Genomic DNA, 68,689 nt, shown 5'->3' with positions numbered 1-68,689 from the left:
TCGTTCAAATATAATGATATAAATAAATTGTTAAGACGAACAATTTTGCTTCAGTAATCTATAACAAAATGTTGATCATTAAAGATTATAGATTAAAGACTTTCGACCCGTCTTGGTCCCTATTTTGAGGGGCCAGCCCTATTTTCTTGCTATCTTCTTATAGCTCTCATGATTTTGAACACTTTTTGTTCAACAACTATTCTACATTTTTTTTCGTTTCCGAAATATCTGCAAAAGAAATAATAGGGGCCGGCCCTTCAACTCCTTAATGGGAACATTCAGCAAAAATTGAAAGGTAACATATTGTTCAGAACCTTATTGTGAACATCTTTTATTCAATATTGCTTATCAAGATATTTCCCACTTTCGAGATATAAAGCGTCAAAGATTTAGCATTCTGGCCCCTAATGTCCCTTTTTAACGTCAAAGATTTAGCATTCTGGCCCCTATTGTCCCCTTATAATGAAACATATGATGCCAACAACTTTATATAGTTAAGGAGTGTGAAGATGATCTATTCTGCCTTAGTAATGTATTACAAAATATTGATCTTTTAAGAGTTATTGATGAAAGACTTTCGGCCCCTATCAGCCCTTATTTTGAGGGGCAAGTCCCTTTTTCTTGATATCACCTTAAAGCTCTTATGATTTTGAACACTTTTTGTTCAACAACTATTCAGAAATTCTTTTTCGTTTCCGAGATATGTGCAAAAGAAGTATTTAGGGGCCGGCCCTTCAACTCCTTAATGGAGACGTTTAGCAAAAATTGAAAGGTTACATATTGTTCAGAACATTATTCTGAACATCTTTTATTTAATATTGCTTAGCAAAATATTTCCCACTTTCGAGATATAAAGCGTCAAAGATTTAGTATTTCTGCCCCTCATGACCCCTAATTATGTAACATGTGATTTGAATAACATAATATATAGTTGTAGTTTGCTCAGATAAACATTTTTGCTTCAGTAATATTTTACAAAATATTGATCGTTAAAGAGTTATTGATGAAAGACTTTCAGCCCCTCTCGGCCCCGATTTTGAGGGGCCAGCCCCTTTTTCTTGATTTCACCTTAAAGCTCTTATGATTTTGAACACATTTTGTTCAACAACTATTCAGAAATTCTTTTTCATTACTGAGATATATGCAAAAGAAATATTTAGGGGCCGGCCCTTCAACTCCTTAATGGGGATGTTTAGCAAATATTGAAAGGTTGCATATTGTTTAGAACATTATTTTAAACATCTTTTGTTCAATATTGCTTATCAAAATATTTCCCACTTTCGAAATATAAAGCATCAAAGATTTAGCATTCTGGCCCCTTATGGCCCCTAATTATGTAACATATGAGATTTTTATTATAATATATAGTTGTAGATTGTTCAGATAAACATTTTTGCTTCAGTAATGTATAACAAAATATTGATCGTTAAAGAGTTATTGATGAAAGACTTTTTGCCCTTTTTGGCCCCGATTTTGAGGGGCCAGCCCCTTTTTCTTGATTTCACCTTAAAGCTCTTATGATTTTGAACACATTTTGTTCAACAACTATTCAGAAATTCTTTTTCGTTACTGAGATATATGCAAAAGAAATATTTAGGGGCCGGCCCTTCAACTCCTTAATGGGGACGTTTAGCAAATATTGAAAGGTTGCATATTGTTTAGAACATTATTTTGAACATCTTTTATTCAATATTGCTTATCAAAATATTTCCCACTTTCCAGATATAAAGCGTCAAAGATTTAGCATTCTGGCCCCTTATGGCCCTTAATTATGTAACATATGAGGTTTTTATTATAATATATAGTTGTAGATTGTTCAGATAAACGTTTTTGCTTCAGTAATGTATAACAAAATATTGATCGTTAAAGAGTTATGGATTTAAGACTTTTTGCCCCTCTTGGCCCCTAATGTGATGAGTCAGCCCTTTTTTTCTGATATCATATAAAAGATCTAGTAATTCTGCACAATTTCTGTTCAATGTGTTTTAAGAAAATATTCATAGTTTTGAAGTTATGATAAAAAATGTCTCGAAAATTCACTCCTGATTCATGTCCTAAATTTTGACCCCTACCGAGCTTCCATACTAGGCACTTCCAGAAAATTTGAAAACTGAGGTGCACAACTAGAACATGTCCTCTATTATCACTGAAAATTTCAGCACTCTAGCTTTTGTCATTTTTGAGTTTTTGTGTAGACAAAATGGTCACTAAAAATTCGATTAAAGGGCGATAACTTCCGACCGGAAGTGAATATCCAAAAAATAAAAAAAATGAATAAGGTTTAGATCATGATACATCATCTCTGAAAATTTCAAGTGAATCCATCTTTTCATCTCTGAGAAATCTTCTGCACAAAATATGGACAGAAAAAAATAATAATAATAACTAGATGGTTCTCGTTGCGAGCAACGAGTGGGTCTTCCGTCTGATTCTGGATAAGATTAGTCAAGATCTTGACAGAGATATTCATCTGTAAAAAGTAAAAGGATGCATAATGTTTAAAACAGTATTCTGAGCATCTTTAGTTCAATATTGCTTATCAAAATATTTCCCCTTTTCGAGATATCAAGTCTCAAAGATTTTGCATTCTGGCCCCTTATTACGTAACATATGATCAAAATTTTATAATATATAGTTGCAGAATGTTTAGATGAACATTTTTGCTTCAGTAATTTAAAACAAAATATTCATCATTAAAAAGTTATAGATGAAAGACTTTTGGCCCTTCTAAGCCCCTAATTGGAGGGGTCAGCCCCTTTTTCTTGATATCAAATAAAAGGTCTTGTGATTTTGAAGATTTTTTGTTCAACAACTATTCAGAAATTTCCTTTCGTTTAAGAGATATATAGAATAACAATATTTAGGGGCCAGCCCTCCAACTCCTTAATGGGGATGTCTTGCAAAAATTAAAAGGGTGTATATAGTTTAGAACATTATTCTGAACATCTTTTGTTCAATATTGCTTATCAAAATATTTCCCCTTTTCGAGATATCAAGTCTCAAAGATTTAGCATTCTGGTCCCTTATGGCCCCTTATTACGTAACATATGATCCAAATTTTATAATATATAGCTGCAGAATGTTAAGATGAACATTTTTGCTTCAGTAATTTATAACAAAATATTCATCATTAAAAAGTTATAGATAAAAGACTTTTGGCCCTTCTGAGCCCCTAATTTGAGGGGTCAGCCCCTTTTTCTTGATATCAAATAAAAGGTCTTGTGATTTTGAAGATTTTTTGTTCAACAACTATTCAGAAATTTCCTTTCGTTTAAGAGATATATAGAATAACAATATTTAGGGGCCAGCCCTCCAAGTCCTTAATGGGGATGTCTTGCAAAAATTAAAAGGGTGTATATAGTTTAGAACATTATTCTGAACATCTTTTGTTCAATATTGCTTATCAAAATATTTCCCCTTTTCGAGATATCAAGCCTCAAAGATTTTGCATTCTGGTCCCTTATGGCCCATTATTACGTAACATATGATCCAAATTTTATAATATATAGCTGCAGAATGTTAAGATGAACATTTTTGCTTCAGTAATTTATAACAAAATATTCATCATTAAAAAGTTATAGATAAAAGACTTTTGGCCCTTCTGAGCCCCTAATTTGAGGGGTCAGCCCCTTTTTCTTGATATCAAATAAAAGGTCTTGTGATTTTGAAGATTTTTTGTTCAACAACTATTCAGAAATTTCCTTTCGTTTAAGAGATATATAGAATAACAATATTTAGGGGCCAGCCCTCCAAGTCCTTAATGGGGATGTCTTGCAAAAATTAAAAGGGTGTATATTGTTTAGAACATTATTCTGAACATCTTTTGTTCAATATTGCTTATCAAAATATTTCCCCTTTTCGAGATATAATGTGTCAAAGATTTTGCATTCTGGCCCCTTATGGCCCCTTATTACGTAACATATGATCCAAATTTTATAATATATAGTTGCAGAATGTTAAGATGAACATTTTTGCTTCAATAACTTATAACAAAATATTCATCATTTAAGAGTTATAGATGAAAGACTTTTGGCCCTTCTGAGCCCCTAATGTGAGGGGTCAGCCCCTTTTTCTTGATATCAAATGAAAGGTCTTGTGATTTTGAAGACTTTTTGTTCAACAACTATTCAAGAATTTCTTTTCGTTTAAGAGATATATAGAATAACAATATTTAGGGGCCAGCCCTCCAACTCCTTAATGGGGATGTCTTGCAAAAACTATAAGGGTGTATATTGTTTAAAACATCATTCTGAACATCTTTTGTTCAATATTGCTTATCAAAATATTTCCCCTTTTCGAGATATAATGTGTCAAAGATTTAGCATTCTGGCCCCTTGTGGCCCCTTATTACGTAACATATGATCAAAATTTTATAATATATAGTTGCAGAATGTTAAGATAAAGATTTTTGTTTCAGTAATTTATAACAAAATATTCATCATTAAAAAGTTATAGATGAAAGACTTTTGGCCCTTCTGAGCCCCTAATTTGAGGGGTCAGCCCTTTTTTACTTGATATCAAATAAAAGGTCTTGTGATTTTGAAGACTTTTTGTTCAATATGTTTTAACAAAATACTTCTATTTAAAATTTTATTATCAGAAATGTCTCTAAAATTCACTCATAAATCACGTCCTAAATTTTGACCCCTACCGAGCTTCCATACTTTACACTTCCGGAAAATATGAAATCCAAGGTGCACATCTAGAACATGTCCTCTATCACCACTGAAAGTTTCAACACTCTAGCGTTTGTCGTTCCTGAGTTTTTGTGCAGACACAAAGTCTATCTAAAAATCGATCAAAGGGCGATAACTTCTGACCGGAAGTGATTTTTCAAAAACTGACAGGGCGTTATAAACTTCAGATACCAACGCATTAACCCTGAAAATTTGAAGCAAATCGATCGAGCGATATCCGAGAAATCTTCTGCACAAAATCGGTAAGGAAAAAAAAAAGAATAATAATAATAATAATAATAAGAAAAGTGAAAAATCAACAATAGAATAATAGAAGGGTCTTCCGCAAAAGACGGAAGACCCTAATAATAATAGGGAAAAAGAAACCGAACGAAAACAATAAGGTCTTCCGTTGGAGACGGAAGACCTTAACTAGAAACTCATTACTAGTAATGAGAAGGTCTTCCGTTATACGACTTCCTGTTTGCATGAACAGGTCTTTTCCAGCGTCGGAATTAGCCTAAAACTTATGTAGAAACAAAATAACTTAAAATAAATTACTTTTTTGCTTCGATTCCTGTCACGACCGGAAGTAATGACGACACACGATATCTACACGATGCAAATGAACTGATTACTGACTATAAGTCCTGAAAGTTTAAGACTACAGTCTTTTACTGTTGCCGAACAATTGTGAGAACAAATTCTAATTTTGAGGACAGGAAAACACACGACCGGAAGTGAACTGAATAAAAATCTCTGAATTTTCTCTTGACTTTTGCAGTATCTACGGCATATGTAAAAAATATTTCAAATACTTATCTATAAGTGATATTTATGAGAAAGTTAAACCACGAAATAACGTCGTTTATCTCTTAAAACCGGAAGTTTAAAGTTTCTATTTCCAGTGCAATCTTACATATTTCAAAACAGCGGAAGAGAAGCAATAAAGTGATGAAAGTTTTAATTTTAAAAAGAAAAGTTGAAATTTTCGATTTCTTTGATCACTTCCTGTCACGACCGGAAGTGACAGCTGACGCTTTTAACCCTATGTGTTTTGCCTTCTCACCAAGTTGTATTACTCCTATAAGTTTGGTGTCTTAATATCATGCTGTTTCCGAGATCTCGCTGAAATAATTTTTCATATTGAGGACAAGAAAACACGCGACCGGAAGTGAATTTTACTAAGATTTTTCACGTCACTCTAGACATCTGAAGTCTCAATAACATATATATAAATCATTTCAAGAACTCTATCTATAGGGGAAATGTATGGGAAAATTAAAAACCCCTTTTATGTAGTTTTTCTCTTATAACCGGAAGTTGTCGTTTTTTGTTTCCGGTGGGACCAACACATATCGTAACTGTGAAAAGGATACAATTATATGATGTAAGTCTTATTCCAAAAGAGAAAAGTTGAATTTTTTGATTTCTTTGATCACTTCCTGTGACGACCGGAAGTGACGACTGACGCTCTTAACCCAAATGGTTTTGTCCACTTCTCAAGGTCTAATATTCCTATAAGTTTGGTGTCTAAATCTCTTACAGTTTCTGAGATCTTACTCGGACAAGTTTTCAATTTGGGGACATTTAAACGTGCGACCGGAAGTAAAATTTAACAAAGATATTTGACGTTACTCTAGACATTTGCAGTCTTGATAACATATTCAAAAATCAGTTCAAATACATTACCTATAAAAAATATTTATGGGAAAGTAAAATACTCAAATTATGCAGTTTTTCGCTTATAGCCGGAAGTTGACGTTTTTGTTTCCGGTGGGACTGACATATTTCGAAACTACAAATGAGATTTAATAATGTGATGCAAAAAAAGATTCAAAAAAGAAAAGTTGAAATTTTCGATTTCTATTATCACTTCCTGTGACGACCGGAAGTGACGGCTGACGCTCTTAACCCAAATGGTTTTGCCTACTCCTCAAGATCTATTAACCACATAAGTTTGGTGTCTTAATCTCTTACCGTTTCTGAGATATGACTGGGACAAAATATTTTTGAAAAAAACGGAAATCGGACATATCTGACGACCGGAAGTGAATTTTGAAAAAATGAAAAAAACGCCTGGGCGTATTTTTATTTTCTATCATCCCTGAAAATTTCAAGAAATTCCGTCCAGCCATCTCTGAGAAATCGCCCGGAAAAGAAAAGGGGAAAAAAAAAATAATAATAAAGAAGAAACAGTAGAATCACTATAAGGTCTTCCGTCTGAAACGGAAGACCTTAATAAGAATAGGGAAAAAGAAACCGAACGAAAACAATAAGGTCTTCCGTTGGAGACGGAAGACCTTAATAATAATAAAAAGAAACAATACAATCACTATAGGTCTTCCGTTGTGAACGGAAGACCTAATAATAAGAAACAGAGTAAAAACAATATGTTCCCAAACTTCGTTTGGGGAACATAATTACGCCTCCTCCCAAATGATAAGTGCATGAATTCTCGCGTTTAAGGAAGCTCTAAACACTAATGGATTTTTTTTTTAACTTTAGGTAAATGTCACACAAAGGTGAATATATTGAGTTTTCAAAGACAATAATGTATTTGTGAACTGAAATCAGCGTAGTCGTTTCCTTATGTTGGTGGAAAACCTGAAAATGATGTATTAATTCCTAAACTTGGTCTGATATAACGTAAAGAATACTTTCATTTTTCACAAAGGAGATGGGTGGACATGACGAGCGATAAGCCTATAGTGTGACAAACATGAAGATGAAAAATTAAATTTCTATTATATCAAAATTTTCCTTGATATTTCGTCTAACATTAAAATATACTTTATGTAAAATCTCTACAATTTGTAAAAATCCCTCAAAGATTGAAATTATTTGCCTGTGAACTATTAGACACACACTAAAGCGGGCAAAAAGAGTCATTTTCTCATACTATAACACTATTTTTCGATTTGAGTGGGTCTTCGCTCCACCTTTTTGAAAGTTAATCCTCAAAGTTTGCATAAAAATATACATTTTTTGGTTACCAAAAATATGGAGCAATGACCCACTATACCTTAAGAATATACTTTTATGACATAACATTCGCATCTTTTCGAGAAATACTTGAAGTCTAGTAAGTCAAGGGTCATATCACAAACATGATTTAAATGCCACTGTTCGTCAGGACTTGTGTGGTCTAGTGGTTAGCGTGCTAGTCTCGAAAGAAAATGATTCTCAGGATTTTTATTGCTAGGGTTCGAACCCCACGAATACCACATTAATTTTTTAATAAAAGAATAAATTTTGCCGAGAAAATTTTCCTCAGGAAAGTTTTGTTTATCACAATTACATAAATTTCAATAATGAGAACTTTACCCTAAATATTAAATTCACAAACTGAACATGATTTTTATATTTCTGAAGCTATAGGCTTTCTGCACGCTATGTTCGCCCATCTCCTTATGTTATCATTAAACGTAGGTTCCCCTTTTATTCCATCTAATTCAAACTGCATAAAATTCCCCTGTAATTAGAACTCTTTAGTGTACCGGGCTGTCTCTATCACTTTTGATTTGTCGCTAGTTAATAATACTGTCATATTCCTATACTACAAACCTTTGACAAACTTCATTATACAGTGTCCTTGAATTCCTCAAAGATGTCTGTATATTTCAGTTATTTGTAGATGTATTTTTAATACCTAATTTCTCTAGTTATTTCTTAATTGTCTTTTATAAGTCAAAATGAAAGCAATCTGGTTCGTTTTAATGAACTCATCGCAGTGTAATTAATATATCAATTAGTAGTCCTTTCCAGCTCAGATTACTTGCCCTAGGGAAATAAATTCTTTTGAAAATATTATGCAACATTATTTTTTGTAAAAATATCTCTGAAAGTCTAACTGGGGTCATCCAAGCAATATAGTATTCAAGGTTATATTTTGCGTCTCATGAATTATCGACAGACATGAAAAACAGCTCTCTGTTTGTTAAAGATTTATTGGAAACAGGTCCTTGATATAAAAATTCGATCTGATATGTTTAATGTGCCTATACAAATATACTTCTACAAACTAATGGAATGTAGCAGGAATTTATAATTATACATCTAATTAAAAGTATACAAATACACATCACGTTAATAATGTAAATATGGAATGATTTGTAGAGGTCCCTTAAAAAATTCAATGTCAATAAAATGCATCTCATTTCAACTCTTACAAAATACGATTTAAGCAACCATTTACACAATGAAACAATGATTATATATACACATAATGATTGGACAATGGCACTTATACTTCGTATAAAAATATTATTCGGGTGTAAAAAAAAAAAAAAAAGTCCATATATACAAAAATACACTAAAAGAAAATCTGACTTGTAATATATCTTCAACCTTGATTATGAAACATGTCCCTTGTAAATTTTTTCGGCATAAATATCAAAATATTTTGGTAAAGTCTTAATTATCCAATATACAACTTCTGTATAAAGTTTGTCTCGAACAAGTTGTAAACTTCAGCCAGGCTAAATGAATCTCCAGTTTTACGTGGCAAAAGTGGAAGCCTCAAATTCTCATTTATAATGAATGATTTCATTTTTACACAAAACTGGACGTTCCCGGCACGTGACCAGACCCGTTAGCACCGCTAGGTGGCGGTTTTGGGCGGGTGTTGATCGGGTTTCCGTCACGATCAAACTTGCCTGGTTCCCTGTACTGGTCATAGTCGACGTCATCAATGGGGCGTTTCTCGTAGCTTGGGGTGCGTTCGTAGGTGCGTTTTTGGTAAGGTTCATAATTTCTATCATCATCCGGGTAATAATGATCATCCCTATCGCTTGGTCGTCGGTCATTGTCCCTAAATCCGCCTTCGTCGTCATCATCATATCGCCTCCTGTCATCGCTATATCGATCATCATCATCGTATCCTCTCCTGTCGTCCTCATAACGATCATCGTGATAGCGATCGTCGTAATAATGATTGTTGTAAGCGTTGTCATCGTACCGAGAGTCATATCGTTCATCGTATGGCTGGTCGTCCTGATCGTAACCATCGCGATATCGGTCGTACCCTTCAGAATCGTCATAGTACGGCTTATCCAAGGAAGAGGCGCTTTTCTTGTGCATACTGCCCTCATAACTAAAATATTAAAGATTATACAATGATCATAAAAAATACAAATTAAACGATATCCAAGTTAAACAGACTAAAAACTATGTATTTTTTCAAGCTACCGAAATCTAGAAATATATCGTGTATATTGACATGGTTAATCACAGTTTCATTAATTATTGTAACGAGATGAAATTCCTTACAATCCATTCAGAGGAAATTACAATTCAAAAAACTGACCTACTGTGAAAACAAAATCTCTTTCCGTTTTATTATAAAAAACGTATTTATGACTTAAATCTAAACTAATTATAACTATTCTCATTATTAAAATGAACTAAAATTTGAAATTGTTTAATTCCACAAGCATAAATTTTCAGTATGAAGTCTATCAAAATTTGTCAGTATTTAAATTGAAGATTTAATAATTCTCTAGCTTCGCTACGTATTGCATGTTATTAAATAATTTGCAAATACTAAACTATATCAAGGCAAAATGTTTCCATTCAGTGACGTCAAGTAAATTTTGCATAATAGCAATATATATACAAATGATAGTAATCTGCATAGCACATACATATATATGCGCATTTGAATCATTTCAAAAATTCACACTCATACAAAAGTCATGCGCTTCACAACATTTTTGGTTAAGTTGTAAAAAAAAATCATGCTCTGGGAATTCCTGCTCGACTTGCTTAACAGAAAAAAATTACATGTATATTTCATGTAATACCATTGCCTGAGCATCACCGATGAATGCGATACAAAAGCATTGATCACGATACCGACACACGATACAACTCTGTATTGCATATAATAAGTATGATGTTATAATTTTAATTTTGTTTTTTGCAGAATGAAAAAAGCAACTTTCTGATTAAGAACTATTTATTGTGAAACCTTGATTACTAAACAAGTAACTACAGAAATAAATGAATTTATAATTTTGATAACTGTTTCTACTTTCTAAGTTTTATGGATGTCATTTTGTTTATCCAGTTTTTGTAAAGTTAAAAGACATGTACTTCCTGTATCAAGATTCTGGAATGAGGATAAGAATACGCGTATCATTTAGACACACGATCACAATTTATATTATTCGTTTGTAGCTAGAGCACTGAATAACTGTGTTTTTTATTCTTTATATTTCCTGCTGTCTTGCTTTGAAGGGAAAAAAATACCCCCCCCCCCCCCCCCAAACACTAGACCTGTAGCTGTTTACTAAACATATCTGTGCTTTGTACTTGTAACTTGTCAGGATCTTGCAAATAAAGTTCTTACAAGGAAAAAAAAATGTAAAAGAAGCCATCCCTATTTCCACTCGGTATGAAATAAATAAAGCAGAAATGTAATTCTTCATTAAAAACAAACAAAAAAGTTCCTAATTTATCATCCAGACCCAGACACCTTCTGTGTGATTAATTTGGAACAAGCGATCGGAAGAGCTCCTTTACCCCTGTTACATACCCCCAGGTAATAATTTTAATTCCGGAAGGATATTCAAAATGGAAGCAATGACTTCACTATCTGATCTACTGATTTGCATTTTTTCTGTACAAGCAGTATCCCTTGATAGAATTTAGACGTGAATGTTTATTCGATTTCAAAATTGTAAAATAACAGAAGTGATGGAACTCGTTGCTTTGGACATAATAACTAAACTTTTTTTTCAACATTTGTTTCAAGCAGGAATAAGGTTACAACATTGAACCTCATGCAGTTTAGCAGTTTTCCATCACAAATAAATAATATTAAAAAATTCATTAAAATATCAAGAGCAAAACCAAGGCACATTATTGAATGGAAACATAACTGCCTTGGTCTAGATGACACATTTTGGCTTTTAAAAAAAGTCTTCTTTTATTTTAAATTTTACAAAAAAAGCTACATTCATTTGTATCCTGGATATGTACAAATGACTATATATCATATGATATTTAATCTTAACTTCTGGCACAAGAAAGACATGATGAAGGATTGATCTAGCTTTACTTTATGAACTGAATACATTAAGCATGTGCAAGGGTCACACTTGAACATACAAATTTTTGATATTTTCTGTGTTCTAATATCTTTGGGCACATTGATCAAGTGAATGGCTTTGAAGTTTAAGGAATCACTAATTTTAAATATTAAATAATGTTTGAAATTTGCTACCTTAATGTGTCATCATCAAAATTAAAACAGCACACATTTGGATACATGCTTTGGAGATAAAGTATATAATAGGATAATATACCAATACAGATTGTCATGGTAACAGTTATTCAATTTACTGGGTACAAAGAGTCCAAACAGAGTTCCGTTACAAATACATGTAAATAAAATCACTTGCTTTAAAACGCACCTTTAAAAATATGTTAAGAAAACTAGAAAACATTGCAATGATGTTTCTATCTTCACTTAATGTACTTGTATAATTACAAATGTTTTTTGTTTAATTATTCCTTCATATTTTTGCACAACCCTGTAACCATGACAACCTGTGACTACCTGTGGCTAGGGCACGAAACATTTACCTTCCATACCTGTAATTGTATTCACCGTCCTGTCCAGACATGGCCGACACACTTCGAGTTGGAGCTATAGGTCAAAATCATTGTCATTATCCACATACAAGTCACAACTTTTTCTTAGCATTTACCTCAAGTAATCCCAAGACTAATATTTTACTCATTAATGAAATGGTCCCAATCAAAATTTAAACTGAATTTCTCCCGCTTCTTTCAATATTTATTTAAAACAACATTTCGTTAATTTTTGGTGTCTTTTACATGTAAATCTTTATACATAAACTATAAGTAAATATCCTGTTAAAACAAATTCTGCTGTAAAATTCAATTCAGTCTTCCTCTACAGTTCCCTTCCCTTCATATTCACATTGAAAATGCAAATGTTAAATACTCTGCAAATATTTTTTTGGGGTTAGATTTAAAATGTAAGATAACTCAAGAAATGGGGAAAAAAAGTCTGAGAATGTCAATGCTAGTTCCCTCCCCACATTCACTTTTGGCTGGTGCCCTGACTTACCGTTGAGTTTGGACTGGGGTGGTGGTTGGTGTTTAGTGACCTTGCGGCACATGATGATAAACACCACCACTGCGATGATGATCAGCAGAGACAGAATGAGACCAATAAACCACGCAAAGTTTGCACCAAGACTGTATGCCGCTGCTGTAGTGGAAAAAGAAATTCTCAATCTTAATATCTAACATTTTTCTTCTATTAGCAACTATGCCTATATGTACATGTACTTCTTTGGTTTGAAGAAAAAACACTGAAACATGCATGTTTATAACTTCATTCAAATTATAGTTAAATGTTACTTATAAATATTACTTATAAAATTTATTCAATACTGTACTCACCGACTCCAAGTGTTCTGACAGTCTGAATGGCACTAGTGGATGGAGACTTTCCATCGGTCAAGACAAGACGGACTTCATATGTAGTACCATCGTCCAGTTCAGTGATCGCTCTCCATTGTTTGGCCACCTCATCAGGAGTACGCTGGAATTCATACACACCTGAAACAAAAAATACCAACTTATATGTACATGTAAAAGTTCTCCAAATTTTAAAAAGGTTACCATCATGGAAAATTACAAAACACATTCTGTAAAAAACTTAGGTTATATCATCTTAAGCCAACAGAGTAAATTTGTGATCATTTCTTATCAAAAATTTACTTTACAATTTCAAAATTAGGCACCTCAAAAACTAGAATTGTATTTGTCTTATCCTCAGTATCAATTTCATTATAAAGTACTCAGATAGCCTTTTAATATTTGCAAATTACATAATACATGTCTGTGATCTTTTTATTTGTGTGTTGCTAAAAATACATGCTTACCTTCTTTTCTGTACTCAATGTAAATGACCGTGCCAGATTTGGGGTCCATTTTCAAATTCCAGGTCACATTAACAAAGGTCTGGTTTACATCCTTCATTGTAAATGATGGTGCATTTGACGCTGAAAAAAGAATTCTTACTCTGTCACAAAAGGTATGATTTATTGATTTCCCTCTATTATAATATTTATGTCATATATGTATTTTCCATTTCTTTTTTTTTTTAATTGAAGTTCTTTCAGGAGGAAAATTAATATACTTTTTTGAATCCTAGTTATTATTAAAAAATAGCATTCACTGGCATGTATGCACTAAATGAATATAGAAAATCTTTTGTTACAAAGATAAAATTCTACTAATATATGTACATGTAGATACAATAGTATTAAAATAACAATTTTGCTGGGACACAAGTCAAAATTTCTTAGTATCAAATGTAATTCAAGTACACAATTTCAAACAAATTGTCAATACTGCACTAAAAACTTCCTTTTTTATTTTCTTGTGCACAATATACAAAGTACATGACACTTACATGCAGGTCCTGAGGTTGAGGCCTCAATAAATGACACTTCCCCTCGACCTTTGGTATTCTTAGGCCACACATATAGCCTGTATTTGGTTTTATATACCAGTCCATTTACAAATGTATCATTAGTCCTTGGATCAGTGATGTCTGGGATCTTCTCTTGGAGATTTCCAAGGTCCAAACCACTCACTGCAGGAGAGACATTGTGCAAATAAATACATGTATTATACCCAAAAAAATTCAAACTAAATGAATTCAGGTATTTTTCCTTATCGATGCCAACAGCAGATTGTAACCAATACTGTGTGCCTAATTTCCTCTTCAAACACTAGTACATCTTGACCTTTTAACAGAATACACAAGAATTTCTTTCCCTTCTTCAAAAAATTCCAAAGTACATGTACATTGAAGAGAGAATTATACAAAAGATATTTAGCACAGAAAAGGCAAGCTGCTTTTCTGTATATGAATAGCTGACCTGTTTGGTATCCTATGTCATACCCAGATAACAGGTTGTACCAGTTACTACCAAAAGCTTGATCCACCACCTCGGGGGGTTCCCAGGCCAGCCTTATAAAGTTACTTCCTGACTGTGCCACACGGAGATTTCTCACTGGTCCAGTTACTACAATAGACAACAGTTATCCCCCTTTAAATTACTTCATATCAATGCTACATGTGCAATATTCAGTTTTGTACAGTAAACGAAAGTAGTACTAGAAAAAATTTCATTAGTTATCTTTTATTTTTAAATATTTTGGAACCTGACAAGAATATCATTATCTATTCTAAAACAAAATATAGTAAATAATTTTCGTCAAATTATGTTGAAAACACAAACCTCCCAGAGTTGTCCTGAATGACACAATAGCACTAGGTGGTCCTGCATAATACGTGTTCATTACTCTCATCTGTGCCTCATAATCCTGGTATCCAAGCAGCCCCTCCAATGTAAATTTATACGACTGGATGGCTCGCTTCTTTCGTCTTGCATATCGGAGAGTGAGCTCACTAACTGGAATCTCTGCTTCTTGGAATGTTTGTTCCTTCTGACCTCTGACCCAGTATTGAATCTAAATTATAAAAAAAAAAAATGCACTGAATGTATTGAGTCTGACATAAACCATAAAGAAAAGGCAGATTCAGATATTAATTTATTCTTATTTTTTTGTACTCTTATATTAATTATTATACATGTATCTACTCAGCTTAAATTAATTTTAGTCCAAACATTGTAATAAGGAGATAAGAAGTTAAACCATAAAATATCGTTTTTACAAGAAATACACTGCATAATAAAAACGTCTTTTATTAGCATGATTGAAAAGGGAGCAACTCAATTATCTTTTTCCACTTGAAAAAAAAAATTAGAAAATTGAGTTATTTCCCTTTGCAATCCAACCAACCAATGCGGCAGTGTTTGATCTGATGCGGTGGTGCCCGAGAAACTAAAGATTAATTCTTTTTGGCCTTAAGGCAAAATTTTATATTGGCGAATAGTGGCATGGTGAATCTTAAAGAATAGTTATATTTAAATTGTATCTGAATTACCCTTGGTAATACATCTTTTAAAATATTTTAAACTGAAGATATAAGACCTACCTTAAATCCCCTGAAGATTCCCTGGACTGGGGTGCCTGCCTGTGGGGTATTTAGATTCTCATCCCAGTCCCAGTAGAAGATGACGGAGGACTCTGTGACAGTGGAGTCTATGGTAAGCTCTGACACAGTGATAGTGGGGACTGAAAAATAAAATGTTACCCACAGATCTCATACAATGTGTGGCCTCTTCTTTATAGAGTAAGAATTGATAGAATTCTTTTCCCAGGAGATATTTAATTCCATGTTCAAAGAACTAAACGAAAATAAGCAACAATAAATATTTTTTCATAAAAGATGAGTTTTAATTATTTCAAAACAGTCTAATACATGTTTATACAAATACTGATAAAAATTCCCTACTTTAACACAAAATTTAGAGACAAACTGCATGACCGATATGTATTGGAAGTTCATGTTTTGATATGATACACTTGAGAATATTGATATATGCATTGATACAGTATATTGATATATTGACTCAGCCCTAGTGTGAACAAGAACCACTTACTTTCCTCGGCTGAGTAACCTTTGACCTCCTGGACTGGAGCAGTTGAGTCACCAGCTTCATTGTTTGCTTTGATTGTAATGATATATGGCACAAAGACATCGTTAGTCTGTTTCTCATAGCGGAACGTCCTCCACTCTGAGATGGTGACCGGTGAGATGTCATTGGTGCCTTGTCCCTCTCTCTGAATGGTCAGGATATATTTGAACTGCTGACCATTGTGCTCAATGGGGGGCATAGGCTAAGAAAGTAAAATGAAAATGAAATATTATGTACTAAAATGAAAGTAAAAGCATGTATATGTATGGTAAAGGAAAACATCATGATTAAGAAATTGGACAGGTCAAAAAGGTTTGATAAGAATATTCATATTATGCAATTTAATGTGTGATTATATGTATATTGTAATAATGTTATCATTTTATTCAAAGATGTAATATTTCCTGGATTTTCTCAACTGAACCCTAACAAAATACAACTATGTATAACTTTTTCACACTGTACAGCAATCATATCATTATTACAGAAAATCGAAAGGGTGTTTTAAATTATGAAATTTTTCAATCTATAATACTGTATAAATGGTTGCTAATCTTCAATATACAGAGTCATGTACATTTCATGTCAATATCATAGAATTACATTTCAGATCTACATGACATGCAATTATCCTAATGAAATATTTCAAAGCTTTATCCAGTAATTTTTTAAATTCAGCTTTTCTTGTTTAAATTTAACATGATGACAAGGTCTTAATGCAACATACCGTCCATTCAATTATCAGATAGTTTCTCTTGTCTCCAATGGTACGGACATTTTCTGGATTTTTAGATGGTCTGGCTGCGTTAGTCTTACAGATCTGTTCTGTGTGATAGCTAGGTTCACTGGCGCCGATTTTATTCGTAGCCAGAACTCGGAAGCTGTACTCCACCCATGGCGTAAGTTTGACAAACCCATTGTTCTGGGTTGCCAAGACATTATTGGCTCCAATAAACCACTCGTCAGGACTAAAGGATGTGTTGTACTGAATTATAAAATACTGAATTGGAGCATTGTTAGATGCACCTTTGGTCCAACCTATTTCTGCCTGTGTTTCACTGCAGGTAATTAATGTCACTCCTATCGGTGGGTCTGGTTTATCTGTAGTAAGAGAAGTATGAAAATCACTTTTAACATGTATACATTATGCTGCTTGCTGAATAATAGTATATATTAATTACTAGAGATGTAAAATCTGTGTTGCTCAACATGTCATTTTTTTTTTTACATTTCCCATATCAAAGCACATCTGGTTATTTAAACTATAACTAAAATTTGAATCAGTTTTTAAAGGACTTTGTAAATCGCAAAATCTTCAATTAATTGCCTAGTTTGTAAAAATTAACAATTATTTTGGGAAATTCAATTGACAGGAAGTTAAGCCTTTACCCTTTACTGTCAGAATGGCTCCTGCTGTGGCACTATCCAATCCATTAGAGATCACACAAGTGTATGTTCCAGAGTCTCGAGCAATGGTACCACTAATGGTCAGGGAGTTATCCTGGAAGTTCTGGGTCATTCTCTGGTCATTTGTTGTGATTGGTTTGTTATCCTTCAACCAGGAAATTCGCAGATTCTTAATCTCGGCGAAATCTGTTGTTCCGGAGCAGGTGAACTTTGCGTCACTTCCTGCAGTTACTTCCAACCCGCCAGGCCTCTGCACAGTCCTAGTTTTGGCTGCAAAATGTAGGAAAATAAAATATTTAGAAACTTTTTTAACTTACAATACTACAAGACAAATTCCTTTACGTATATGCCTTTGATTCTAAAAAAAAAAAAAAAAAAAAAGAGAGGAAACCCGAGCATTTGCATATCAAAATTACATGTATTGCACTCTCTTCAAGGATGACTGAACATGCCAATTATTGCATAAACAATAGAAAACCTTTCATAGCAATAAACTAAGAGGAAAATTCCTTGACTCTCTTACCTCGGACTATCAAGACTCCCCAGGCTTCATCAAAGTTAAATTTATTGTAGGCATGACACGTGTAGTTACCAGCATCAGACAATACGACACTCTGTTAAACAGACAATACAATCATGTACATACAGCATTACAAAATACAGTCAAGTAGATTCACAATTTAATGGGTTTCTAAATCAGTTTAAAAGATAAGGAAACAACATATCCATATAATTTTTTAATGCTTTTTAAGAAATTTATCAAATTAATAGGTAGATTTCTTTCAATATTCCTTATAACTTTTTATAAGCAACTAGTATACTCAATACTCTGCAGACACACTTAGGGAGTAAGCAAAAGTGACAAAATACATGTGTACATACAGTCAAACCTCGTTATCTCAAACTCAAACCTTGTTATCTCAAACTCAATTGGAACTTCATGAGATTAATCCTCCGGAAATCTGAGGATTTGAGATAACGAAAGTGAAAAACAAGTGGTTGGACTGCCAAATCACTTAGATATATCCCTGATATTTGAGATATAGGTGTTTGTCATGAGATGATAAAGTTCAACTGTACCTCTATGTGAAGGTTTCCGTTGGGTTGGATTTGGTATCTTCCTCCCGTTATCTGCTCCCCCTCCTTTCTCCAGGTGATGATGGGTTCTGGTTTTCCACTGGTGATACATGTCAGCTCGATATCTCGACTTTCTGCGACCTTAAGCTCGCGAGCTGGTGGGACAATGATGGCTGGTTCTTCCTCTGGTTTTTGGGAAAAAAGTGAATTGCATTTCAATAGTACGCTTGTTTTAGCAACCTTTTGTAATGACTCCCTTAGCTTTTAAAATCATAGTCATAACTATTGTACAAGAAGACAGAATAAGCCCGCTAAATTCTGATCTTCAAACTATAAGTTAACTTCTATTAATAAAAATCTTGACTACCAATTGACACACAAGAAAAAAATACTTACCCAAAACATTTAGATAAACATCAGAAAACACGTAACCATGGATGTTGGAGGCATTACATTGTATGACCATATGGTCATTTTTGTTCAAGTTCACAAAGGTCAAGTTGTTAGCATCAGGTTTCAGGAATCTGTCACTTTGAAATATTGGTACCTTAGATTCTATGAATAAAAACATAAGTCAAATTTAATTAACGGAAACCAATACAAAAAATATTTTATTACACTGTTAATCATCTAGAAAATCAAAAATTTCACGTAAATTCATTAAAATTCCCGAACTGGTAAAAATTAATTTACTTATTCAAAGAAATAAAAGGCATATTACCTTCCAGCTTGATTCCATTAATGAGCCATGCTATTTTTGGCTCAGGGTAACCTTTAGCCTTGCAGATAAAGGTCACAGCTGCCCCAACACTAGTCTCAACGTCTTTTGGCTCAACTTCCCAATATGGCTTGGCTAAAATAAAATTTTACATACACTTGAGGAATTATTTTCATTAGCAATCATTTAAGATTGAATAAATGTAACAGAACAGTAATTATAATTGTTAAACCAATACAGTATTATACATAACAATTTTGATTTATGGCAATACTTAATTTGACTGCAGTTTTACAAAGGATAATACCAAACTGGAAATACATGTAAAAAATTATGTGTTTCTCTGAAGTTTTCCTAAGTCAAACTGGATATAAAACAACAAAAAATATACAGTCATATAGTGTATAAACCATGAATAGCTTACATTCCACTCTGATGACAAAATTTCTGAAGGCTCGAGGTCCTTGGGTGTTTGTGCCGTAACACTCGTAGGGCCCGGCATCGTCCTCTGTCAGGTTAGGTATCGTCAGTTCCTGTCCTCCAAGTGAGACTTCATAATAATCAGGAAGGTCGGCCTTATTTTTCAACCAGAACACTTCTGGGGTGGGACTTGATAAAAGAAAATACAAACTTGGTGTTTACACAGGTCAACAAAATAATGAGAAATAAAAGACATTCTTTTAAGATTCAAGACCAAAGAAATTTATTTTGTATATACTTAACATTTACAGCTCCCTCTGAACTTGTATTAATATGCAATTATTGGAAAGAGCTACTGTCATGCTGATAAGTTTTTGCTTGGTAGAACTTTTTTTTAATATATAAAAGCTTGGATCAAGGCAAGTTTACAATGAATGAAAATTCCAACCAAACCATGTAATCCAGATTAAATGAATATACATGTACAGAACTATTCAACTTACTTTCCACTGAAAATACACTTGAGTTTGAATGTGTCTCCCCTCAGACCAAAGTGATCAGAAGGTGAGGCCCAGAGGTACTCGGCAGGTCTCTTAACAGGTGAGCCTAAAATCAGCAAAAATTATATCAATGACCTATATTGTACTATTTCTCAAACTAAAACATACTTCAGGGTAAATGAAGTTGACAGAAATTCTAACAAGAGGTCCAAGGGCCTTAACGGTCACCTGAGTATTATACAACAATTTCAAGGATGCATAGAGTATAAAATGAACTGAAAGGTGAAGCTTTGTTGCCCAAAAGCAAGAAAAATAGGTTGATTATGATCAACAAAATAATTGGTCTTAATATTCATTTACAGTTCATAAATTAGGTTCTAATCTGTTCCCCATTTATCACTATCACTATACAGTATATTAACAAATTATCAATGCTTCTGTACTATTTTAATCCTTTGTTGAAATCTCTTACATTGGCATCTCTTGGTCTTTGATGAATATTTAATAAGACAAGTTATTTTTGTCTCATTTTTATTTATCTACTACTTACAAGTCTATCTGATCATTAAAACTATGAAAGTACTTTTTGTATTATACAATAAAAGTTTTTGCATAATTCTCTTATTCTATTTACCTTTCAAGTATATTATTTACAGTGATAAATTATCAAAAGTAAATGGCAAAGGGGAATAACTCCTCTCAGTAGAATACAAACTAATAGAGCCCTGGCCAGGACCAGAACACTTGACCAAATGGTCCAGATGTTCAAAAATCTGGTAAAAATTCCCTTCCTTGTAAAAACTTTTACTCTGTTTGCCTCAGATATGCCCAGGTGCGGAAAAGATTTTTAAATAAATAATGCATTTTTACTACAGATTCACTATATTATCAATAGAGCCCCCAACCCCCACCCCCAAAACACCAGAGCTTCTGACCCTGGGACCATATGTTTGCTCATCATCACTTTGTTTATCAGCTTAACACTAAGGAGCAAACAGGATTATTTAATAGAATTAATGCATTTTCACTAAATTATCAAGAGCCCCACCCTCACACCAGCACATCTGACCCAGGGGTCATGAAATTCACTACTCTGGAAGAAGCACACTTGCTCATCATAACTATACACTGAGCTTCTTTGCTTTTTTAACCAGAAGAAGAAAAGAATATTTTCAAAGAAATTTTGCTTTTTCACTTTATAATCAATATAAGCCCCCCCCCCCCTTTCACCAGAACCCTTAAACCTGGGGTCATAAAATTCACAATTTTGGAAGAGGCATCCTTGTGTATCATAACAATGTACTTTAGTCTGTTTAAGCAATACCCAGGGGCAGAGAAGAAGATTTTCAAAGAAATAATTCACCTTCACTATAGGATCTATATAGCCCCGCCCTAACACCAGAACTCCTGTCCCCAGGGCCATGAATTTCACAATTTTGGAAGAGGCATCCTTGCTTATCATAACAATGTACTTAGTTTGTTTAAATAATACCCAGGTGCTGAGAAAAAGATTTTTAAAGAATTAAAACATTTTCACTTTATAATCAATAGAGCCCCGCCCTAACACCAGAACCCCTGATCCAGGGGCCACGAATTTCACAATTTTGAAAGAGGCATCCTTGATTATCATAACTATGTATTTAATGTGTTTCAATAATACCCAGGAGTAGATAAGAAGATTTTCAAAGAATTAATGCATTTTCACTATATAATCAATAGAGCCCCACCCTAACACCAGAACCCCTGACCCAGGGGCCATGAAATTCACAATTTTGAAAGAGGCACTCTTGCTCATCATAAGTATGTACTCAGTTACTAAATTTAATACCCAAGAGCAGAGAAGAAGATTTTCAAAGGATTAATGCATTTTCACTATATAATCAATAGAGTCCCACCCTAACACCAGAACCCCTGACCCTGGGGCCATGAAATTCACAATTTTGGAAGAGGCACTCTTGCTTATCCTAACTATGTACTTAGTTAGTTTATTTAATACCCAGGAGCAGAGAAGAAGATTTTCAATGAATTAATGCATTTTCACTATATAATCAATAGAGCCCCGCCCTAACACCAGAACCCCTGCCCCTGGGGCCATGAATTTCACAATTTTGGAAGAGTCACTCTTACTCATCATAACTATATACTTAGTTAGTTTATTTAATACCCAGGAGCAGAGAAGAAGATTTTCAATGAATTAATGCATTTTCACTATATAATCAATAGAGCCCCGCCCTAACACCAGAACCCCTGCCCCTGGGGCCATGAATTTCACAATTTTGGAAGAGGCACTCTTACTCATCATTCCTATATACTTAGTTAGTTTATTTAATACCCAGGAGCAGAGAAGAAGATTTTCAATGAATTAATGCATTTTCACTATATAATCAATAGAGCCCCGCCCTAACACCAGAACCCCTGCCCCTGGGGCCATGAATTTCACAATTTTGGAAGAGGCACTCTTACTCATTTTAACTATACACTTAGTTAGTTTATTTAATACCCAGGAGCAGAGAAGAAGATTTTCAATGAATTAATGCATTTTCACTATATAATCAATAGAGCCCCGCCCTAACACCAGAACCCCTGCCCCTGGGGCCATGAATTTCACAATTTTGGAAGAGGCACTCTTACTCATCATTACTATATACTTAGTTAGTTTATTTAATACCCAGGAGCAGAGAAGAAGATTTCCAAAGAATTAATGCATTTTCACTATATAATCAATAGAGCCCCGCCCTAACACCAGAACCCCTGACCCTGGGGCCATGAATTTCACAATTTTGGAAGAGGCACTCTTACTCATCATAACTATATACTTAGTTAGTTTATTTAATACCCAGGAGCAGAGAAGAAGATTTTCAAAGAAATAATGCACTTTCACTATATGATCTATATAGCCCCGCCCTAGCACCAGAACCCCTGACCCTGGGGCCATGAATTTCACAATTTTGGTAGAGGACTCAATGCTTATTACAATCATGCCAACAGTTTGACTGCTTGATGTCCAGGAGTAAAGAAGAAGATTTTTAAAGATTGCATTAATTTTGGTGGTTTTAGCCCCACCCCTCAGGCCCCAGGGGGGCAGGGACCATGAAATTCACAATTTTTGTTCCCCTTCACCCATAGATGCTATATGCCAAATTTAGTTGAAATTGGTTGAGCGGTTTCAGAGAAGAAGCTAAAAATGTTCAAATGTTAACGCACATCGCACGACGCACGCCGGCGGACAAAAACGGATAGCAATAGGTCACCTGAGTGACTCAGGTGACCTAAAAATTTAGTTTGCTAAAAAAATCATAAATTATCATATATACAGTGTACGTTGTATCACATCTGGTACAAAAAAAATCTAGGTGAATTCAGCTACAATGTGAAAGCAAATAAAAAATAGTTTAGAAGTTGCAGAACCTGCATTAAATATTTATACTAATCTGAAATCTATTTCATAATACATGTACTTAGCATAACTTATACTAAGTAACAAAAAAAAATTATCTTGTCCGATTTTAAAGCCATAATGCCACTGTATCATTTTGTTCTTACTTCCACTAGGGACGATGTAGTTGGCTTTGTCGTATGTGTTTCGCCTCATGAAGTAATTAATGGCCATACAAACATAGGCTTTTCCTTCCTTGTAGTCTTGAGCTTGTACGTTGGTGATGTACAGTCGTCCTGCAAAGGCATGACAGATTCAATTTTCTTCTCTTGATACACTGATTTGTTAAAAACTTTTCATGTTTCTCTTAATGATAGAGTCTGACTAATATTTATTAGAGAAGCATGGGACTTAATACAACAAGTACAGTATCTTGATACACATGTACACAAGAATATTCCCAGGAATTATGATGTACATGTAAATATAAATCAAATTTTTTAAAACTTTTTTTATTACAAAGTTACATGCATGTCCCTTATAAATTTCAAACTTTACTTCCATTGACCTTGTCAAAATGACCTTCAAACTTTACGACCATTGACCTTGTCAAAATGACCTTCAAACTTTACTTCCATTGACCTTGTCAGAATGACCTTTAAGAAGGTTCATGACTAAATTTTCTAGTCAGATGCAACCTTTTTGTCAAGCTTGAGCTTCAAGATATATTAAAATGTTTCTAAACAATAAAGATTACATATAGCCTCAAGCAGTGTTTACTACTTTCCTTTCATTGACCATGGCTTTGTTGAAACAATCTTTATGACTTTTAAAGACCATCAAATAAATAACAAGCTTAAAGTTTGTATCTCATACACCAGCAAGTAGTCAGGAAGAGCATCTTATATTCTTTAAGAAGGTTATAAACCAAAATTTGTGACAGTCATAGTGAATCATATCTATACACCTGTGATTTTATTTGCAGGCGATCTGATCAGAGGTTTATTATACAGAGAAGTATTTGTATTACTGTACACAAGAATTTGATGAATAATTCCTTCCTTAAAGTGATAAACTTAAAGGCATTCAATAAATTTTGACAAATAATTGTATCTCAATATGATAAAAGTGGTAACCACTGCCTAACAAAAATTACTCATGTGTGTCTTCTAAATTTTCATTATGTTGGCTCTCAAATAATACAATCATAATCTTGGATCCACCCATGCATTTAAAACCAACCTTCCAGATCCATCGAGATTCTGTTGTTATAGTTGATAGGCTCAATATGACCTTCAGCTGTCTTTAGCACCCACTCAACATCAGCTGGGGGGAAGCTAGTGGGAGGAACACAGTTAAGAGTGACCGACTCCCCTAGCTGTGGACGGTGTGTAACGGAGTCTGCTACTTCAAATTCATCCAACTTTCCCTCCCTAAAAATTAAAATTAATTATGATTACAATAAATGCATGCCATATTAATTCTTGCAAATCAATTAATGAGCAGGGAACAGTATATACAAAAATAGATTAATTCTTGAATTTGAGATACAGTAACTGTTATTGAAACAAAAAAAAGCAAGAGGCTAATAAGCAATACTGCTTACTTATGCCAACTTGTTCTTACTAACAAATTGAACAAATCTGAACAACTCTGATTCTGCTATAAATCTAAGAGAGCTTTGGCTCTGAGAGCAGCCCTAGAATTCTGGAAAAGTTTATGATTTTGAACAATTCTATTTTACAGTGATGCAAGCTTATGAATTCAAAAAGGATTACTACTAACATGAAAAATTTAATTTTTGTTTGATATTTCGGAGAAAATCCTCAAATATTACATGTGTTTCTATACAAGACTTTGATTATATTCAAGAAGCCAAGTAATTTTGAGTGAACAATCCTAGAGAATTCATGCATATCAAATTGACTAATTTTAGTTTTATGATTTGTTTTGGAGAAAGATGCTCAAGAGTGTGTGATATGTTAGAGAAAAGATAATTATTATCTAAGCAAGCAATGTCACAAGGGCCCAGAATTATAAAGATCATGAAGTACTTATAAAGACTATTGTGTCTAAATTAATCTTTCCAAAATTCATGAAGAAAATATATTAAATAAAATTTACCTAAAGTTCACGTTAATGGACACCGATATTCCAAAATTGTTGTCAGCAATACATTGGAAAATACCCTCATCTTTATCTTCTGGTGCATTGATAACAATGGTTCCCTCATCTGAGAGCTGGACGAAACGGTCGTCATTACCGCTGGGATTCAAGTCAATACCATTTCTTTTCCATCTGTACCTGTTCATGAAAATAATAGCAAAACAATTTTGTGATTTTTCACATAGAAGCATTATATATAGTCAAACAATTGTTTGTTATTTCTTCTTTCCCCCTCATCTTGCTCATACCTTGTGGATAAAATTCTTTATTCAACTTGTTGACATATGTAGAGGAAGTAGGCATGCAGAAAAGATGTTTACTTTTGAGTCCAAAAATGAAAATTTTAAAGTCATATTGAGTCAATGAATCCCAATTTTTTAAAGAAAACAGAAAGAAAAGAAAGAAAAAAACCAAACCCCTCCCCCCACAAAAAAAACAAAACAAAAAAAAACAGTAATTTTAATCACAAAACCATGGAATTGCTCATTGACAAGCACTCATGTTTGCACATTTGTATGACAGATTCGGGATGGAAAGAACAACATATTTACTCTTGCTTATACAATAAATTTTCATTTTTGTTACATGAACTTACGTTGGTTTTGGCACTCCATCTGCCCTGCAAGGTAGTTTCACAGATTCACCATCTTTATAATAAACATCAAAGTCTGGCTGCATATAAATACCTGGAGGTCTATTTGGTATGACTTTTTGTTTTCCTGTTATGGAAAAATTAAAATTATAAGCTAGTTATTGTGCCAGCTACAGCTAATAACCATTTAATATAGTGTTTGCATGTTTGTGCTGATTGAATTATGAATAAAATTTCATGGTTTTATCATGTTTCACTCTGCCAAATTCATCATGTTGAATTTCATGAAAATTATAAAGTTATGTTTCCTCTTAGACTTTTACTAAATATATAAAATAGAATATTGAAGTTGGGTATAGAATTTCTCATAGGATATACTATATAAACATACATGTCAAATCATTTAATTCTATGATACTCAAAATGTACAAATGTATGTTGTTTCTTATATAATTAAATGTAATGTTGTTTAACATGGCTTGCTTATACTGGAAAAAAAATTAAAGAAAGAAAAACATACAGAGATTTTTCCCCCCTTATAATTAGTTGGTACCAATAAATGGTACCATTCCCAAGGCTAAAAAATGTTTTTTTCCCCAATTTTGAGACTAAAAATTTCCATTTCAACTGCCAAGGAATAGACTACGATGACATTTTAATTCTTTTCAAAGCATTAAACTTAAATGTTGTATCTTGTATGAGATGACTTGTGGTTCAATTCCTCTTAAACCATAAGTAGAGATCAGTTGTAATATTGCGGGACACGTTGTAAAAAGCCTTGAATCTTACATTTTTGACAACTTGAAAGCATCAGAAAAACATGAGAACAAGGGGCATTAATATGTAAATGGATTACTTGTTGTTTATTCTTTAAAATTTGGATTAATATCTATTGAGACTAGAATAGACACAAATAATTTTTATTTGTTTACATGACAGAAAATTTCTCTTTGTTCTATTTCGACACTATTTTCCCAAAATGAATCTGTACTAAAGCCATTCCCACTCGGATAGAAAAAAAAAATGCTGTTATATATGATAATTATCAGGGTTGTCCCCAAGAATTGAAATAGCAGGGGACATTAAAAAAAGTAGAAGGGGCTTTTGGGTTCCTCCCCTAACAGGAGTTTGAGGATGAATACCAGAATAACCAGGGGATTACATCATTATAGGCAGGATATTCCCTGGCCCCTGTGTCATAGGGACAACCCTGTGATTATAGATGATCAATAATTTGGATATTAAAAAACTTAAAAAATTATTAACTGAAGCCAAAAGAAGAAGTGATTTACTTAAGACTTGTCCCTAATAGACCATTAAGAACTTATATTCAACCTGACATTACCAAAAAATGTTCCCACCTCATCCCCTCAAAATTTACTTTAACATGTATGTGTGTTTCCCTTCTTAAAGTACAATATACAATGAACATAATTACTCAGATGACTTTATTTTTTCTTCCTGAAATATTAGCATATTGATACTTACATTTGTATTAAACCCTTACCTAAACATGTACTACATAAAAAGCTGAACAAAATGGCTGAGATGTTCTTGAAGGCTCTCATGACTAGTTCTTTCTCTGCAATATCAATTTATGTTAATGTAAGTTTTATAAAATTCATACTGACAGTAAATTATCTACATTTTGTGCACAATACTATATATAATCAGTTTTAAATTGTGTAATTGTTCCACAAATAAAAGGTGGCACACTACGACACATCATGATCATACCTTCAGCTTCAGTCTATGTATGCATCCTTGTTGGATGTATTTAAAAACGCTTGTTATTTAAAAACTAAAGATATAACAGACAAGTTCTACATCATATACATCGAATACAGCTAATTGGACTATCTTTTCAAGCACTAAAAAATACCGGAAGTAGGAATTCAAATATTTTTCAATGTAGAGGTAAACAACGTATATTTTGCTCTCACATGATAGGACATTCATAAAACACGACTAATAATAAACAGATATAGCTACTTACTAAGGATTATTCAATTAAACAAATCTGATTGCGTCTAAATATTATTTATATTTCAACAATTGAAAAATACCTGTTTTTACCTGTAAATTCCTCACGTCGCCATTTTACCTATATGACTCATTTCCCACTTTTCGGATCTCCTCGGGAGTTTTTATCAATCGCCAGTATTAATGCATGTTCGACACAATCTGTCACTCAAACTTGTTACGCCTACCCACTCAATGACGTAAATTAGGAAAGAAAGCTATTTAATGTATGTAACTGAAAAAAAAGTTGATCCACCCCTTTATATTCATTACATCATGGCCGTAGGAACCGGGGGGAGGGGGGGGGCGTGCCCCCCAATAATTTTGCCAATATATAGATTACTATAGAAAACAAAGCTTAAATTATATGCTTGTGCCCCCTCAATATTAACGCCTGATGACTTTTTTTTGCTTGTCAAGGAAATTTTGGTGGTTGATAGTGCCCCCCAACTGAAAATGTACGGGCTGTGCCCCCCTCTTCAACTGAAATTGCTTCCTACGGGCCTGTTACATTACCGTACACCTACATATTGTACACAGATAATATTAATTAGATTAACTTTAAAATATGACATCTAAAGTTGGAAATTTTCTTGAATGTATTTTTTTCTGTCAAGCTTTAGAAATGTTCTTGAATGTCTTTTTTTCTGTTAAGCTGGTTAAATGGGATGACCATATCGGTTTTACCAATGTTTACTGACAGGTGCTTTCGGATAGGATCCCCTCCATCCCAATATATACATGTATGCATGCACAGTCCGGGGCCAGCAGGTCCTTACATAGGAAGCAATTTCACTTTGAGGTGGCAAATCCATACATGTACATTTTCAGTTGGGGGTTCAACTAGTACAACTACCAATAAATAAATGCCTGAAGAACTTAATTTATATTGAAAATTTCCTTATTAGACCTATATGAAAACTAAAAGCTTTTTTAATCGTTAATTTATTTCAGCTATTTCAAATTTATATTTAATTAAATGCACAAATTTATTATTAGTAGATAAAAATTTATGATCAAAATGAATGAAAATATTTTTTTTAAACAAAAAATTCCTTGATAAGCAAAAAAAAAAAAAAGAAGTTATTATTGAGGAGAGGGGGGGGGGCACAAGCATATATATAGTAGCAATGTTTTTTTTATAGTATTCTATATATCAGCAAAATTAGGGGTGGCACGGCACCCCCGTGCCCCCTCTCCCCCGGCGGTTCCTATGGCCATGTCAAGGGACGTTTTTATTTGTTATGTGTCATGAATTATTCTACTAGCTCACATTTATACAAGGTGATTAATATCAAGATCATGATAAATTAAAAAATGAAATTAAAGAAATATGCACCCCCTCCCCTTAAAATAAAAATACACACACAAGCAAAGGAAACAAATGTTGAAATAAACGTTACAAGGCTTTCAGCAACTCCTCTTAGACACCTGACCTCCCCCCCCCCCTCTGGAATTTCCGGGGATGCATGTTTTATGCTCTGTTCACAGATTCAAATTGTATTGTTTGTAGATTTTTTTTATTGATCACCTTTTTCAGTTATTATACTGCATTATATGAGGGTAACATTGAAGCCTGCGCCTCGGTCGACAATAGTTTTCTTGGAGTGAAATTTTTTCAATGTTACCCTTAACTATATGCTGAATTTTTATATTTTACTGAATGTTTTATACAAATAAATATAACACTGAACCGTGCGCGTAAAATTCTGCGCAGTCTATATTTTTTTGGAATATCACCACTCGTCAAGCAATCTTGACTGCTGCTACGCTGGAGGACGTGGTTTCATAATTTACAGGGTGATAGTGTTTTTTTTTTTTTTTTTTTTTTTTTTTTTTTTTTTTTTTTTTTTTAAATGTTTCTCGACGAATCAGATTCATTCAATTTTCCTGAAAGTATGATATAATATCATAACTAGCTTGCGTATATTATAACTGACACAGCAATGACACATATTCATTCCTACATAATGCGTATACAAACAAACATAAAGTTAACTGTTTTAACCCTTCCAGTATCATAAATTTTTATTAAGTTACATAAAGAAATGTTCAGTTGGCAACTTGATTATATGTCCAGTTGTATCACCCCAGTATACATTTTTTAGCATTCCAACTTGAGTTGAAGTGACAGTGAAATCCAATATTGAATATTATGCACTTTCATGATTTCTTGAAAAACAAAAATCTCGCCCAATTTTTAATACATTCCAGGTCAGCTAAAATGATATAGATCTACGAATGTTGGGAACGTGGGATAATTTGCATAACGGGCGGTGCTCGTTATGCTTAAATTATTTCAGGACATGTTTCCACCACAAGTACTTGTTTTACTATTTTATAATACCGCGGGTATGATTTTTTTTTTTAAATAAAACGTTTATTCTACGATAGTTTTTTTTCATACTGAATACGTTGTAAATGTGTAGTAGAAAAATAATTTATGAAAAAAGACAGATAAAAAAGTCTTTTGAGGGGGGGGGGTTATTCGGGGGAGTGGGTGTCCCTGTCCACAAGTACCTGTTGTTTCCACCAGCTGCTATATCGTCTTATTTGGAAAATTATATTCAGTTTAAATGCAGTCCTACAATATGCGAGGGTTGTCCGGTAAAATCGTGGACAAGTTGTCTTTATAGTATATTTTTTCATCAACATTAACATATCAATTTTCAAATAGATGAAATGCTCAAATATTTACATTTCCAATTATTTTCGCTTTGAATTCTTTTCAAAGAGGAAAGTGATTTATTTATTTATTTATTTATTTATTTTTTCATGAAACTGACCTGGATGAGTATGAATTTGTCAAATATAAATGTAATCTCTTTCTTTAAAAAAAAAGAAGAAAAAAAAAAGAAAGAAAAGAAAACAAAAGAATCTAGAATCTCATAATTTGTGTCAAATCATCAAAAAAAAATGAAAATGGAAGAAATGAATTGAATTTTTAAAAATTCATGAGGAACATGAACTACAACACTTCATGTCTGCATATTTTTCATGAAGCACTAAAGTACTTCATGAAATATACCAGTAGAATAATAACTGGTCATTTTTCAATAAAGAAAAATGACCCCGGTAGAATAACGACCCCTTGCGGATTTTATTTAAGGAAGTATTTGTCTTTATGGCTAAAATAAAATAAGAAAATATACTCACCTTAGGTAAACTGAGAATTGTTGGTCTCATTTTTTTTTAGGGAAACATCCTTTCAGATAATGAGTCGAATTCAATGATTGTTAGAATTGTTTTAAAAATGATTCTTCATTTTCCCCTAACAAAGTCCAGAGAGAGAGAGAGAGAGAGAGAGAGAGAGAGAGAGAGAGAGAGAGAGAATTAAAGAAACCAGAAAGAGAATTGCTTACCTATTTACAGTTTACCTACCCACCGTCTACCTACCGGTTAAGCAAGTTGCATCAGTCATTTTAAGTCAACGGATTTAACAATTAGTATTATACATTTAATTTTCGGACATTTAGCAATAGAATCTCGAAAAAAGTAAGGCCAATTTACTGAATAAATCTGAATAAGAAGAAATGCGTTCTAACGACTTTTAGTAAATCTTAAAAACCGACAGAACATATGGAACGCCGGGACTGTCTTATATGAGGATTAAACATTATTAATATGGTGTCTTCCACCTATTCCCACTTTTAAAAATCTCAGTTCTACCCAATCCCACTTCCAAATAACAATAGATGTTTTGATAGTTAATTTGTTTTTATAGCAATTAGGTTAATTTCATCTCACCTTAGATTTATCTGTATTTTGTACACCTTTTAAGACAGAAAATAAATAGATTTCAGAAATTTTAATAAATTAAATAGATGTAAGACAAAAATAATTTAATTCATTTAAACATCTAGATTTTAGAAAATAAAATTATTTTACGAAGCAAATATGATTTAATGTACTTAAATATTTGTTTTTTGAATATGTAAACCTTAAGAGAGAGAAAAAAATGGACTTAAGATTTTTTTTCATTTAATTTGCTTAAAATTAACAATATCATTTTAGCCTCAGATCAGATTTACAATAATGAAAAAATCGAATTTACCTGCCCTCCATCCCAACAGGAGTTAATTACTGGTTAGACAGTAATAATATGTTTATACAGTTAAATATTTGTTTACACAAGTATTCCACCTATTCCCACATAAAATTTTACCTTCACCTTCCTGATTTTCTAAACGTGGGAATAGGTAGAATAAACCATTAATATGCAGTGTTCTCTTCGTTATATGTGGTACTATTTTAATAGTATGAAGTAGTTTTTTACATTTTATCGTGTGCAACTTCCATTATATACAGTACTTCTTTCATTATATGATGTAGATATGTCATTATATCATGTATATATGTCCTGTTAGCATTCCGTGCGGTAGATTTTGCATTTCGTTATGATGTAGACACAGTATTATATGCCGTGCTTTATTCTTAATGTGTATGATCTTTCGGAAGCTAACTTTCGTTTCATTTTATCCAATATATGACTTTTTTAATCTTTACCCTTTGACCTAAAAATGAAAAGATGTCTTCTTTAAGACATTGGGAGTTATGATAAAATTTTATAGAAAAAACTCATAGGATAGATTGTATGTTGTTCGAGAATTTTTCACTCATATAGAGACGTCACCATATACAGGTGAAGGGCTTCAAATTTAGACCTTTACTCGGCACTCAGGGCCATTGAGCAGTGAGGGTTCTTTATCGTGCCGACGTCTACCGTGACACGGAGCCTCGGTTTTTAAGGTCTCATCCGAATGACCCGCAACTTTCACTTCAAAGGGCGGAGCGCTTGGCGAAGGAACAGTTGCTACCTATTTTTTATCGACTTAGGTCAGTCGCGGCCGTGATTCGAACACATCACGGAGCGAGCGCTCTACCGACTGAGCTACCCATAGGAAAACTTAATTATGTTATCATCCGGAAACCTTTAGGTACATGTAACTAGGAGTTATGATATATAACTACATTGAAAAAGCTAAAAAAAAAAAAAAAAACAACAACAACAAAAGTTATCATCTAGAAACCGTTTTTTTGGCAATATTTGAATATATGACCTTGAACTTTGACCTTTATATCAATAAGGGTATTTTAAAGGCCATAGGGAATTATGATGTAAAATTTCATTTCAAATCTCAAAGGCTTTTTAAGATGTAGTTCGGAAACGAAAGTGTTACGAATTTCTGGCCTCGACCTTTGAGCTTTTTAAAATCAATAGTGGCCTTGTTTAGGATATATATTGGAAGTTGTAATATTAATTTCCATTGAAAAAACTCCAAGGAAACTAAAGTAATCATCTGGAAAATATTATTTGCAATGTACATGTATGAATTTATGACTTGTTGACCTCAAAATCAATAGGGGTCTTAAAGCCATTGGGAACTGTGATGTAAAATTTCATTGTAAAATTTCAAAGACTTTGTAAGATTTTATGACCTTGACCTTTAACCACTTGACCTCAAAGTCAATAGAGTTTTTTAGGGCATATGGAGTTATATGAAATTTCATCGCAAAAGCTCAGAGGCTTTTTGAGATATCATTCGTAAACGACATACAGACAGACAGCTAGACTTCAATTGATATCCATCACCTTTACCGAAAGCGGGGAACAAAAAAGTATATATTTTATCTACATGTACTAACTATTTAAGATACAGTTCTTCTGTCAGCTGTTTCATTTTTCAAAATTTCTGCTATAGAGATATGAAAGGGAAACTTAAGACTGTCTTTCTTGATTTGATAATTCAAAGGGTGGAATTCATTGTTTGATTGAAGGAAAGAGCATTATAATTTGTAAAAAGCATTTATATTTCAACTTACATTAAATAAAATTCTAACACGTATAATCATATTCCTTTATTAAAATAAGATAAAATACTACTTAGGTGTGAGATTATAAACAGAGGTGAAAATCAGTCCGTTGAGCTGTATATAAATAAAAATATAAAGTTCAGGTTCTCCACTTTGATTCCTCTTTTCTTTGTTAAATGCAGTTTACAAACCTAGAATAAAATATTTGAATAAATGTTTTTATTCATTTATACACTCAAATCCCCATCCCCGAAGGTAGATATAATGGAAATATTACGATTCCACGAAAGTTTGATTGTTCTGAATTTATAAGTAAAACAATGATATAGACATATCAGATTTTCTTTTCAGTCAATTCTCTCTGAAGAACAAATAATTCACAAAAGCAAGACATCACTAAATACTGGTCTAGTTCTACGTACAAAATCAGGGTAGAGGGCACACCCTATTCGTCGAAAAATTTAATTAAATTAAGAGGATGACAGCAAATACAAAGTTTACAATAAAACCAGTTGCTGTATTGTAATTTTGCACTTCTTCCAACCACCTCAAAAATTACAAGACAAAAGAATAACGTTCGCTTTATGTCTATCCATGGCATCCCAAAGGGAATGTAAAAGAAACATAGCCGTCACGGGAATCAACATCAGAATTGTTGCTGGTGTAACACTGTCTAACAGGGTCTGTATTTCGACTGAAAGTGAATCCCACACAGCTTGTGTCAGACCAGCAAAGCTCTTTGCAGGATTCACGGGTAAAATTTCCTCGGAAAATTCCAAGACTATAATAACTTCTGGCGTGTGTTGTTAAATCTAAAATTTGGTAGAAAAAAAAATCTGAATTTTTATTACATATATGTTAATTGTGAAATAACTATTTTTCGTGGGAGTTTAATATTCGTTGTTTTCTTGTATGTAGATACCAACGAATTCAAGTCTTCCACGAAATTTACAAGAAAAAGTCATGTAAAATTCCAAACATATGAGGATTCAACATTTCTTCATCCATGAAATCAAATCCCTTCGAACAGATTATTTTTCTTCAACCCACGAAAATTTGACCACATGAAATTAAGTGATTTCTAAGTACTTCCATGAGCTCGTTGAAAATGCTATGAATGTCAAGAATATATAGGAATTCGATTTCATCACAGGACACGATAGGGTTAGACCATTTTTGGCCTATGGTTTGAGTTGACTCTAAGAACTATGCAATAGTTCTTTAAAAACTTGTTGTCATCACTGTTATAAACATTTTAAGTTTTAGGATATACAGAGGTCACAGGTAGGTTAAAAAATGTGCGTATCCGAATTTTCTCATTTTTATTCCATTTTTTCTGAATTTTAAAGCATTAGAAGGTATATGGATCTATAAGCTTTAGGAAGCATAAAACAGAAGCTTACCTATTCATAAAATTACATATTTCATGCAATAGTATCAGATGCATCTTGTGTATGAAAATCTCAGATAGGCAAGCTTATGCTCTGTGTTTCCCGAAGTGAAAAGTATCTAAAATTTGATAAAATTCTATCAGAATTGAGGTAATTCGGTAAAATGCTCTCTCGTCATCCTGTATGTGTAAACTTTAGAATAGAAATTCATACTGGTTTTAAAACAAGCATCGTTGAAAGTTCTTGATTGCAAACTATCACGATTGCTATTAAAAAGGGACAAATTTGGCTGTTACATTACATTCTACTTTTCATCCATAAGGACTACATAAATATAAATAAAGTACGTACTATAACACATTGTTTTCCCTTTATTGTAACAGTTCAAGAACCGTGAACAGTCTTTACACGTAGATTGCTCGAGCTCATCCTGGAACATACCATCCGGACAAGTAAGACAGGAAGACTGTCCTGTATAATTTTGATAATATCCAGCACTGCATTTAACACAGGAACTCTGTCCTAGAGTAAGAAAATACTCATCATAGAAAGACGCACATTTTTTCGACAGATCCGATTAATTAATGATATCATTGTAAACATACCTGTATCCGACTGATAGTGTCCAGTACCACAAGGTGTACAAGATTCTGTAAAATGCAAGGCATGATAGGTCTGAACGTAAAAAAAACATCGCTATCAAGCAGTTAAATGAAATGTCTACGGAATTGAACGATACATATTACAATAAAGGAGGTTTGATCCTAATCTTTTGAGCAGATTTTTGTCTGGGCCTCTATTTGTACAAATTCTGCTTTACACGTGTATATTGTAGTGAAATATATGGAGATAACGAACAGTATTCAAGCTCAAAAGTCCATTAAACAATACATAATAGGAGTAGAGCAAACACGGACCTCCAAAACATCAGAGGTGGGATCAGGTGCCATGGAGGAGTGAGCATCCCCTGCCAACCGGTCACACCCGCCGTGTGCTCCTTGTCATGATCGGGAAATAACGGAAAAATCCGTCGACAATTCAGTGTGTAAGTAATGGTCTAACAATTAGTATGAAAAACATCAGCATTTGACTCAATAATAAATTGTATTTGCTGACAAGGTCATTGTATCGACCATAGAGCTTACGAAATGATGACTTTAAACGGGATTACTGATATTCTTGTTTCATCAAATTGTTTGTCAATAATTTACCTCGTTTTAGAAATTGTACATAGTACAATTGTACATAGTACAATTGTAGTTCATACAATAAATTTATATTCTACAATGCCAATTACCGGTAATCTATTTCAATTAAAACCTACGATTAAATAAGCATGAATTAAGTGACTTTCTTTCTCGCGGAAGGTTTTTTTTTGGAAGAAGATATTCAATTTTTCTCTTTCGAAATTTTAACAGTACTGTTAAGTATGGATTCCTATTTTTGCCGAACAATTATTTAATGCAGTGAGACATTTTTTGGCGGTCCCGAATTATATATTAACATTAAATGAGGCTTATTTTAAAACTATCATTAATTTTCATAATAATCATTCATGGATGCCACAAGAGTGTAACAAAGTAGAACATTTTACCGAATTTGCTCAGTTCTAATGGAATTTTGTAAAATTTGAGATACTTTTCACTTCGGGAATCATGGAGCACAAGTTTGCCTATCTGAGATTTTTATATACAAGATGCATCTGATACTTGTGCATGGAATACTTGACTTTGTTAGATAGGAAAGCTTGATGTCTGTGATATCGGAAACTAAATGTGCTTTAAAATTGATGAAAAGTTTAATAAAAATGAGAAGTTTCGGAAATTGGCCCATTTTGACACTTCTTGTGACCTCTGTGTCTACCATTTCACATAGAATCAGTATCCATTTTGAAACAGGGTTGATAACAGGTTTTTGATTAAGAACTACTGTAAAGTTTTATTCAAAGAAACATCCCGAACAAGGAGCCATAAAAGAGAGATTTAAGATGTCTTGTCTTTAAATCTATTCAATTAAAAATGTTGAAAAACTGACCAACAGTTCCCTTCCCAGTGTAAGGTTGATAAGTGCCTCTGGGACAAGATTTACAGCGACGTGTTCCTGGTTGATCATGGTAGGTCCCAGGGCGACACTTACGGCACCGCCATCTGCCGGTAAGATAGTTGTACTGACCAACTGGACAGGGCTCACACTGTCAGTATAGAATGAAATACTTTTAATATATATTGTTGTAGGTTCATTTTAAATTTCCTGTCTTTTTTATTACCTACAGCTATTTTTCCTTGGTTAGATTGATAAGTGCCTTCTGGACAGTATTTGCAAGAGGTTGATCCAGGCTGATCCTGGTAACGTCCCCGTTGACAATTTACACACCACGTCATACCATAATCAGAGTTATACTGACCAACAGGACAAGGAATACATTTACCGTTCTCCTGGTAACTTCCTGCTTCACAAACTGCTCAATTAAAGGTTGGTATTTTTATTATATTTAAACAAAATCCAGCTATTATACATATGATATTTGCTATAATAATTAGATCAGCTTACAAATTGAGATTCACAATTTTTATCCACAATATATATATATATATATATATATATTCTTTGAAACTTATGTATTTTATTCCTATCAACATTTTCCATTATAACATGAAATTTCTATTACTTATAATTTCATAGACGAGAGAGGGTTATCGACATGACATTTGTTTTACATGTACCTTCTGAAAGGCATGCAGTACCGACGTTCGTATTTACACATTTATGGAATGATAGGCATTGCGAATTTCTGCAGTTTCCCAATGTTTGCTATCAAAGGAAATTTGGCACAAATTAAATGTACATTCTTTAAAGTTTAAACTCATTTATATATATATATATATATATATATATATATATATATATATATATATATATATATATATATATATATATATATATATATATATATATAAGCACTAAAAATGACCAACGACACGAACAATAATAATTGTCAAATTTTCGGGACAACCTGTCCCTTCCTCAGGACAAAGAAAAAAGTTAAGAAGTCATAAAAACAAAGGAAATACAGCATCAAAAACAACTAGCACTACTACTAAACTACCAAACACTAAATATTTACAATGTTACATGTTTAATTTGGAGTTTATAAACAGTTGTGAACAAAGAAAACCGGAGCGCTATGAATTGCGTCCGGTCTATCGGGCGTACTCTGGTGAAGTCTAACCCGCCGTATGCTCATTGTCATGATCGGGCAAACTGAAAAATCCGTAGACAATTCAGTACATACATAATGGCCTAGCAATTAGTATGAAAAACGTCAGTCATCATTCGACTTAATGATAGATTGTTTTTGCTGACAATGTCATCGCATCAGCTTAGAACTTTCATAATTTTGACTTTAAACAAGACTTTTTATTCTTGTTTCATCAACTTATTTGTCAATAGTTTGCCTCCTTTTAGAAATTGTTCGGACGTAGAGCATTTCATGGAATCAACTGGGAGATTAACTCCATATGCAGGTGATAAGGATATATCGCTACATAAATAAGGGAAGTTGACGATAGAAAAGTTGAAGTCATCATGTTTATCATTAAGTTTTGTTGTTAGCTTACCATTAACGTCTTTTTCTAGTAAAATATATCCAAATATGCATGTAAAACACGAGTGATGGGGTTTAGGTCAAAGAGACCAGTAGGAGAACATTTTCATGACATACTGCATGCCGAACTATGATAGGTAACACTTATGTACCTTGGAAATCAACATAGAACTGGGAAACCCCCTTTGTTTAAAGATTTATTTAACCATGTGCATTTGTGCATTGACAGACGGACAGTCGGAGTTGCCATGCATAAAACAATTTTTTTCATAAAATAGATATATTTTCACTTAGATTTCCGTAACATTTATCAGTCCCAGAAACGTTCTACTTTCCCATTTTTTCTGTTCGCTCGCCGTTCATTCAGAATGCGTTCACCGTTCGTTTAGCGTGCGCTCATCGTTTACAGTTTTGCGTTCAGCGTTCACCAACCGCTGGCATTCACCGTTCACAAAGCTGTCAGCGTTTGCTCACCTTGCGTTCAGCGTTCACTCATTGTTCAGTCTTTATTGTCATTCGGAACCAGGGAAGATAGGAGTTTAAAGAGGGTCACGCCCTCTTTCAAGGGGAGATAATTAGGAATTAGTGGAAAAATAATGGCATCATTAAAAAATCTTCTTCTCAAGAACTACTGGACCAGGAAAGATGAAACTTATGTGGGAACATCCTCAAGTAATGTAGATTTAAATTTGTTCAAATCATTAACCCAGGGGGTAGGGTGGGGCTACAATGGGGGATCAAAGTTTTACATAGGAATACATAAGAAAAATGTAATATTTTTAAATTTATCTTAGTTCGTCTAAAGATCAGCGTTTACAAAACTCTTATTTCATATGAGGATTCAAAAGGAGTAAAGAAAGATTATTCGTTAACATAGTTACATGTAAAAAAAAAAAAATCTTATACCTTTTAGTCTTAATATACACTGTATGTACCTGTCTGTGCGAGTTTCTAGGAATAATAGCTATTACTTAAAAAAATGCTGCGAATGTGCAGTGAAAGCAAAAAGGTGTTTATTTAATCAAAAACATATCGTAGTACAATCCATGTTATAGTTGGTTAACTTTTTGTAAATAGAGCTACACATAAAATCATATGTGTTCATTTCAAAATATTGTAGAGACAGAGAGATGGCTTTCAGCTCTGACATTGATCATTAATATACCCTGTAATGACAAATATTTGCTTAATAACTAGAGGATTTCATGATGAAAAGTGTTATTATCTTTGGATTTTCCTTTTGTGTTTTATTGTACACCAATGCAGGACAAATTCTCAAATGTAAGTGATATATCTTTCACATTTTCTTTAAAAAATACTGTAGATGTGATATTTTGATTATACTATTAACACTTAAAATACCATAGAGGCATAGGGATTTTGGTCTGCTTGACCCTCGAAATCCAAGAAACAAGAAATAATAGAAAAAATAAAAAGAATGCAGATGAGATGAATAATTTGAATATTCCAAAATATAGGAAATTCTTATATTACAAAGATTCGATGATTTTTTTTTTTTCAAAATATGTTGTATGAGAAGGGCAAAGACTTTTATGCATTGGTATTTTCCCCTCTTTTTGTTGTTTGCTCTGTAGATTCATTTGAAGAATACAAATGCAAAGGTGACATACGGATTGATGAGAATACAGAAGTTTTAATATCATACAATGGAGGAATGATAGATTCTATATGCTATTTTATGAACTTTCTTGGACGAGATGCGACTAATATGAAATCTTACCAGATTTGTCTGGAGACTATGATGTATCAAGACCCTGATTGCGCAATTCTAGTTGGATTAACTAGTTCCTCGAGGTTTGCGGAGGTAATTAATTTCAATTATCATTTCTTTTTTATAAATTAATATTTAGATCCACTGAATATTTTCTCCTCTATTTCGTAAGAAAGTCATAGCTGTTCAAAAGTCAGTAAACACCACTAAACATTTCACCTGCACAAATTTTTTGAGCAGGGGCTCTTCCATCAATCAAACGTAAAATGACGTACATACCAATAATACAATATATAATCTAATTAATCCTGCTTTAGTTGATTATTTTTAAAGATATGAATATAAACAATAAAATGTCTTTCTTTGTTAGTGTGGGAATAAACGTTGCAGCAATTGCAGAAAAAAATTTAAAAACCCGCGTACGCGGGTTATGCCTTTTTTCTGCAACACCTGCAACATAATTCCCATACTAAGAACCAAAAAGCATTTTGTTGTTTGGATTTTCATGTTTAACCATTTATGTAATTTTTAAACAGAAACATATCTATACAGATCTGAAAAAAAAATGTAAATGAAAGTGAAAAAGAGATGATTTTTTAATTCATGTTAAAAGTTCATATGCAAGTATATAAGAAAAAAAAAAATAATAATAATAATAACGAATTCTCAAAAATTTCAAACAGGAGAAAATAAATCTTTTTATTTTAGATTTATATCAGTTTCTTTAATAGAAAACACCAAATCGTTTCAGGATTTCAATTGTACGCATATACCACCTAAGGCTATTTGTTATGACAAGTTTCTGAAAATTCACATTGAATCAATATCGTCGGAGAAGTCCTCCAGGAATTCGTCATTTCTTTTCAAAATTAAAGCCCATATCACTGCAAATAGTAAGTATAGACACAGGGATGTATTACTTCTATTTCAATGGATAGTGAAGGAATGTATTGTTGATGACAGAATGTATATAAATAAAATGACAACCATGACCAAAGATGAAAATATTCGGATATCATTGTTATAAGCTAATCACAGAATTGTGATGTCTGATGGTTTCTTCTTATTAATTTAAGTTTAATATGTATATCTCAATCACGTAGTTTATATTACACGATGAAAAGGATAAAGTTATATTATGAGATCATATATACCGTGGAGATATCCGCTAGCTTGTAAATCACATAATTGTATGAAACTTTGAAACGAGCACAGGAAATCGAATATGCTATTGATAAATTAAAGCATGATAAAAGTAATGCAGAAGATTGCATGATTAACGAATTCTTTATACATTGTAAACAAATACTCATGCCTATTTTGTGCATGTTATTTAACAAAATATTTACATCAGGCCATTATCCAGAGAGCTGGTCTACTGGGTGTATAGTGCCAGTATTTAAGAAAGGGGATACAAATAATCCTAATAATTATAGAGGAATTACACTTGTTAGTTGCATGGCCAAATTATTTACAAGCATATTGAATAATAGACTAATGCATTGGGACAAAGAATATAACATAATTACAGATGCACAATTTGGATTCAAGCCAGGTGCAAGTACCATTGATGCAATATTTGTACTACAGACGCTAGTTAACAAATTTTTAAGGAACAAAAGGAAACTTTATTGTTGTTTTGTGGATTATCAAAAAGCCTTCGATTATATCAATAGACTTAACTTGTGGCTTAAAATTAGTTCTCAGGGTATTCAAGGGAAATTACTTTGTTTTATTAAGTCTTTATATGATAATATCAAGGCATGTGTAAAATATAATGGCTTACTTACAGAGTATTTTAAAATTACGTCTGGTGTGTTACAAGGAGAAATTTTATCACCATTGTTATTTTCTATGTATTTGAATGACTTTGAACGTCACTTTATTACAAATAATTGTCCATCAATTGAACTGCAGATGATAAATATATTTTTACTGATGTATGCAGATGATACTGTTTTAATATCTGACTCAGCTGATGGTTTACAAAGAATGTTGGATGCATTGTATACATACACCACTGAGTGGAATTTAACTGTAAATGTTGAAAAAACAAAAATATTAATTTTTCGCAATAGTGGTAAAATCCTTGAAAATGAACGTTGGATATACAACGGTTGCATTGTTGAAGTTGTTAATCAATTTAATTATCTAGGAATGTTGTTCAATTATAATGGCAAATTTGCTGAAACACAGAAACATTTTTCATGTCAGGGTAAAAAAGCTATGTATGGTGTAAATTGTAAAACCAGGGATTTGCATTTTAACGTAGAAACACAATTAGCAGTATTCGATACCTATATTAACAGTGTAATGAGTTATGGAGCTGAAGTATGGGGATTTCACAAGGGTCAAGATATAGAAAATGTTCACTTAACTTATTATAAAAGAGTTTTAAAAGTCAGACAAAGCACCAGTAATGATGTAGTTTATTGTGAATTAGGTAGATTTCCACTTATACTAGAAAGGAAAAAGAAAATTTTGAAATATTGGGTGAAATTAAAAAACAGTGATAATTGTATTTTACAATCATGTTATCAAGATATGGTGGAAAATAATGATGAATGGATTGTAAACATTAAGAAGGAATTTCAAAGGCTTGGTTTAACTGACATGTATAATAGCAAATGTATTGATAATGATTCTTTGAACATCGTATTTCAAAGAATGTATGACGGTTATGAACAAGATATTATGGCGAGAATTTGTAATTCTCCTAAATATTTTTTATATCAACATGTAGTGGATAATGTTGTACTACAGACGTATTTAAGAAAACCATTACATTCAAAGTATAGAATACCTATTAGTCGTTTAAGACTATCAGCGCATGATTTAAGATAGAGAGGGGAAGGTATTTTAACATAGAAAGAAAAGATAGAAAATGTGAAATATGTATATCAGATGAGATAGAGGACGAATTTCACTTTGTATTAAAATGTCCTCGATATGAAGAACTAAGAAATAAATATATCAAGAGTTATTATTTTAAAAAACCATCAGTTTTTAAATTAGTACAGTTACTGAGTTCCACAAATACTAAAGAACTATGTAACCTAGGTAAATTTCTGTATTTTTCTTATCAATTAAGAAATGATGTTTTAAATAGTGTACAATAAGAAGTGATAATACATTAAATGCTATTGTTTATGTAATTGCCACATGTAATGTATATTGTATAGCAAATACTACACTTATCCTGTGCAAAGCTTATGTATAAATATTTATGTACATATTTTGTATACCTATGAGATGCAATGTCTCTGGTTCAAATAAAACAAACAAACAAACTAAACCTTAATTTGTTAAATGCTAATAGAATATTGCTAAGAGTATCGGATTATCATATCATAATTATTCATAGATATATTACCTTTTGTCATCAAGCGCAGTCTGTCTTGTGAAGATTGTTAGTTACATGTAATCTGTTTGGCGAAAGATGTTATAATGTAAATCACAGGTTTATATTAATTTACGAATATAATGCATTTTAGAGATGGATTTAATCAGAACACTTTTGGCTGGAAGTGGTGGAGCTTTTGTTTTTATAATTATAATTATATTAATTATAAGATGGATTAAAAGCCGATTGCAAACCACCAAAAGGAAAGAAACGAACGAAACAGGTAGGTAATATTTTCATCGATAAATAGTATTTAAACATTTCACAAGTATCTTGCCAACAATGCATCAAGATTGCAATATATTTTTTTTAAAATCTCATATAATTTTGATATAAAAATGATGACAACATTCATTCATTGATTATGTTAATGCTAATTCCAAAATCATGCATTTCAGAGTGCGAAAACTACGAAAATTCAAGTTTTGATGGCGAGAGACCATAAAAGCACTGTTCGAAGAAAACCCAATGCTAATATGTTACAACATACACTGTGCATGTATTGTTTGTATTTTTTAAATCATTTCTATTTGTTCACGTTTATTTACAGTACTTGTGTTTTGATTTTAAAATGTATTTTTGAAACTTTAATTTGAAAACTACGGATATTCTTATGAAAAAGTAATGAAGTCACCTGTTCATGATTTATAGTTATATCGCTTCACTAAGGTTTTGAACAGTCCATTCTTCGAATCTTCTTCTCCAGTCGATCGAAAAATAGAGTCTTATAATATTATTGTTTTCGCTTTAGCGAGCTATTGTAAACCTTTATAAAGATGTCGTTTTCTCATGTAGTTTTTACTGTCCAAGTATTTAAACAAAAACACTTTCTTTGAAACTATTTTAATTTTGTTTTTATGTACAGTAGGACACAACAAACATTATCACAACTGTGCAACAGAGCCTCCACCTCAGTTTTTCAAACATTTCCGATAGTGAGACACGACGTTGAGGATATTGTTAGAAATTTAAATTTCTTGATTATGTCCTGAATTTCCTACTAAAATAGAACTCAGCTGAAAGACTTCTTATTAAAATTGACTGAATCTATAGTGGATTTCTTTGTCATATACTAATTTACATGTTCACGTTATTTTTGTGGATAAGCCGGGCAAAATTTTATATATTTTAAACTGGAATATTTTTGTCTTAGACTTAAAAAGAGCAATTCATAATTTCATCGCAAAGTTCCATACTGTTAAATAAAAATTGATCATTGTCCTTTCATTCGTCAACTTTTTAATATAAAAACTAATTCCAAAATAATATGTACTGAGACGAAACTCCTCGTTTAGGCTAAACTAATAAGCTTTTTTGAATACATTTTCTCTTTAAAGAAAATCTCGACGTTTCGTGTTTTAAAATTGCATATATACATGTATAACGTAATATAACGAGATTCATTGCTCAAGATTTACCAATAAACTTTAATAATAATGGAAAGACAGAGAAGATGTTATATATGAGGTTTTACAAAATGTGACTGATTATTATAAAAATATCATAATTTTGATTTCTTAAAGTCCACTAACAATTGGCGGATGCGCTTTTGCCAATCTTGAATAAAACAGGGTGAAAATTAAAAGTAACAAGGGGTGCGTTATTGCTGTTATTAGTTTTGAAGGAAAACAAGAAACATTACAATTTACGTATTTAATCCGCTGTCAAGAAAGTTTTAATTTCACCATCTCTTGATTGATACTGGTACGAGACAATAAACTGAAAACGGGTCTTTTCATGAACAGTCAAATCGATTTTTCTAGGTAAAATGCATAAAAATCTTAGTTTTGTTGAGAAAAATTTTCATTAGTTACAGCATGGTTAGATGAATATTAAAGACAGTCAACAGTTCCCATTTAATTTGCAAGCAAAATATTTTTTTCCTATTTCCTAAATAATGAAAATATTTTTCCGAGTTTCCTTTTCTGAAAAGAAGACATGCGTATATGTAATTCCTACATTTCTAATACACATTCAGGTAAGTGAGTACTACCTTTATTGAAACTTACTTAATATTTGTTTACTCTTGATTTTTTCCTGTTGTCAATCCATTTAACAATTATTAAATGTATTATAGCGAAAAAGGAATCAAGAACATATTTTGAAAGTTTTCTCAAATTAACATGATATCTGAAGGAAGCCTCTGATTAAGCTTAACTTTAGTGTAGGGTCGCGCCATGCCGCTATGATCTCATTCATCACAAGCATACTAATAGTGGACCTTTGCTTTGCATTGGCAAATATCACCGGTAAGTAATAAAACATGCACATACTATTTATGTTATTCATCTCTCTCTCTTTTGATCGACCGATTGATTGAATAAAAGTTTAATTTCTTTGTCGAGTTTGATTTTGTTTAAAGATTGTATATTGCTGTTGCTTTCATTTACTGTATATGTACATGTTAAAACAGTTTCTTTTATTATTGTATTTGAAAAGAAATCTCCATTACTCTTGATCATATTTATTTTTTTTTAAGTGTCGTTTGAAAAGGATGCATGCGAGTCCAGTAAACGAGCAGTAAGCGACACAACAATATACCACGTGACATATGACGGTTCGCCAATAGATTATTTGTTGTGTAACGTGATGAAATTCTACGGTGGAGATGCTTCCCTTATCAATGAATACAAAGTCTGTATCTCGCTTATCCATTACGAGGATCCTGACTGTGCTATATGGTTTGGATACATTTTGACACCAGAAGAAACAAGAGTTTGTAACTTACGATTAAAGTACACATTGAAATTGAAATCAATTTTAAAATATTCATTTTGAACTAATACATACATTTTCCAGATTAAAATATATATATATATGTGCCCCCATTCCTTTATTTTTTTCTTTTTACACCAAATCACTGATTTACTTATGACTTATCATGAGAATACATATCACCTCGGGGCATTATATTTTTTTACAAAGATTTTTAACTGTACTGTGCGTCCTCCTGCAACGTGGTGCTCCAAGGGCACAGATATGATGAGGATACAAATAAAAGCTCAAAATAACGTTACCTCTACAGAGAATGTCAGATTCAGAATGACTGTGTTTGGAATCCTATTGACTAACTGTAAGTTTAGAATACTTTTTCATGTTATTTTTACATTGCTACATCTTTGATCGTAATTTATCAAAAAGATTATTGTACTTAATCTTTATTTTTCTCGAAATTTACATGTATATTTTGTAACTAACCATTGCTTACTTTGAAGGATAAACTTGAGTGTTTCATAGTGCCGTATGATAAAATTATCACGTCTTTTTTTAAAAAAAAAATGATATAAATAATTTCAGCTTAAGAAATATATCATATCATTTATCCTGCAACTACCACTTGCATTGACCTAGTAAAGGTAACCTAATAAACCAAAGATTTATTCGGTCAATGCCCTAATAAAGCGACGTGCATGTATTTTGACGTTCTAAAAGCATTGTGACGTTATACACATTGCAATATTTACGACCTGGTGGCGTAGATGTACCTAAATCGGTTGAAAAATAGCTCGTTTTGGAGGTCTTATGTAAAAATATATTGCAGGATAAGCAAAATACATGGATACTGTCTTGAAATATAAGCGATATTTGGGCTCGGGTCGAAAACGTGATAGAGGGCTCGGCCAGCCTCGCCCTCTATCACGTTTTCTTACCCTCGCCCAAATGTCGCTTATATTTCAAGACAGTAGCCTTGTATTTTATATTTATTCTAAATGTTCTATTTTGATATTGTTTGATTTTGTAGCATTTTATTTTACAGACGTTCTCATCCTATCAGTATCTATTGGAGGCAGTATAGGCGGACTGATTCTTATCTACATTGTTGTAAAACTGTTTTTAAACATAAGAAAGACTACAAGATATTAAATGATTTTCATTCTACATTCTAATGGCTCCAGTACAGTTGGGGAAGACTCAAAATGAATTGTTTTTTTATAAAACTTTGTATTTTTGTCATGTCGTAAAGTTTGAATATGACGGATGGCAAAATAAATACAAAATTTACAAGTTGTCATGTTGTAAATTTTGTATTTACTGCCACCCGGTAAAATCAAAATTTACAACATGACATGTTTGTTTCTAGATAATTGGAAAAATATTGTGCTATATATTTCATTTCCATGCATAATTGCCTCTGTACTCTGTCACAACTTAGAAATGATGAATTACATGCCATTCTAATGCAAATAAGTATATCTTTGTATTTATTGTTTTATGAACCCAATAGCAAAACATTCGATGAACAAAATTAGAAAATCTTCAAAATGTTCCTTATTGAAAGAAAAGATAATGTCAATCTACACTTTCCTTCACGTATTTCCAATATTGTGTAAGTTCCAGATCAGTTATTACCTTCGCACCAAGAATAAATCTGACAGGTTCATGTCAAGAAAATAAATAAGAGAGAATGCAGAACAGCAAAGAATCCTAATTTCTTTTACAACATTTTATACGTCTTTAAACTTCATCTGTAAATATATCTTGCTCATTTAAATTGTAAGCTTGTAAATGCAAAAATAATAAGTCTTCAGAATAAGTTCCGGTTCACTCTCCCTCTCTCTCACGCACAACATACCAGCTTCCCGTTTAAAATACCTGTTATTCTGTTAATTTTTAATTTCGTGGAATGAAGAACTCACGAATCCGTTACCTCCACAGATTTTATTATTTCAATCCATGGTATCAAAAACCGTTTCTTTTTTTTTCTAAGCATGAAAATTTGATAATAAATTATGTGATTTTACAGATGTTTGTTCTTTCTTCGGCGTAATCTAATTGAACGATTGACGATTCTGGTCGTGCAGTTGTAGAACTGATCAGGTTAAATTTATAATATGGTGTAAGAGGGTTGTTTGAAATGCTCGCAGACAGTATCAATCTTTGTTATATTCAAGGAATCTCAATTCAGCATTAACGTATGTAAAAGTAATTTCTTGATGATTTGTGAAGTCCATCCAAATGATTAAGTAAAAGTCACTTTAATTAATTCTATAATTAACATGATTTCTTTTCAGTGAACACACTTAACAGCACTGTACCGTCAAAAACATAAAGAAACGAGGTTTTCAAAAAGACTCTCCCTGAACATTTGCGAACAGCCTGGCGCCATACCAACTTAATAAAAAATATACCATTTGCATTGAGCTTGCTACCAATAGTTTAACTAGCATTAGTTTGTCAGTTGTTTTTTTGTTGTTTTTTTTTTGGTCATTTTTTAACGTGTAATTTTGGTTTAATCAGAGTCTATCTCTCTTTCCATGACGTTTTAAATTCTTTTGCTCATATTTTTACCGATATTCCGTTTCATAAGAGATCGTATAACGTCTGATCCAAATTCTCTACCACTCAAAACCTCCTGTACCATCTACGAGAACGCACAACTCAATTTTCAGAGGGTTTTTTTTATTTAAAAAAAAATTATTAAGTATTCCTGGCTGCTACACAAAATGTAATTGCTAGTCAATGATCCGCGATGTTCCATTACTTCATCTATTTTGTCTTTTCAAAAAGAACTACCTATCTTCAAGAACTTATTTCTTTTCAACGAAGTCACAGTTAGGCATATGAAATGATGTAATAATTCTTACTTTAAACGTCTACATAATTTTTTTTTAAAATTATTTTTGTGCCACTTAGCAGAGATATGACTACTGACATTGTGAATTGCATTGTTTGTAAATAACTTAATTTCGACCTACTCCGTGATCCAATTTTCGCAAAAATAAATTCTGAATAAGTTCAAATATATATGGATATATTTGATATTTTAAATTCAAACCATCTGAATTTATTGTTAAAACGTCCATCAAATTTGGATATCATATGGCTCTAAGTAAAATAGTTATGAGAGAAGTCTGCGAGCTTTCTGAACAACCCTAGAATTAAAGACCTGGTGTAAGATTTTTTATGCCCCCGGATCGAAAGATCCCGGGTGTATTTTGTTTTTGTTCTATCTGTCTGTTCGTCTGTTTGTATGTTTGTCTGTTTGTCCGTTTGTCTGTTTGTCTGTTTGTCTGTCTGTCTGTTGTCAACTTTAACCTTGCCCATAACTTTTGATTGGTTGGAGCTATGACTTTCATATTTCACATGTGTATTCCTTGTTACAAGATCTTTCTTTGGGTACCATCATATTTGAACTTTTGACTTTGACCTTGGAGTTTGACCCACTTTTGCAAAATTTTATTAGACTTTAACCTTGGCCATAACTTCTGAACAGTTGGTGCTTGGGGTTTCAAACTTCATATGTGTATTCTTTGTGACAAGGCCTTCCTTTGGATACCAACAACTTTGACCTTTTGACCTTGACCTTGGAGTTTGACCTACTTTTGAAAAACTTAAATCTTGGCCATAATTTTTGAACAGTTGGTGCTTGGGGATTCAAACTTCGCATGTGTATTCCTTGTGACAAGACCTTTCACTGGATATCAACCTCTTTGACCCTTTGACCTTGACCTAGGATTTTCTCCTACTTTTGAAAAACTTTAACCTTGGCGATAACTTTTGAATGGTTGGAGCTGGGACTTTCATACTTCACATATGTAATAGTGACAAGACCTTTTTTTGGATACCAATCACTTTGATGACCTTGACCTAGGAGTTTGACCTACTTTTGAAAAAACTATAACCTTGGCCATAACTTTTGAATGGATGATGCTAGGGCTTTCATACTTCACATATGTAATCCTTGTGACATCACCTTCCTTTGGATACCAACCACTTTGACCCTTTGACTTTGACGTAGGAGTTTGACCTACTTTTGAAAAACTTTAACCTTGGCCATAACTTTTGAATGGTTGGTGCTAGGGCTTTCATACTTCACATATGTAATTCTTGTGACAAGAACTTCCTTTGGATACCAACCACTTTGAATTTGACCTTGACGTTTTACTTACTTTTAAAAAACTTTAACCTTCGCCATAACTTTTGAACAGTTGCAGCTAGGTCTTTCAAATTTCACAGGTATATTCCTCGAGACACGACTTTTATTTGGGTACCAACATTTTTGATCTTTTGGCCTGGATTTTGACTTGCATTTGAGAAACTTTAACCTTCGCCATAAGCTGCCATACGGGGGCATCAGTGTTTCACAAACACATCTTGTTTTTCATTTCCATAAATTCCTGTAATACACACCCTTCTTCCTGACCTTAATTTGCTGTTTATGATAAGTTTACAAATATTAAACATGTGTAAGCATTCCAACACAATTTTATATTTGGTTTCATGATGCCAGCATTACATTAAGCTTCAATAGTTAGAAAATATGAAATGTCTTTAATATTATATACTAGTAGAATTGTTAAATCCATATATTTTAACCATATGGCCAAAACCTGTGAGTTTTTAGCTGTTGGTCCATGTGCGTCTGACGTGGTTTATTATGAAAATGATACCATTTGTTAAATAGTATGGAATCTTACAGTTACATGTAATGCCAAGAAATATTGAAACAGAAATTTGACATACACGTAAGGTGTGTTTTAGGTATATTGCTAGATTTTTGTTATCTAGGAGCTTTTATATCTTTTCTGATATTTAAGAAAGTAAACGAAGACTCTTGAAATTCTGATACTTATTACATATTTAATATTAGATTGACTGTATATATGAGTGTGAGATAGCCTAAAAATTCTGTAAAATGCAGTAATGTGTATAGAAATTGCAAATCAAATGCAAAAGTTTAGACCCTTAGAACAAACAAAACAATCCGGTGAATTATAATGCGGGATATACATGTACATTTAAGAAAGATAAGATTTCTATGATATGATTAGGTGAACTAGACTAGGTTCTACAGAACTCTCCGTAGATAACAACGTACACATAACCATGCTGCAAGAATCTTGTTATGGGATACGAAGGCTTACTTCTGTTTTCCATTCTCTCCTTGGGAATCCTTGGGCTTTCATCGGGAGAAAATGTTCATAAGGATGTGGTATCTCGGGAGGAATTTGAGGATTTAAAGCGGCTCGTTATAGGTTTAAACGAAAAGATTGAAATCCAAGAACAGAGACTGTTAGACCAAGAGAATGAAATAAACAGTCTAAAAGGCAATGTTAAGGAAAAAGATGAATTCATAAACAAGATGACAACCCTCTCAAAAGAAAATCTTGTGAACGGCAAAATAATGAGTTTACAGGAGCCCAACAGAGCAAAGAAGAGCGGTGGTGATAAACGTCTACCTGACGATTTAAGCAGAAAATGTATGTAGAATAAAATAACCTTTTCTATTTTATTTACAATTACATGTACCAAATTCGTTGAAATGTAATATTTTTTTTCCTAGCATACAAGGGGAAAATTAAACGTAGGAGGGATGTTCCCAAGATAATGACACTTGGCTGTTTTCATCCAAATTTATTAATCTTTGATCCTTTTATTCATCCCTGTCCTTCAAAGTACTCACCCTTGGCCTGGATTCACTTTTTCTTCAGTTACGAATCAGTAATCAATCTAACGTGGCAATGTGGTTTCAGTAATATATTTAAAAGATTTTCAGGCCAAGAAAGTGATATGACATTATTTTTGGAACACTACTCGTAAACGCCTGATTTTAACATTAACCAATGCCAGCAGATTATTACTTAATTGCTTTTATAAATAATCAAACATAATCATGTATTAATAAAATAGGGTTTAATTAAAGAAAGATATAGTTTTCTGAAGGTCAACAACCCTTTAGATGTCTTAGACTTGAACAAGATAAGTAACCGACTTAATGAATCAATTATGAAATAAACAGCAATGTTAAAAAGTTCTCTGGGAAATGAACTTGGTTGGTCACGTGATCAAATCCTGTGAAGCCCGAAGGGCTTCTCAGAAGATTTGATCACGTACCAACCAAATTCATCTCCCAGTGAACTTTTTAACATAGTTGTTTATTACTTTTATTTACATTTGAGACGAATATTCTGAAAAGAACTGCATTGATTACACGAACGGCCCGCCGTTGTGACGCGCAATGACCTAGAAGCTGTTTGGTCTTGAGAGTTTGCCTCGCTCCAACATTTGAATACTTACATTGATGTTCAGCAGTCCAGTTCAGGAAATATCTAGATCTGTTCATAATGAAAAAAAACACAATGATCGCTACTGAGAATACTGTAAAACAACTTTTATTCGCGTGCGGGAAATATTCGCGAGTTTCGCGACCTACTTTAAATCGCGAATATTAATCGCCGCGAACCATTTATTTTGCTTTGTATTTGTAGCGAAAGTTTCCTCATTCGCGAAAATATTTCACCGCGAATTGATTTCAAATCCCTAATAAAAGTTACGCGAATAATAGTTGGTTTACAGTAATCTTACTACTCTGGTATGAGTTCTTTATATATGAAGTCAAAAGCGATGGCATCGTCTTCAGTTTACATACCTTCATAGGAATTTCGGGTGAAAAGGTTAGCGTGATTTTAGGCTAATTAAAAACATTCTTCACACCGAAGGAAGAACTAATGATCATTTGTTGAATAAAAAAAAATCATATGTGTTTCAATAATTTTATCTTTTTCATCGCTTTAACGGCTTAGAAGTTCCAAAACCAGTGTCAGCGTGACAGAAATATGTAGACAAGATATCGTTTCGCTGTGTGATTCGGTCACGCCATGACCTCTGACCCTCTAATATGTTCACACGGGGGTATGTTAAGGCTACACCCAGAGATATCCTACTTGCCTTTACAATATGACGTCATAGAAAGCTGTATGACGTGACTTTAGAAATAATGATTTCTTAAAATCTATATTTAAAGTTTAATTTCAGGTCCAAGAAATGAATGGAATCATTGAAAACATAATATAAACTAAATCTTGTCGTGATTGGGCAGTATAAAAAGCTAATTATTTAGCACGGGGGTTAAGTACCAAACCCACGACATCATAACTATTGACAAAATATATGCCGAGTGAAATTAAAGGTGACGAGAATTCATGTAAACAAATATATGAAATGGGAGTTTTAAAGCATATACCGTGAATGTTATGTGTGATTCATAAGGAATTAAAGATGGAGAATCAGGTACGCTAATATATTCTTATCATGTTTTCTTATAATGAACACAGGCAGTGCTTTGAAATTCCGATCAGTCTTTCCTCTGTCGTTCTATAACAACAAAGATGCAAAAGTTCAACACTACGTCGCATACGTTGAAAAATGATTTTTGTTTGTATTAAAGCTTGTATTCAATATTACTTGGAAAGTGCTGCTAGAATCGTGTGGTTAACATGAATTAATAACAATTCCTTGATCGTATGTATAAAATGTAAAAATTTTGGTAAGGTTTCATGCGAATATTTTGGAAATTTTTTTTCTGTTTCGGGAGAGTAGGATTCTAGCAGCACTTTTCATGACCAAGTGATGTTTTTACATAATCATTTTCACTCAAAGAAATGAATTATCTCCGGGGTAGTGTTGAACTTTTCACTTTTTCATTAAGGCAATTTTTCTATTTACAGACGTCACGTGATGTCGTCGTGGTGAGGTGCTTCTTCTAGCCTAAGACTCAATGGCGTCTATACAATTGATAATAATAGTAAATGTTTTATCTATGGCTTTTCCGATTTATCAATGTTACATTTTACGAAAAGTCTAAATTCGCCGAAATTTGATCTGGGTACTGCCTTAACACACCTGCGCACAGAATTGAACATATTTTCTCTTCAATAGGTTCATCTAAGAAAAATATTTGCAAATGTAAACAAATACTACTAAACTATTGACGTACTGTTAGATGTTTCCTTTAATATTCTATCAATACTAAAATATCAGTGGTTTTACAGACAGCAGAATAGTCCCGGTCCCAACAGAAGCTGTGGTAGCCTTCTACGCCTATATTTCAGCAAACGAAAACAATACACCCTTATTTACGATCATGAAGTGACCAATATTGGAAACGGATACAGTAGACATTCCGGAACCTTTACTGCTCCTTTGGCTGGAGTATATGTGTTTACATGGAACACATTCACAGCAACTAATTCCGGTAATCAGTATATGTCAATTGAAATCACTCTTAATAGCCAGTCAGTTGGAGTTACGTTTGTTCAAGGTGGAGGTGATTATGCGGGAGTGACGGGAACTGTTGTACTTTCTATTCAAAAGAACGACGTTATTTATACACGCACACACAAAACGTATGTCCCCGTCGGATCTATTAGAAGTGACAACTTGATGAGATCGACTTTTTCTGGATGGTGTTTGTCTTGCCATTAAAATAAATAATAAAAGGAAAATATGCATATGTTAATCATTTACAGTTCAGAGAAAGACCTATTTGACCACATGATTTTAATAAACTCATTACTAAAGATGAGGTTACTGTAATTACAAGGGGTATGGTTAATATGGTTTATACTTGTATATATCCCCGGATTACTTTAGCAGTTTTAAGGATTCAATGATTTTGGTCTCGAGAAACTATTGTTTAAATGGTACTTCGTTACTATTCATTTGTGCACATGTATGTTAAATGTACATTTGAGGTTAGAAAATGTCACAACTTCAGAGAGTTTAAGGTGATATTTGAGGTATTTAATGCCAAACGCTCTCTCTTTTTGAATCTGTGCTATTTTGCGCCAAACAGGTCATTTGAAAAAATGACTGACTGGCAGAGTAACTTTAGCTTCCTGCTATGATGGCATATTTCTTCACTGCCTGTCAGATAGTTATGTTGACTTGTCAAGTCTTTTTTTGATATCTTGGTACTTATTTACGCGTTTTAAAATTAAGCAAGAAAACGTGTCCATCTCCAGTTGGCCCATTCTTCTCTTACAAATCTATAAAAGGATTTGACAAGTCGTCACGAAATCTGAAGAGTTAACATAATTTTCTATATAACAAAAATCAATAATACGTTATAGCAAATTTTCATATTTATGCTTCTCGCAATATTACGCGATAATAAATTCCCCGCGTATATTTTGCGATTTTCAATATGTGCTGAGAACACAATATGCTTAAAAAAGAGAAATATGCATGTAAATGTAATGCTGTTTTATTGCATTTTAATTGCAAGTCCCTCCAGTGTTGGTCAAAAAGGGCATAAAGAAGAATAATAAGCACTGAGGTCCAAACCTTGGCATTAATCACCTGTAATTAATTTTGTATCATGCATTCTATTGGAAAAGGGGTCATTTTCAACGGGGGTCAAATTTTTATAGGACGCACACATAAAAATTACCCCTATGGCTCTTTTTCTACAAAAAAAAATCAATTTTTTCTACGGCAGGAGGTCATTGTTATCTTTGAAATATACCCCCCCTCCCCGGTCATTATTCTATGGGGGTCATTATTCCTCTTTACACAGGGAAATTTTATATATCTTAAACTGGAATAGTTTTGTCTTAGGCTTAAAAACAGCAGTGCAAAAGTTCATCGCACAATGTTCAAAACTGTTAAATAAGAATGGATCATCTTCCTTTCATTCGTCAACTTTTAATATAAAAGCTAATTTCAAAATAATATGTACTAACTGAGACGAAACTCCTCGTTTAGGCTAAACTTATCAGATTTTATTTAAAATACATTTCTCTTCAAAGAAAATCTCGACTTTTCGTGTTTTAAAATTGCATACACATGTATATAACGTAATATCACGAGATTCGTTGCTCAAGATTTACGAATAAATTTTTACAACAAGGGAAAGACAGAAGAGATATACCGTGTTTTTACAAAATTTGACGGATTTTTATATAAAAAAAAATCATATTTTTGATTTCTTAAATTCCACTACCAATTACATGTAGCGGATGCGCTTTTGCGAATCTTCAATAAAAAAGAGTGAAAACTAGAAATAGGAAGGGGTATCTTATTGTTGTTATTAGTTTTGAGGGAAAACAAGAAACGTTACAATTTACAAATTTAATCCGCTGTCAGGAAAGTTTTAATTTCACCATCTCTAGATTGATACTGATACGAGACAATAAACTGAAAACAGGTCTTTTTATGAACAGTCAAATCGATTTTTTCTAGGTAAAATGCATAAAAATTTTTCATTAGTTAAAGCATGGTTAGATAAATATTAAAGACAGCCAACAGTTCCCATTTAATTTGTAAGCAACATATTTATTCCTATTTCCTCAATAATGAAAATATATTTCCGAGTTTCCTTTTCTGAAAAGAAGATAAGCGAATGTAATTCCTACATTTCTAATTCACATTCAGGTAAGTGAGTACTACCTTTACTGAAACTTACTTAATATTTTTTACTCTTGTATTTCTCCAGTTGTCAATCTATTTAACAATTATTAAATGTATTATAGCGAAAAAATAATCAAGAACATTTTGAAAGTTTTATCAAATTAACAAGATATCTGATGCAAGCCTCTGATTAATCTTAGAAACTTTACTGTAGGAATGCCCCATGCAGCTATGATCTCATTTATCACAAACGTACTGCTAGTGGATCTTTGTTTTGCATTGACAAATATCACCGGTAAGTAACCAAAACTGTATCTACTATTTATTTTGTTCATCTCTCTCTCTCTCTCTCTCTCTCTCTCTCGATTGATCGAATAAATTAGAGTTTAATTTTTTTTGAAGGGGTTTAATATTGTTTAAAGATTATATATTGTTGTTGCTTTCATTTACTGTACATATACATGGTAAAAACAGTTTCTTGTATCATTGTATTTGAAAAGAAATCTCCATTACTATTGTTCACATTTATATTTTTTTCAAGTGTCGTTTGAAAAGGATGCATGCGAGTCCAGTAAACGAGCAGTAAGCGACACAACACTATACCACGTGACATATGACGGTTCGCTGATAGATCATTTGTTGTGTAACATGATGAAATTCTATGGCGGAGATGCTTCCCTCATCAATGAATACAAAGTCTGTATCTCCCTTATCCATTACGAAGATCCTGACTGTGCTATATGGTTTGGATACATTTCGACACCAGAAGAAACAAGAGTTTGTAACTTACGATTAAAGTACACATTGAAATTGAAATCAATTTTGAAATATACCTTTTGAACTAATATATACATATTCCCGATTAAAAAAAAATATGTGTGCCCACATTCCTTTTTTTCTTTTTACAACAAATCACTGATTTACATATGACTTATGAGATTACATATCACCTCGGGGCACTTTGGGTTTTTTTTACAAAGATTTTTAACTGTACTGTGCGTCCTCCTGCAACGTGGTGCTGCAAGGGCACAAATATGATGAGGATACAAATAAAAGCTCAAAACAACATTACCTCTACAGAGAATGTCAGATTCAGAATGACCGTATTTGGACAGCTATTGACTAACTGTAAGTTAAGGATACTCTTTCATGTTATTTCACATTGCTACATCTTTGATCGTAATTTGTCAAAAAGATTAATGTACTTAATCTTTTTTTTACCGAAACTTACGTGTATATTTTGTAACTAACCATATGCCTTATTTGAACGTTAAACTTACATGTAATTTGAGTGTTTCTTAGTGCCATATGGTTAAATTATCACGTAATTTTATTTTGAAATTTTCATATAAATACATGTAATATAACCTTGAAAAATATGTCATATCATTTATTCTAAATATTCTGATATTGTTTGATTGAGTAGCTTTTCATTTTACAGACGTCCTCATCCTGTCAGTATCAATTGGTGGCAGTATAGGCGGATTGATTCTTATAGACATTGTTGTTAAACTGTTTTTATACATTAGAAAGAACACAAGATATTAAATGATTTTTCATTCTACTTTTTGATTGATCGAGTACTGTTTGGAAAGGGTTTAGTGTGACCGCTGAGGATGGAGGCTCTAAAATGGAGTGCCAAGGGTGCAAAGGATGGAGCTCCTTATGTAAATTTCAACACATTGCCTTTTTTTTATTTGTTATTCAATTTAAGACTGGGTTGTTTGTCGAACTCTCCATCTAAGATACAGTGTCTGTTAGGATTATTTACTGCAGATAATTAGGTTAAGAACAACAGAGATTTACTTCTTTAAATATGCAATTCATAAAAATTCAAAAGTGTATTTATATTAGTAGATCCGACATTTAGGATATACAGTGTTGTTGGTTTTTAGTGCTTTATATATATATATATATATATATATATATATATATATATATATATATATATATATATATATATATATATATATATATATATATCAAAATACACAAATCCTCTATCCTAAAATATTTTTGCTCAAGTAATCTCTATTCCTATACACTAGAAAACTAATGAAAGGCGTAAATATATTCTGTTTATGCTTGATCAGTACACTATATATATTTTATTTCAATATGCAAAAATCCAATGAAACATGAGATGTCAAAAACATTTATAATGTTATAATGTTTTCGACTAGATGTTACACAAGGTCAGTCTGCATTGAAAGCATAATCTGAACAAAGTCTAAACAACGAGCACTTAATTTTCCATGTTTAAGGATATATTATGCTGATCTAACTTAGCTTGCATTTAATATTTCGATTTAAGCACTTTTAAAATTCGATGTATTCATTTTCTGAAACAAAATAAGAAAGAGAAAAATAGGAGTTAGTGAGTATTTTGGAGTTAAATAGCTTTGAAAATATGTCGGAAACCAGACTTCTTGTCAATGTTATTTTCTATAGACCATGAATGAAAAGTTTCTTTCTCTGAAAACTTATTCTCTGGAATTAAACTTTTCTTTATATCTTTTGAGAAGACTATCAAAACAACAAAAATTATAATGTGAATAGATAATAAGGGGTAAGTGGGTTAAAAAATGATTATTTTGATGGATGAAACCAAAGGATTTCTGTAAAAATGACAGTCACATTAGCATTATCAACATAATACATCCTTTAGAATTTAATTTGACAGATAATTGCAAAGGGTAGATGAAGAATGTAAGATACACATTGTAATTAAATGTAGTTCCCAGAACTCATCAGTGATTTCAAGAAAATCAGAACAAGCTTGGTAACGACATGGTGTTTAAACATTAATCATCACTTCACAAACTGATTTATTACCCCTATGATCTCAATTTGGAAAGTATTAATTACCTCTAAATCAGTCGGAATAAATATGTTAAAACATGTAAGAAAAGGAAATTTAGTTCATTCTTTGCTTATTAAAACTATATTTTTCATCCGTCCCTTGGTTTTGACGTATAAAAAACAAGATGTGTTTGTGAAACACTGATGCCCCCGTATGGCAGCTTATGGCGAAGGTTAAAGTTTCTCAAATGCAAGTCAAACACCAGGTCAAGAGATCAAAAATGTTGGTACCCAAAGAAAGGACCTTTTCTCACGGAATATACTTGTGAAATATGAAAGCCCTAGCCCTAACTGTTGAAAAGTTATGGCGAAGGTTAAGGTTTTTTAAAAGTAAGTAAAACGTCAAAGTAAAGGTCAAATGGTGCCCAAGGGAAGGTCTTGTCACAAGTGATACTCATGTTCATGAAATGTGAAAGCCCTAGAACCAAACGTTGAAATGTTATTGTCAAGGTTATAGTTTTTCAAAAGTAGGTCATACTCCAAGGTCAAGGTCAAAGGGTCAAATTAGTTGGTATCCAAAAGAAAGGTCTTATCACAAGAAATACACATGTGAAGATTGAAAGCCCAAGCACCAATTGTTCAAAGTTATGGTCAAGGTTAAAGTCTCATAAAATTTTGCAAAAGTTGGTCAAACTACAAGGTCAAGATCAAAAGGTCAAATATGATGAAACCCAAAAAAAGGTCTTGTCACAAGGAATACACGTGTGAAATATGAAAGCCATAGCTCCAACCAATCAAAAGTTATGGGCAAGGTTAATTTTTTTTCAAAATTAAAGTAGGTGAAACTCCAAGGGCAAGGTCAAAGGGTCAAAGTTGTTGGTATCCAAAGAAAGGTGTTGTCATAAGAAATACACATAAGAAGAAAAAAAGCCATATTCCTAAGTATTCAAAAGTTATGGCCAAGGTTTAAGTTTTTTCAAAAGTAGGTCAAACTCTTAGGTCAAGGTCAATGGATCAAAGTTGTTGGTATCCTAAGGAAGATCTTGTCACAAGAATTACACATTTGAAGATTGAAAGCCCAAGCACCAACTGTTCAAAAGTTATGGCCAAGGTTAAAGTCTCATAAAATTTTGCAAAATTGGGTCAAACTCCAAAGTCAAGGTCAAAAGGTCAAATTTGATGATACCCAAAGAAAGATCTTGTCACAAGGAATACACATGTGAAATATTAAAGCCATAGCTTCACCCAATCAAAAGTTATTGGCAAGGTTAAAGTTTTTGCGGACAAACAGTCAGACAGACGGCCGGACGGACAGGGCCGGACAGGGCCGGACGGACAGGGCACAAACTATATGCCCCCGAATCTTCGATTAAAAATGGGAGTTGTTGGAAGATCTAATTTAAATTAAATTGAATTTAGTTCAACCCCGAGTCGGAGAGGAAATGAAAATTCACTTTACTTAGAAAACCACTTTCTCTCAGATTTGGGATTTACCTATCGACCTGTGTCTGCTAGTACGTACAGCGCGCCAAACCGCTCAACAGTCTACGCATGTTATTATCAACAAAAACTTGCTTTCGATGGCGATGGAAGTCTCTCCGCGGCGCCCTACACCATACGGTCATTTATTAGAGGTATTGTGACATTTTTTCACCAGAGGATCGGTTTTAAATGAAAAAAGATAATTTTTTCCAGTCTTCAACCTCCAGGGTATAATTTGAGGATCAGTTTTAAATGAAAAAAAAAATTCCAGTCTTCAACCTCCAGGGTATAATACATGTATGAGCCCATCTGCCTGCACATCTCACGCTCATTAAGGAGTGCTTAAAAACATTCTTTTTTACACAGCCATCAATTTCAGTTACCTCGCAAGTTGATATACAGAGGCTGTTCAAATACTTAAATGGAAAAAATAGAGTTATTATAATTAGCATAAAAAGAAATAGACAAAATTATATTCTTGAAAAAGAAATTACCTCGGATGAATTTCCGGCTTTGACGAAGATAAAGTTTGGATTCTGTGCTCCTTCCACTTTGACTTCTGCTGATTTGTTATTTATTTCGCATGAAAAACTCTGTTTATCATAATTGATAGATAAACAGTGTTTGCGCAATAGACATTCCTTAAAACAGGCATGTATTCCAATTCTTTGTATTTTGTATGTAACAAATCCTTCCAAACGGTAACCATAAATGAAATGTTCTGTACAGCAGTTAACAGAAAAAATTACAGAGCAAAGAGTGAAGAGCGCTATCACCCTCCTCATCTTAAAATCCTCTTATGAATACCTTTCCTTGGTCGTACTTTTAACGTTTTCAAAATTGATATATTTAAGGCAGAAGTAATTGGTAAAGACGTTTTTTATTTGTCTTCTCTGTGAAGTTGTTTAATTGTTTAAAACAAATTGTACACCTTGAAGGTTGGCGATCCATCATTCTTTCAGATGTCAATAATTAATATCTGAGAAAGTACCAGAATGTATATTTGAATTGGAGAACTTTCTCGTTAATTGTGATTCATATTTTGCTTTCGTCACTTACAAACCTGTTTTTGCGATTTCATGTTTTTTTAAATTGATTTCATGAAACCTCATCTTTAATAATTGAATATTTCTAATGAAAATAATCTGCAACAATAACGGTATTCTCGCATTTCATTAGATGTATCGACAATAATATTGAATTTCCTGATATTAAATTTGCATATTTGCAATCATTTCAAAAATGTTATAACCTATTATATTAGGCGTAAATATTTCTTGCAATTTTGCATCTTCGTTGAAACAAAGAAATCTTTTTATTTTGTAAAGAAAACAATAATTATATAAGTTGTAAAATCACGTAATTTCACATGGTTGTTCACAAGCTAGTTTATATAGAAACTGAAAACTTTGCTTTTGTCACCCCATCGTTTCCATAGGAATTGCCGGTATTTTGAATATTACATACACAACTATATATTAGAGTTAAAGTATATCATTGAGTGAGTTTGCAAGATTCCAGTTCCCCAAGAGCAAGTTTATTTCCGGAGGCGCAGCCGAGGGAAATAGGCTTGCTCGAGGGGAACAGTAATCTTGCTGACTCCCTCAATGATATACTTTAACTGTTTCATTATACCAATACCAAAATTAAAGTATTTCAAAACCCGTGACTGCAATTCTATTTTATACGCAGTGCAATAATATGGAAATATTGATTACTCAGAATGTAGATAAAATAAATAAATAAATAAAGTCTTTGCATTTGAATCGAATGTTTATAAGATACAATAATCAATTGTCTAGGAAATACATGTATCAGAAGCTGCAAGCAACTTTATTTATTTTATATAAATAATTTACTATGTGACAAAGTTACGTGATCCGTCTAGATCTCAGTGCACATTACTGTATAAGGGATTAATTTCACGGGTTGTGATTTCCACGTTTTTCTCTTTTCTGACACGATTGCGGTTTGTTGAATTCGCGGAATTGGTATATACTCAGTAATAAAAACCAAAATGTCGATAAAACTAATACACATGATAATGCAGTTAATAAATACACACAGTAACGTTAGTTACGCAAGCCTTAGGGTAATCAAAACCCATGTCCCATGTGTTTTGATTAATGAAGCATTTAGCGTTGGCTAGTAAAACAGCTTTTTTACAATGATTACAGATTTTAAATTTATCTGCTGATTTGAATAAAGTAAAGCGTGATAATTAAAATAATTGAATGACACTTACAAAATGTACTACTTGTAATTACTGAATATTCATGTACTGCTATTCTCAAATTTCCAAACAAAATATGGAGGTTATTGAAAATTTATTCACTGTTTCTTGAATTCACGGATTTATTAATACCATGAATATAGCGAATATTAACACCGCGACCTGTTTTCCTCTTATACAGTACATGTAGTTTACTATGTTGACGTCACAATAACGCGATACTCTTTCCCGTATATAGGTCCCGCCTCCTTATATTATACAATTAATTACCTCTTATGCGGTCAACATGGTGAAATAAGGACCCGAGACCTGGCCCACGAGGTGACCTGACCTGACCGAGGCCGCGTAGCGGCCGAGATCAGGTCAGGTCAGGTCAGCGAGTGGACCAGGTCGAGGGTCCTTATTTCACCATGTTGAACTCATAAGGGGTAATCAATTAATTTATTATACCGATATAAGTTAAGACAATTTTTGTAGGCTTAATTACTAAAATATTCAATTGTGTATTAGACCCACGAACTGTTATTATCGGTGTTCCATCGGGATCGGGATTCGCTAGTGAAGTTGTTTACTTTTCGCCTGCAAGCCTTGTAAGTTTTTGCACCGCCGATTTGTTAAAACACTCAGTGATTGTCAGTAACATGCATTTTTATAAATTCATAAATACCATTCCCGAGAACAATGACAATCTGGTGCAAACTTTTACTGTACAAAAGAGCCGAGTCTGCATTCCTTGAATTTGACATTGTAACGAAAGTTTCAATGAAAACGATATATTTTTATGACGCATCTAAAGGCCAATCGTATTCCTTATCATAAAATGATTATAAATATTTTTATAACGGCATTTTTTTTAATGGTCTTTCACTACTGTATGCATAAATTTTCAATTTGAAAATAGAATTTAGATTAACAGGTCATTTTTAGCGGTATTATTTATAATGACCTGGTCATTATACCCCACGTGCAATGATTCCTAGGTCATTATTGCAGTAAACAGTACTTTTTGGAGTCATTATTGAGTTTAAAAGCCTTCTAACAAGCCAATCAAATTTGATTATTCTTAATAGAGGTATAATAAATAACTTTAACTGAGCTGCATTATGAATATTCATGATTTTATTTGGAACATATCGGTACTTTTCATACGATTAAAAGAAATTGCTAGGTGTTCCGAATAGGTGTGAATCAGTTCATCAAAATGACGCACTTTTTTGCAGGGAATCAGTCCATTTATTTTCAGGGATCAGCAAAATATATCGATTTACTCTTATATAGTGAAAAATCAGTAGAGGTATAATAAAAGTAATTATTACTACTTTAAAGTTTCATCCAGATTGACCAAGCCATCTATGAGAACTCCTGAGGATAGAATTACCGGTAGTTGGAACGAGTCCCTAGCTTCGTTCAGGGTGACGTATATAGAGAAATAGAGATATTTCCACATACAGACATATTTCTATTTCTTTTCTTCAAATTGATAAGTACATTGCAATTGCAAAGGCTACCCATAATTCAGACTCATTGTAAGAGTTGTGTATAATAATAAAAATTGAAGTTTAAAGATAACGACAGATACAAGTAAAAAATCTTGATTAATCGATTCTGTGCTATATGAAACTCATATATTTATACATTGTCTGATCTGTAACAGTTACTGGATTATTACATTATCGACTTATTGACATTCATAATTGACAGGTGCATTACCTGTGACAAGACTTTTTGATATGTACTATGATTTTCAACCTATGACCTTGACCTTGAAGTTTGACCCAATTTTATAAAGAAAAATTAACATTGGTGATAACTTTTGAATGAGAGAGGATAGGGTATGTAAAATTGACATGTGCATTACCTGTTTCAAGACACTTCCGAATGTAATGAGGTTTTTGATGTCTGGACCTTGACCTTAACGTATAAGCTACCGAATGATACAAATCATATTCACCACTGAAAGAGTCCATAATTGTATATTAGTTATTTATTTTGATTGATATATAAGACTTTTTTCATAATACGGAGAAGCTCCAAATATTATGGTTAAGGAATATCATTGGTTAAACACAAAAACATGTCTACGATTTTCTTCCAAACTTGTGCCATTATATATGTATTCATATGTTAAATGCTCTTTAATTGTGACAAAAGAAAAAAATACTTCCTGGATAAAATTGTTATTCGGTTACTCGGATATACATGTAGAGGCAAAAGTAGAAAAGAAATATTATTTTGTTCATAAATGAATACTTACACATGCCCCCCCCCCCTTTAATTTATCGTTATTTAACGATGGACTTGAACTAGTGTTTCACTAATACAACCGATTCATTTTTATTATGCTAAGGTTTCACAGTTTATCTAATTATTGACTTTAATTGATATGGGGTGTATATACAAGCTTAGAAGATCTAAGTTATAATTATAATGACATCACTTACACTGTGCAAGTCCGCACTACAAGATTAAACAAGATGCCGCCAGAGCATCAAAAAACGTATATTTCGAAACATTTTAAAAGAATTTAAATCCATAAAGCGTAAAAAATATGTAAAATAGAATTAACATACAGGGGAACATTACTCTGAAACCAGCATTCAGAATATCATGCGAAGCAACCAACTTTTACGGGATATCCGAGAACAGAAGCTCTTAAAATTTGCAATGAAAAATAAACATGATAAATAAAGTGCGTATACAGTACATTTGTTTTTTTTTATACAGGCCGGTATGTAAATGATGAATAATGAAAATTTGAAGACATTACAAATATTACAGTTAATAGTGAATATATAGTGCAAGCAAGGATGCTACAGGTATAAAGAAAAACCACCCTAGTAACCGAGTACTCGATCAGAAAAGTAAGCGAGTAACCGGATACTAAAAATCGTCCGATTTGACATCACTAGAAATATGTAATTCATGTCACGCAAATTTCCAAAACCTTTTTGTAACATACATGTACTTGTAACACAACTTACTCGGGATCGGAAATACCCAAGTCTTTTCTACAAGAGATGGATCTCGATTTGTCAACCATCACTTCAAGGAGTATCAAAACAGTTTTTGACTAGTATAACTGCAACATATAATTTTTGGGATTTCCACCAAAAAATGACTCTGGACTACCAAATTATATATTGCCCTTCTACCTACAGTGTAGTTACTTTATATTTCTTTATATTAGATAAAGAAATTGGAAGGTTGTTACTTTAATTTTAGATAAATGTTAAACGCATTCATTTTTACTTTATTTCGATGAAAATGTCTTCTATATTTTTTTTTGTCAATGACAAGAAATCAGATACTAATGGGCGTAAAACTGAAGGTATATTATAAAATTCTCCATAGAAGCCGATTTTCATACGAATTTTCGTAACAGTGTAAGAAGAATACGTAGAAACAAAATGTCTAGTATTCTTATTATACGATCAATAGATTCTGGAGATCTATTTGAAATAAATGAAATTTGTATCATTCAGAATGTCATAGTTTGCTTCATTTATTATCAAGTGTATTACCTATACACATTTTCTCTTATTAAAAAAAGTCGATTCGTAGAACATTTCAGTCGATTGAATATTTGAAGTATGTACATGTAAGTATGAAAATGTCTTCACTAAATTCTGGCTTGTATTGTACTATTTTTAATTTGAACAACTTTCTTGAAATAATAAAAAAAAACACTGTTTTCCCAAAACAATATGACATTTGTTGTTTAAATCTGTACATTTGTAAACACACATAAACACTAAATGATGTCTTTTACCAACTTATAGATTTGAAACTAAAACACTTTCCATATCTAAAAATGACAACCTCTCGGAAAGGTAAAGAAATTATAGTCCGGATAATCATACGAATCCCTACTGGGATGGGTATAGCAGTAGCCAGGATTGGAATGACGCATGTAACTGAATCCACGACAATTGACATCCCTCCAACAGGACTGCTTACATTCATTGTGAGAAAGCTCTCCTTGGTAGCTCTGTGAGTAACCAAACGCTCTGTCATTTTTATGTAGATCTGCAATATTAATATTTCAAACAAATCAAGAAATCTTAAGAAAGAAAAATTGAAGTTCTGAGGTTGACTTGCAAAATAAAATTCATCTGTACTCATGTTATTTAATGTATATTTTAATATTTGAGAAGTTACCGGAATTCAAATGTATCCTTTACTTCAATCATGTTATAAACATACATGATAAATAAATACAGAGCATTTTCATTTAAAATCACAGATAACCATACTGAAGCACATTGTCTTGTTTAAGTTGTAACATTTGTTGAATTGCGAGCAGTCTTTGCAGGAAGTTTGTCCAAATTCATCCTGAAACTGAGCGCCTGGACAGAAAACACAGGACTTCTGCCCATCACTGGGCTGATAAAAACCCGGACTGCACTCAGTACATTTACTTTGCCCTGTTGGAAGAAATTAGCATTCAAGATCGAAGACAGTATTCCTTAATGAAATTATGTAAAAAAAAAAAAAAAAAAAAAAAAAAAAAAACGCAAAGCAGAGTCTGTTGTAGAATTCACATAAC

At 32.7% G+C, this 68,689-nt stretch overlaps 1 protein-coding gene across 2 annotated transcripts; it reads right to left on the bottom strand.

The window, feature by feature from the left end:
* Positions 1-8,608: 8,608 nt before the first annotated feature.
* On the bottom strand, positions 8,609-28,685 carry LOC133184786 (neuroglian-like). Of its 2 annotated transcripts, none has more exons than XM_061319845.1 (24): positions 28,606-28,685; positions 28,037-28,111; positions 26,533-26,656; positions 25,896-26,075; positions 25,014-25,204; positions 23,939-24,067; positions 20,399-20,501; positions 19,900-20,084; positions 19,479-19,610; positions 19,154-19,312; positions 18,761-18,942; positions 18,204-18,294; positions 17,663-17,950; positions 17,001-17,374; positions 16,238-16,475; positions 15,730-15,869; positions 14,969-15,200; positions 14,606-14,752; positions 14,134-14,316; positions 13,601-13,720; positions 13,116-13,274; positions 12,778-12,921; positions 12,267-12,330; positions 8,609-9,771 (listed from the first exon to the last, which is right to left on the bottom strand). In XM_061319845.1, exons 2-24 carry the CDS (start codon positions 28,095-28,097, stop codon positions 9,231-9,233), a joined length of 4,167 nt encoding a protein of 1,388 aa, XP_061175829.1. In that variant the 5' UTR covers positions 28,098-28,111; positions 28,606-28,685; the 3' UTR covers positions 8,609-9,230. The 2 variants fall into 2 exon arrangements, with proteins under 2 accessions (XP_061175829.1, XP_061175830.1); XM_061319846.1 differs by having other exon boundaries at positions 12,276-12,330.
* Between the last annotated feature and the right edge of the window lie 40,004 nt (positions 28,686-68,689).

This window comes from Saccostrea echinata, unplaced genomic scaffold (assembly GCF_033153115.1).
Source record: "Saccostrea echinata isolate AGI-Se365-2 ecotype Australia unplaced genomic scaffold, CSIRO_AGI_Sech_v1 ptg000011l, whole genome shotgun sequence".
Taxonomy (NCBI): Eukaryota; Metazoa; Mollusca; class Bivalvia; order Ostreida; family Ostreidae; genus Saccostrea; species Saccostrea echinata.
The sequence above is the reverse complement of the archived record's forward strand: the minus strand, read 5'-3'. Positions and strand labels throughout refer to the sequence as shown.

What these genes read in the sequence shown, in the direction of transcription:
- LOC133184786 (XM_061319845.1), bottom strand. Translation starts at nt 28,097, where the DNA reads ATGAGAGCCTTCAAGAACATCTCAGCCATTTTGTTCAGCTTTTTATGT. An exon ending in TGTTTATCTAAATGTTTTGG is followed by an intron (nt 18,943 to 19,153) that starts GTAAGTATTTTT and finishes CCCAAAAACCAG; the next exon opens with AGGAAGAACCAGCCATCATT. An exon ending in TGACATAGGATACCAAACAG is followed by an intron (nt 14,317 to 14,605) that starts GTCAGCTATTCA and finishes TCTCTCCTGCAG; the next exon opens with TGAGTGGTTTGGACCTTGGA.